This window comes from Triticum urartu, chromosome 5A (genome assembly GCF_056163025.1).
Source record: "Triticum urartu cultivar PI428250 chromosome 5A, HENAU_Tu73, whole genome shotgun sequence".
NCBI lineage: Eukaryota > Viridiplantae > Streptophyta > Magnoliopsida > Poales > Poaceae > Triticum > Triticum urartu.
In genome coordinates this window covers 335,244,758-335,316,846 of record NC_141877.1, presented here as the reverse complement: position 1 = coordinate 335,316,846, position 72,089 = coordinate 335,244,758, and the positions used below count along the sequence as shown (strand labels likewise).

At 42.8% G+C, this 72,089-nt stretch overlaps 2 protein-coding genes across 6 annotated transcripts in view; one reads left to right on the top strand and one right to left on the bottom strand.

The window, feature by feature from the left end:
• Window positions 1-3,368, top strand: part of LOC125509906 (fatty acid desaturase DES2-like) — a 6,424-nt gene extending 3,056 nt beyond the window's left edge. For 4 of the 5 annotated variants that reach the window (XR_015604621.1, XR_015604620.1, XR_015604618.1 and 1 more), the window contains one exon: window positions 1-3,368. This exon is cut by the window's left edge and continues 662 nt beyond it. The gene's annotated coding sequence lies outside the window, so the exon portion shown is untranslated. The other variant, XR_015604619.1, reaches the window with a different exon arrangement.
• A 52,140-nt stretch (window positions 3,369-55,508) lies between these two features.
• Window positions 55,509-57,944, bottom strand: LOC125507007 (caffeoylshikimate esterase-like). Its single transcript, XM_048671710.2, has 8 exons — window positions 57,784-57,944; window positions 57,506-57,599; window positions 57,341-57,373; window positions 56,973-57,119; window positions 56,572-56,702; window positions 56,297-56,434; window positions 56,103-56,201; window positions 55,509-56,000 (listed from the first exon to the last, which is right to left on the bottom strand). The coding sequence occupies exons 1-8, from the start codon at window positions 57,811-57,813 to the stop codon at window positions 55,773-55,775; spliced, it is 900 nt and encodes a 299-aa protein (XP_048527667.2). The 5' UTR covers window positions 57,814-57,944; the 3' UTR covers window positions 55,509-55,772.
• Between the last annotated feature and the right edge of the window lie 14,145 nt (window positions 57,945-72,089).

Here is a 72,089-nt window from a genome sequence, read left to right as displayed (position 1 = left end):
TGGTTTGTACGGTGCATGACAGAAACTTTGGCTGTAGTGCGCGATTTTACATTTTTAGCTGGAACGTCAAATGGTTCTAATTCTTTTTTCACTGTCTTTCTATACAATTTTTTTATTTTTACAAATTTTGGCAGATTTTTTCAAGTATCATAAGTATGATGAATGTTCAGATTGTTACAGACTGTTTTGTTTTAGACAGATTCTGTTTTTGATGCATAGTTTGCTCGTTTTGATGAAACTATCAATTCATATCTGTGGATTAAGCCATGAAAAAGTTATATTACAGTAGACACAATGCAAAAACAAATATGAATTGGTTTGCAACAGTACTTAGAGTAGTGATTTGCTTTATTATACTAACGGATCTTACCGAGTTTTCTGTTGAAGTTTTGTGTGGATGAAGTGTTCGATGATCGAGAAGGTCTCGATGTGAGAAAAAGGAAGAGAGGCAAGAGCTTAAGGTTGGGGATGCCTGAGGCATCCCAAGTAAATATTCAAGGAGACTCAAGCGTCTAAGCTTGAGGATGCCCCGGAAGGCATCCCCTCTTTCTTCAACAAGTATCGGTATGTTTTCGGATTCGTTTCATTCATGCGATATGTGCAATCTTGGAGCGTCTTTTGCATTTAGTTTTCATTTTTATTTTATGCACCATGCTGGTATGAGGTAGTACTTGGTTGATTTATAGAATGCTCTATGCACTTCACTTATATCTTTTGAGTATGGCTTTATAGAATTCTTCATGTGCTTCACTTATATCATTTGAAGTTTGGATTGCCTGTTTCTCTTTACATAGACAACTGCCATTTGTAGAATGCTCTTTTGCTTCACTTATATGTGTTAGAGCGTGGGCATATCTTTTGTAGAAAGAATCAAACTCTCTTGCTTCACTTATATCCATTTAGAGAGATGACAGGAATTGGTCATTCACATGGTTAGTCATAAAATCCTACATAAAACTTGTACATCACTGAATATGATATGTTTGATTCCTTGCAATAGTTTTGCGATATAAAGATGGTGATAGTAGAGTCATGCTAGTGGGTAGTTGTGGATTAGTAGAAATACTTGTGTTGAGGTTTGTGATTCTCGTAGCATGCATGTATGGCGAACCGTTATGTAACGAAGTCGGAGCATGAGGTATTTATTGATTGTCTTCCTTATGAGTGGCGGTCGGGGACGGGCGATGGTCTTTTCCTACCAATCTATCCCCCTAGGGGCATGCGTAGTAGTACTTTGCTTCGAGGGCTAATGAACTTTTGTAATAAGTATGTGAGTTCTTTATGACTAATGCTGAGTCCACGGATTATACGCACTCTCACCCTTCCATCATTGCTAGCCTCTCTAGTATCGCGCAACTTTCGCCGGTACTATAAACCCACCATATACCTTCCTCAAAACAGCCACCATACCTACCTATCATGGCATTTTCCATAGACATTCCAAGATATATTGCCATGCAACTTTCATCATCATCATATACATGACTTGAGCATTCATTGTCATATTGCTTTGCATGATCGTAAGATAGCTAGCATGATGTTTTCATGGCTTGTTCATTTTTTGATGTCATTGCTACGCTAGATCATTGCACATCCCGGTACACTGCAGGAGGCATTCATATAGAGTCATATCTTTTTCTAGATATCGAGTTGTAATATTGAGTCGTAAGTAAATAAAAGTGTGATGATCATCATTATTAGAGCATTGCCCCAAGAAAAAATAAGGCCAAAGAAGCCTAAATAAAAAAGGGGGCCAAAGAAGCCCACACATAAAAAAAGAAAAAGAAAAGGGGGCAATGTTACTATCTTTTTACCACACTTGTGCTTCAAAGTAGCACCATGTTCTTCATATAGAGAGTCTCTTGAGTTATCACTTTCATATACTAGTGGGAATTTTCATTATAGAACTTGGATTGTATATTCCAACGATGGGCTTTCTCAAATGCCCTAGGTCTTCATGAGCAAGCAAGTTGGATGCACACCCACTTAGTTTAGTTTGAGCTTTCATATACTTATAGCTCTAGTGCATCCGTTGCATGGCAATCCCTACTCACTCACATTGATATCTATTGATGGGCATCTCCATAGCCCGTTGATATGCCTAGTTGATGTGAGAATATATTCTCTTTTTTGTCTTATCCACAACCGCTATTCTATTCCACCTATAGTGCTATATCCATGGCTCACGCTCATGTATTGCATGAGGGTTGAAAATGCTGAAGCGCGTTAAAAAGTATGAACCAATTGCTCGACTTGTCATCGGGGTTGTGCATGACGTGAGTATTTTGTGTGGTGAAGATGGAGCATAGCCAGACTATATGATTTTGTAGGGTAACTTTCGTTGGCCTTATTATTTTGAAAAGACATGATCGCTTTATTAGTGGGCTTGAAGTATTATTGTTTTTATGTCAAATGATAGACTATTGCTTTGAATCATTCGTGTCTTAATATTCATGCCATGATTAGATATGTGATCAAGATTATACTAGGTAGCATTCCACATAAAAAATTATCGTTTTTATCATTTACTTACTCAAGGACGAGCAGGAATTAAGCTTGGGGATGTACATACGTCTCCGTTGTATCTATAATTTTTAATTGTTTCATGTCAATATTCTACAACTTTCATATACTTTTGGCAACTTTTTATACTATTTTTGGGACTAACATATTGATCCAGTGCCCAGTGTCAGTTCCTGTTTGTTGCATGTTTTTTGTTTCGCAGAATATCCATATCAAACGGAGTCCAAACGGGATAAAAACTGACGTGGATTTTTTTGGAATATATATTATTTTTGGAAAGAAAAATCCACGCGAGACGGTGCCCGAGGGGGCCACGAGGCAGGGGGCGCCCCCCTGACCCTCGTGGCCACCCCATAAGGCAGTTGATGCCCTTCTTTCGTCGCAAGAAAGCTAATATCCGGATAGAGGTCGTGTTAAAATTTCAGCCCAATTGGAGTTACGTATCTCCGGGAATATAAGAAACGGTGAAAGGGTAGAATCTGAGAACGCATAAACAGAGAGAGACAGAGAGACATATCCAATCTCGGAGGGGCTCTCGTCCCTCCCATGCCATGGAGGCCAAGGACGAGAGGGGAAACCCTTCTCCCATCTAGGAAGGAGGTCAAGGAAGAAGAACACGAAGGGCCCCCCTCTCCCTTTCTCTTCCGGTGGCGCCGGAACGCTGCCGTGGCCATCATCATCATCATCACCGCGATCTACACCAACACCTCCGCCATCTTCACCAACATCTCCATCACCTTCTCCCCTTTATCTACAGCGGTCCACTCTCCCGTAACCCGATGTACCCTCTACTTGAACATGGTGCTTTATGCTTCATATTATTATCCAATGATGTGTTGCCATCCTATGATGTCTGAGTAGATTTTCGTTGTCCTATCGGTGGTTGATGAATTAATATGATTGATTTAATTTGCTTGTGGTTATGTTGTTGTCCCATCATATGAGCGCGCGCGTGGATCACACCATAGGGTTAGTTGTATGTTGATAGGACTATGTATTGGAGGGCAAGGGTGACAGAAGCTTCAGCCTAGCATAGAAATTGATGCATACGGGATTGAAGAGGGGCCAATATATCTTAATGCTATGGTTGGGTTTTACCTTAAGGAACGTTAGTAGTGGCGAATGCTTGCTAATAGTTTCAATCATAAGTGCATAGAATTCCAAGTCAGGGATGACATGCTAGCAGCGGCCTCTCCCACATGAAACTTGCTATCGGTCTAGTAAAGTAGTCAATTGCTTAGGGACAATTTCGCAACTCCTACCACCACTTTTCCACACTTGCTATATTTACTTTATTGCTTCTTTACTTACATCAGCCCCTAGCTTTTATTTACGTAAGCTTTATTATCTTGCAAACCTATCGAACAACACCTACAAAGTAGTTCTAGTTTCATACTTGTTCTAGGTAAAGCGAACATCAAGCGTGCGTAGAGTTGTATCGGTGGTCGATAGAACTTGAGGGAATATTTGTTCTGCCTTTAGCTCCTCGTTGGGTTCGACACTCTTACTTATCGAAAACTGTTGCGATCCCCTATACTTGTGGGTTATCATGGAGTAATAGTAATAGATACATAATCGTTTCGGTCTCCTTGTCACTGACGTGATGCCTATATACGTGATCATGCCTAGATATTCTAATAATTATGCACTTTTCTATCAATTGCTCGACAGTAATTTGTTCACCCACCGTAATACTTATGCTATCCTGGGAGAAGGCACTAGTGAAACCTATGGCCCCCGGGTCTATTCTCTATTATATTAATCTCCCATCAACTAGCTATTTTTGGCGCCGTTTATTTTGCAATCTTTACTTTCAATCTATATCATAAAAATACCAAAAATATTTATCTTATTATTATTATCTCTATCAGATCTCACTCTCGTAAGTGACTGTGAAGGGATTGACTACCCCTTTATCGCATTGGTTGCGAGGTTCTTATTTGTTTGTGTAGGTACGAGGGACTTGCGTGTAGTCTCCTACTGGATTGATACCTTGGTTCTCAAAAACTGAGGGAAATACTTACGCTACTTTGCTGCATCACCCTTTCCTCTTTAAGGGAAAATCAACGCAGTGCTCAAGAGGTAGCAGTAATCAGGTTAAGTAAGCGTTCGTATGTTATATGTATCAGTAAAATATATTGATGATAGATAAGCACATTGCAGATTCATCAGATTAATTCAAGCCACATGGAAAACCCATTTATCCAAACCAATCATGATTAAGAACTAGGAAATATAGCACTTGTATATGTTTCTCATGTATTAAGTGCAACCCAATTCGATTTATTTCTCACATGGTATACAATAATAGAATGTAGTCACAACAATTTAACACCGCATTGCAGAATTGAACCAAGCAGTTAACTAAACACCACAACAAATTAACCAAACATTAACTGAGCACCACATTGCACAATATAACATACTCCTAATAGAAGATCAGACAGTTAACCAAGCATGCTTAACAACTTGGAAATATAGCAATTGTATTTGTTTCGCATGTATTTAGTACAGCCAAATTTGATTTATTCCTCACATGGTATACAATAAGAGAATGCAGCCACAGAATTGAACATCGCATTGCAGAATTGAACCAAGCAGTTAACTAAACACCACAACAAATGAATCAAACGTTAACTGAGAACCACATTGCACAATATAACATACTCCTAATAGAAGATCAGACGGTTAACCAAACCAAGCATGCTTAAAAACTTGGAAATATAGCAATTGTATTTGTTTCTCATGTATTTAGTACAGCCAAATTTGATTTATTCCTCACATGGTATACAATAACAGAATGCAGCCACAACAATTGAACATCGCATTGCAGAATTGAACCAAGCAGTTAACTAAACACCACAACAAGTAAACCAAGCCACAACAAATGAACCAAGCAGTTAACTAAACACGAATTGCACAATATAACATACTCCTAATAGAAGATCAGGCAGTTAACCAAACCAAGCATGCTTAACAACTTGGAAATATTGCATCCTGAAGAATTGAACATCACATTTGCAGAATTGAACCAAGCAGTTAATTGAACACCACATTGCACAACATATAGAACATATACACTATAGCAGAAGATTGCATGGTAAAAGTAGATAACACAATTCACTAGAATTTGTTAACGAAAGGCAGTAGCTAGCAAACTGAACATGGGTCCTTATAGTGAGCTAATAAGACAAGTTACTCCTCATTGTCGGAGATATCGATGATGATTGGCTCCTTGGACATGGAAGAGGGCGAGGCCTCCGCATCGTGGGTGCCCTCGTTGTAGTGGTGAGTTGCCTAAGCCGCTCCGGGCACCAACCTGCTGGCTCTCAAGATGAGGTAAGCACGTGCACGCTGAGAAAACACCTCGTAGTCTTCGTCGAAGGCACCGATGGTGGCCTCGAGAAAACTCCACGAACTGTCGTTTAAAGCAGCCAACCGCGTCGCGGCGTCGGTGCGTGAGGTGTCAACGGTGGCCTCGACGACGAGGTGCTCCTCCAAGATCTGGGGTCAGCACGAATGTAAGCCATCGCGACCTCACCCGCGCATGCGGCCGCGATTTGCTTCTCCGCTGCCAAATGCTCCTTGAGGTCCTGGCTATACTGCGTGCACCATGGCTTAGGTCGGCGCTTATTTGGTGGAGGGGTCGGTTATTTGGGTGGAAGGTGTCGCGCTCACGCCGGCGGTCGGGGCATGTGGGATGTGGAAGGAGGAGGATGGGGGTCGGGTGTTGATTACTGATACGTCTCCAACGTATCTATAATTTTTGATTGTTCCATGCTATTATATTATCTGTTTTGGATGTTAATGAGCTTATTTATAAAATTTTATATTATTTTTGGGACTAACCTATTAACCGGAGGCCCAGCCCAAATTGTTGTTTTTTTGCCTATTTCAGTGTTTCACAGAAAAATAATATCAAACAGAGTCCAAACGGAATGAAACCTTCGGGAGTGTGATTTTTGGAACAAACGTGATCCAGAGGACTTGGAGTGGACGTCAAGCAACCAACAAGGTGGCCACGAGGCAGGGGGCGCACCTACACCCCTGGGCGTGCCCTCCCCCTCATGGGCCCCTCGTGGCTCCACCGACCTACTTCTTGATACGTCTCCATCGTATCTATAGTTTTTGATTGTTCCATGCCAATATTATTCAACTTTCATATACTTTTGGCAACTTTTTATACTATTTTTGGGACTAACATATTGATCCAGTGCCCAGTGTCAGTTCCTGTTTGTTGCATGTTTTTTGTTTCGCAGAATATCCATATCAAACGGAGTCCAAACGGGATAAAAACTGACGGTGATTTTTTTGGAATATATATGATTTTTGGGAAGAAAAATCCACGCGAGACGGTGCCCGAGGTGGCCACGAGGCAGGGGGACCCTGACCCTCGTGGGCCACCCGTAAGGTGGTTGATACCCTTCTTTCGCCGCAAGAAAGCTAATATCCGGATAGAGATCGTGTTAAAATTTCAGCCCAATCGGAGTTAAGGATCTCCGGGAATATAAGAAACGGTGAAAGGGAAGAATCTGAGAACGCAGAAACAGAGAGAGACAGAGAGACATATCCAATCTTGGAGGGGCTCTCGCCCCTCCCACGCCATGGAGACCATGGACCAGAGGGGAAACCCTTCTCTCATCTAGGAAGAAGATCAAGGAAGAAGAAGAAGGAGGGGGCTCTCTCCCCCTCGCTTCCGGTGGCGCCGGAGTGCCACCGGGGGCCATCATCATCACCGCGATCTACACCAACACCTCCGCCATGTTCACCAACATCTCCATCACCTTCCCCCCTCTATCTACAGCGGTCCACTCTCCCGCAACCCACTGTACCCTCTACTCGAACATGGTGCTTTATGCTTCATATTATTATCCAATGATGTGTTGCCATCCTATGATGTCTGAGTAGATTTTCGTTGTCCTATCGATGGTTGATGAATTGCTATGATTGATTTAATTTGCTTGTGGTTATGTTGCTGTCCTTTGGTCCCCATCATATGATTGCGTGCATGGATCACACCCTAGGGTTAGTTGTATGTTGATAGGACTATGTATTGGAGGGCAAGAGTGACAGAAGCTTCAACCTAGCATAGAAATTGATGCATATGGGATTGAAGGGGGACCAATATATCTTAATGCTATGGTTGGGTTTTACCATAATAAACATTAGTAGTTGTGGATGCTTGCTAATAGTTCCAATCATAAGTGCATAGAATTCCAAGTCAGGGATGACATGCTAGCAGTGGCCTCTCCCACATAATACTTGCTATCGGTCTAGTAATGTAGTCAATTGCTTAGGGGAAATTTTGCAACTCCTACCACCACTTTTCCACACTCGCTATATTTACTTTATTGTTTCTTTGTCTAAACAGCCCCTACTTTTTATTTATGTAATCTTTATTATCTTGCAAACCTATCCAACAACACTTACAAAGTACTTCTAGTTTCATACTTGTTCTAGGTAAAGCGAACGTCAAGCGTGCGTAGAGTTGTATCGGTGGTCGATAGAACTTGAGGGAATATTTGTTCTACCTTTAGCTCCTCGTTGGGTTCGACACTCATACTTATCGAAAACTGTTGCGATCCCCTATACTTGTGGGTTATCAAGACCTTTTTCTGGCGCCGTTGCCGGGGAGCAATAGCGTGGGGTGAATATTCTCGTGTGTGCTTGTTTGCTTTATCACTAACTAATTTTTATTTGCTGTTCTTAGTTGTTTTCTATCTTTAGTTATGGGTAGGAAACGCAAAATACCAAAAAAAAATAGTTGTACCCACTAAACCAATGGTTGAAAACCACTCAAAATCTATCACACTGCTGAAGCTTATTACTTGGATCATCTTCGATCCCTATGTGCTCGTGCTGAAACCCCAACTAGCTTAGTTGAGGGCAAATCTTTAGATGAGCTTGCTTGTTATGTGTGACACCGAATATCTGAAAAAGTGAAAACTTTACTGGATCAAATTCATCATTTGCAATGCTATGCTTGGAATTTATGTGAAATATATGATTATACTTGTTGTTCTGAAGACCCTAAGCAACACCTTCCCTACCAATGTTTGTTTAGTTATAATGGAACCGTATCCTCTTATGCTAAGGGTGTTTATAATTACTATGATGTTCAACAAATTGAAGAATTTGTTGCTTTTAAGGGTGCTTACGAAATTGCTTATTTGATTGAAAAGTATGATGCTACTCTTTACAAATCTGAAAATTTTGCCATACTTAAATATTGCTATGATAATTATGCTTCTAATGCCTATGTTGAACCATATATTGAGGACTACTCCGCTGTCCAAGAAGAGACTAATATTTTGAAGGAGTCTATGGAAGAAGAAATTGATGAAACTGTGAGCTCATTGGATGAAAAAGATGAGGAGGAGAGCGAAGAACAAAAGGATGAAGAGAGGATTAGCTACCCGTGCCCACCTTCTAATGAGAGTAACTCTTCAACTCATACATTGTTTAATTTCCCTTCGTGCTTACCGGAGGATGATTGCTACGATGATTGTTATGATCCCGTTGATTCTTTTAAAATATCCCTTTTTGATGATGCTTGTTATGCTTGTGGAGAAGATGCCAATATGAATTATGCTTATGGAGATGAACTTGCTATAGTTCCTTATGTTAAACATGAAATTGTTGCTATTGCACCCACACATGATAGTCCTATTATCTTTTTGAATTCTCCAAACTACACTATATCAGAGAAGTTTGCTCTTATTAAGGAATATATTGATGGGTTGCCTTTTACCATTGCACATGATGATTTTGATGAATGTAATACGCATGTGCTTGCTGCTCCTACTTGCAATTATTATGAGAGAGGAACTATATCTCCACCTCTCTATGTTTCCAATATGATAAAATTGCAAGAAACTGCTTATGCTATGCATTGGCCTTTACTATGTGTGCATGAATTGTTCTTTTATGACATGCCGATGCATAGGAAGAGAGTTAGACTTCGTTGTTACATGATATATGTTACTCTGTGCTCACTACTAAATTATAAACCATTGTTAATTAAAATTGGCTTTGATATACCTTGGGACCCGGGTGGATCCATTACTTGAGCACTGTATGCCTAGCTTAATGGCTTTAAAGAAAGCGCTGCCAGGGAGACAACCCGGAAGTTTTAGAGAGTCATTTATTTCTGTTGAGTGCTTTTATATAGTTTAAAAACAACAAAAATAAAGAGGGGAACCCAAAACTTTTTCAAAAAGGAAAGCGAAAGTGAGAAAGACAAGCATTGTTGAAGTGGGAGCTAGCCTTGAACTTTGTTCATGCTCATGGAAACTTTGTGAATCTTGGTTACAGAAACTTTTCAACAAAAATAATTATCCCCTTGTACAATTCCATTGTATTATAAAAATAATGTGCCAAGGTTTGCCTTTAGGACGTTTACATTTGCTTGATGGTTTGTACGGTGCAGGACAGAAACTTTGGCTGTAGTGCGCGATTTTACATTTTTAGCTGGAACGTCAGATGGTTCTGATTCTTTTTGCACTGTCTTACTATACAAATTTTTTATTTTTACTAATTTTGGTAGAATTTTTCAAGTATCATAAGTATGGTGAATGTTCAGATTTCTACAGACTGTTCTGTTTTTGACAGATTCTGTTTTTGATGCATAGTTTGCTTGTTTTGATGAAACTATCAATTCATATTAGTGGATTAAGCCACAAAAAAGTCATACTACAGTAGACACAATGCAAAAACAAAATATGAATTGGTTTGCAACAGTACTTAGAGTAGTGATTTGCTTTATTATACTAACGAATCTTACCGAGTTTTCTGTTGAAGTTTTGTGTGGATGAAGTGTTCAATGATTGAGAAGGTCTCGATGTGAGAAGAAGGAAGAGAGGCAAGAGCTCAAGCTTGGGGATGCCCGAGGCACCCCAAGTAAACATTCAAGGAGACTCAAGCGTCTAAGCTTGGGGATGCCCCGGAAGGCATCCCCTCTTTCTTCAACAAGTATCGGTATGTTTTCGGATTCGTTTCGTTCATGCGATATGTGCAATCTTGGAGTGTCTTTTGCATTTAGTTTTCATTTTTATTTTATGCACAATGCTGGTATGAGGTAGTACTTGGTTGATCTATAGAATTCTCTATGCACTTCACTTATATCTTTTGAGTATGGCTTTATAGAATTCTTCATGTGCTTCACTTATATCATTTGAAGTTTGGATTGCATGTTTCTCTTTACATAGACAACCGCCATTTGTAGAATGCTCTTTTGCTTCACTTATATGTGTTAGAGCGTGGGCATATCTTTTGTAGAAAGAATTAAACTCTCTTGCTTCACCTATATATATTTAGAGAGATGACAGGATTTGGTCATTTACATGGTTAGTCATCCTACATAAAACTTGTAGATCACTAAATATGATGTGTTTGATTCCTTGCAATAGTTTTGCGATATAAAGATGGTGATATTAGAGTCATGCTAGTGGGTAGTTGTGGATTGTAGAAATACTTGTGTTGAGGTTTGTGATTCCCGTATCATGCACATATGGTGAATCGTTATGTAACTAAGTTGGAGCATGATTTATTTATTGATTGTCTTCCTTATGAGTGGCGGTCAGGGATGAGCGATGGTCTTTTCCTACCAATCTATCCCCCTAGGGGCATGCGTAGTAGTACTTTGCTTCGAGGGCTAATAAACTTTTGCAATAAGTATGTGAGTTCTTTATGACTAATGTTGAGTCCATGGATTATACGCACTCTCACCCTTCCACCATTGCTAGCCTCTCTAGTACCGCGCAACTTTTGCCGGTACCATAAACCCACCATATACCTTCCTCAAAACATCCACCATACCTACCTATCATGGCATTTCCATAGCCATTCCGAGATATATTGCCATGCAACTTCCATCATCATCATATACATGACTTGAGCATTCATTGTCATATTGCTTTGCATGATCGTAAGATAGCTAGCATGATGTTTTCATGGCTTGTCCGTTTTTTTGATGTCATTGTTATGCTAGATCATTGCACATCCCGGTACACCGTCGGAGGCATTCATATAGAGTCATATCTTTGTTCTAGATATCGAGTTGTAAGTAAATAAAAGTGTGATGATCATCATTATTAGAGCATTGCCGTAGTGAGAAAGGATGATGGAGACTATGATTCCCCCACAAGTTGGGATGATACTCCGGACTTTAAAAATAAATAAAAGAGGCCAAAGAAGCCCAAATAAAAAAAGAGGCCAAAGAAGCCAACAAAAAAACAAAAAAAACAAAAAAATTGAGAGAAAAAGAGAGAAGGGGCAATGTTACTATCCATTTACCACACTTGTGCTTCAAAGTAGCACCATGTTCTTCATATAGAGAGTCTCTTGAGTTATCACTTTCATATACTAGTGGGAATTTTCATTATATAACTTGGCTTGTATATTCCGATGATGGGATTCCTCAAATGCCCGAGGTCTTCATGAGCAAGAAAGTTGGATGCACACCCACTTAGTTTTTAGTCCGAGCTGTCATACACTTATAGCTCTTAGTGCATCCGTTGCATGGCAATCCCTACTCACTCACATTGATATCTATTGATGGGCATCTCCATAGCCCGTTGATACGCCTAGTTAATGTGAGACTATCTTCTCCTTTTTGTCTTCTCCACAACCACCATTCTATTCCACCTATAGTGTTATATCCATGGCTCACGCTCATGTATTACGTGAGGGTTGAAAATGCTGAAGCGCGTTAAAAAGTATGAACCAATTGCTTGACTTGTCATCGGGGTTGTGCATGATGTGAATATTTTGTGTGGTGAAGATGGAGCATAGCTAGACTATATGATTTTGTAGGGATAACTTTCTTTGGCCATGTTATTTTGAAAAGACATAATTGCTTTATTAGTAGGCTTGAAGTATTATTGTTTTATGTCAAATGATATACTATTGCTTTGAATCACTCGTATCTTAATATTCATGCCATGATTAGATTGCATGATCACGATTATGCTAGGTAGCATTCCACATCAAAAATTATCTTTTTTATCATTTACCTACTCGAGGACGAGCAGGAATTAAGCTTGGGGATGCTGATACGTCTCCATCGTATCTATAATTTTTTATTGTTCCGTGCCAATATTATTCAACTTTCATATACTTTTGGCAACTTTTTATACTATTTTTGGGACTAACTTATTGATCCAGTGCCCAGTGCCAGTTCCTGTTTGTTGCATGTTTTTTGTTTGTAGAATATCCATATCAAACGGAGTCCAAACGGGATAAAAACTGACGGAGATTTTTTTGGAATATATATGATTTTTGGGAAGAAAAATCCACGTGAGACGGTGCCCGAGGTGGCCACGAGGCAGGGGGCGCGCCCCTGACCCTCGTGGGCTACCCGTAAGGTGGTTGATGCCCTTATTTCGCCGCAAGAAAGCTAATATCCGGATAGAGATCATGTTAAAATTTCAGCCCAATCGGAGTTACGGATCTCCGGGAATATAAGAAACGGTGAAAGGGAAGAATCTGAGAATGCACAAACAGAGAGAGACAGAGAGACAGATCCAATCTCGAAGGGGCTCTCGCCCCTCCCACAACATGGAGACCATCGACCAGAGGGGAAACCCTTCTCCCATCTAGGGAGAAGGTCAAGGAAGAAGAAGAAGGAGGGGGGCTCTCTCCCCCTCGCTTCCGGTGGCGTCGGAGTGCCACCGGGGGCCATCATCATCACCGCGATCTACACCAACACCTCCGCCATCTTCACCAACATCTCCATCACCTTCCCCCCTCTATCTACAGCGGTCCACTCTCCCGCAACCCGCTGTACCCTCTACTTGAACATGGTGCTTTATGCTTCATATTATTATCCAATGATGTGTTGCCCTCCTATGATGTCTGAGTAGATTTTCGTTGTCCTATCGGTGGTTGATGAATTGCTATGATTGATTTAATTTGCTTGTGTTTATGTTGCTGTCCTTTGGTGCCCATCATATGATTGCGTGCGTGGATCACACCCTAGGGTTAGTTGTATGTTGATAGGACTATGTATTGGAGGGCAAGAGTGACAGAAGCTTCAACCTAGCATAGAAATTGATGCATACGGGATTGAAGGGGGACCAATATATCTTAATGCTATGGTTGGGTTTTACCTTAATGAACATTAGTAGTTGCGGATGCTTGCTAATAGTTCCAATCGTAAGTGCATAGAATTCCAAGTCAGGGATGACATGCTAACAGTGGCCTCTCCCACATAATACTTGCTATCGGTCTAGTAATGTAGTCAATTGCTTAGGGGCAATTTTGCAACTCCTACCATCACTTTTCCACACTCGCTATATTTAGTTTATTATTTCTTTATCTTACAGCCCCTACTTTTTATTTATGTAATCTTTATTATCTTGCAAACCTATCCAACAACACCTACAAAGTACTTCTAGTTTCATACTTGTTCTAGGTAAAGCGAACGTCAAGCGTGCGTAGAGTTGTATCGGTGGTCGATAGAACTTGAGGGAATATTTGTTCTACCTTTAGCTCCTCGTTGGATTCGACACTCTTACTTATCGAAAACTGTTGCGATCCCCTATACTTGTGGGTTATCACTTCTTCCTCCTATATATATCTATGCACCCCGAAAACATCCAGGAGCACCACGAAACCCTATTTCCACTGCCGCAACCTTCTATACCCAAGAGATCCCATCTTGGGGCCTTTTCCGGAGCTCCGCCGGAGGGGGCATTGATCACGGAGGGCCTCTACATCAACTTAGTGGCCTCTCCGATGATGTGTGAGTAGTTTACCTCAGACCTTCGGGTCCATAGTTATTAGCTAGATGGCTTCTTCTCTCTCTTTGGATCTTAATACAAAGTTCTCCTCGATTCTCTTAGAGATCTATTCGATGTAATCTTCTTTTGCGGTGTGTTTGTCGAGATCTGATGAATTGTGGGTTTATGATCAATTTTATCTATGAACAATATTTGAATCTTCTCTGAATTCTTTTATGTATGATTGGTTATCTTTGCAAGTCTCTTCGAATTATCAGTTTGGTTTGTCCTACTAGATTGATCTTTCTTGCAATGGGTGAAGTGCTTAGCTTTGGGTTCAATCTTGCGGTGCTCGATCCCAATGACAGAAAGGGAAACGACACGTATTGTATTGTTGCCATCGAGGATAAAAAGATGGGGTTTATATCATATTGCATGAGTTTATCCCTCTACATCATGTCATCTTGCTTAAAGCGTTACTCTGTTCTTATGAACTTAATACTCTAGATGCATGCTGGATAGCGGTCGATGTGTGGAGTAATAGTAGTAGATGCAGGCAGGAGTCGGTCTACTTGTCACGGACATGATGCCTATATACATGATCATACCTAGATATTCGCATAACTATGCTCAATTCTATCAATTGCTCGACAGTAATTTGTTCACCCACCGTAATATTTATGCTATCTTGAGAGAAGCCACTAGTGAAACCTATGCCCCCGGGTCTATTTTCCATCATACAAGTTTCCAATCTATTTTATTCTGCAATCTTTACTTTCAATTTATATCATAAAAATACCAAAAAGATTTATCTTATTATTATTATTATTATCTCTATCAGATCTCACTCTTGCAAGTGGCCGTGAAGGGATTGACAACCCCTTTATCACGTTGGTTGCGAGGTTCTTATTTGTTTGTGTAGGTACGAGGTGACTCGCGCGTGGTCTCCTACTGGATTGATACATTGGTTATCAAAAACTGTGGGAAATACTTACGCTGCTTTACTGCATCACCCTTTCCTCTTCAAGGGAAAACCAACGCATGCTCAACAGGTAGAAATTACCTGCCTGGATAGGCGAGGCCGAGCAGCGTGAAGGAGGGTCACCGGCGAGGAGGCGGCGGCGCTACAAGCAAGGAGTGAAGGTTTCAACTTGGAAAGGAAGGTGGAAACAGGGGAAATGTGGCTTTTGGTAAGGGGGAGGGCGCGGGGAGGTAGATATTTCTGCGGAAGTCGAAAATTTGGAATCGCTTCAACCAAAAAACTGGCGTGCAAAGTGTCATCAAACACGGTCCCTTATTCAGACACGGTCTGAAGATATTTTGTGCTGCATCTCACACGGTTGGTTATAATAAACTATGTGGGATCTACTTGATTTTTCGTCTTGATTTGAATTACATAATGGGGTCACAGCGGCCATGGACGTGTTTCAATTGCTAGAACTTTTATCTGCAGTGAACATGCAACTATAGATGTGTTGTCAAAAAAATTAGAATTATTCAAGGTTCGTTTGGACATTTTTATGCATTAAGTGAGTTTTCAATGCATTTATGTGCATAATTCAAATTTGAACTACATGCACATGCTCCAGTGCATATAAATTGGTTGAAAAAACAAATATTTGTCCTTGGGTGCATGCTTAGGTCCCATGCAAGAAATGTGAATGAATGCCAAACACCCTGCCACCGTCACTCGGCCACAAACATTGAGATGTCTGGTTTTTAAATTCTACTAAATCCGCAAGTCATCTGAAATTCATGAAAATTGGCATGCTATCATGGAGCGGCATCAACGTGTCGTGGTAAAAAATTTGTCCCATTTGGGGCAGGTTTGGGTATATGCTTCTCACAAACCGGAGCTTCTCACAACAAGCATGATGGTTTTCGGTAGGGAATGCCCCACCTTTGGGGACGAAACAATATCCATTACCTCTTATTGCTTTCATTTTTTCTCGTGTCAACATAGAACAATAGGAGTGTTGTGTGAATTTTTGTGATTTTTCGGGGTTCGTTTGGACATTTTTATGCATTATCTGAGTTTTCAATGCATTTATGTGCATAATTCAAATTTAAACTACATGCGCATGCTCCAGTGCATATAAATTGGTTGAAAAATCAAATCTGTGTCCTTGGGTGCATGCTTAGGTCCCATACAAGAAGTGTGAATGAATTTCAAACACCAGGGCACCGTTGATTGCCGGCAAAACATTGAGATGCCTGGTTTTTAAATTCTAGTAAATCCAAAACTCGTCTGAAATTCATGAAACTTAGCATGCTATCATGGAGCGGCATCAACATGTCGTGGTAAAAATTTTGTCCCATTTGGGGCAGGTTTGGGTATATGCTTCTCACAAACCGGAGCTTCTCACAACAAGCATGATGGTTTTCGGTAGGGAACGCCCCACCTTTAGGGACGGAACAATATCCATTGCCTCTTATTGCTTTCAAAAAAAATTCTCGTGTCAACATAGAACAACAGGAGTGTTGTGTGAATTTTTGTGATTTTTCAGGGTTCGTTTGGACATTTTTATGCATTATCTGAGTTTTCAATGCATTTATGTGCATAATTTAAATTTGAACTACATGCACATGCTCCATTGCATATAAATTGGTTGAAAAAACAAATCTATGTCCTTGGGTGCATGCAAGAAATGGGAATGAATTTCAAACACTAGGGCACCGTTGATTGCCAGCAAAATGTTGAGATACTTTGTTTTTAAATTCTAGTAAATCTAAAACTCGTCTGAAATTCATGAAACTTGGCATGCTATCATAGAAGGGCACCTGACATGCTATGGTATTTTTCGTGTCCATTTTGAGAGAAGGCGCACTCAAATAATGACAACCAACAAAGGCATTTTGAAAAAAAAATAGCTACCACTTTAATATCTCAAACGTTTGTATAATTCAAACCATGTGCGTTCGGTTAACCATTCACGTGACGCCATGTCTCTTGGTTTTAATGGCTATAGGAGGTGCCGTGTGGACAGCTGCTTGACTGAATGGGAGGCGTGCGAGCGCAGTTCGGTGTGCAGGCTCACCGGGAAGCGTACAAGCTGTTCAACGCAGGATCTGTGCATCTCTTCAACGCAAATGGTTCATATTACGGTATGCAAATTAAAGCCAGACTTTGGCGCTAAGCCAAGAGACACTGCGATTTGTCAAAATATGCAGCAAAAAATTAATAGTTCTCACCGGGATTAAGCATAGATTTCATTCATACTAGAGATTAAGCGGTCGTTCTCACCGGGAAGCGAGACAGCCTTGGACCGCCGCCCGCCTCGCTCTCGCTGGTCTATATTAATGGCGCCGCCGAGCGGACGAACCCCTCATCCTTGCCACACACACAATTCCTCTCTCTCCGCCCGCATCCTCGACGCCGCTCTGAGTCCTCAAAGCTGTTAGTGTACGAGGATGCCGCCGAAGCGCCCCATCGGAGGGAGTGGCGACGCAGGGGCTGCTGAAGCACCGGAGCATGGCGTGAATATGGAGACAGAGGTTTCCGTCCCCGCCAACAAGGTGGAGAACGAGGCTGCCAACAAGCGGAGGCGGGTCGAGAAAGAACCGCGAGCGACTCCAGCAGGCCTAGACTTCATCAACAACCTCCCCGGTGATATGTTGATAGTCATCATATCCCTCCTCCCAATCAAATATCGGGCGAGGACAGCCGCCCTTTCCCGGCGGTGGCGCACCCTATGGCTCCGCACCCCTGTCGACCTCCTCGACGCCCACAAGCTCTGCCATGGCTATCGCCAAAGCTTGGATGCGTTCTCCCAGATCCTCGGCAGTCACGATGGCCAAATCAAAGGCCTTACCACGGGCAAGTTCCATTCCAATGGCAAGGAATGAGCCAAGCTTGACGAGTGGTTCTGATCCCACACCATAGATCAGCTCGAGAAGCTAAGTTATAATGATGGGCATATGCGCTTGCTGCCAACGTTCGCGCTCCGCTTCGCGCCCACACTTTGCCTCACCAAGTTCATGAACTGCCACCCCCCCCTTAATGACGCGCTCACTCTTTTTCTACCACGACTGAAGCACCTCGAGCTCGTCGACGTCCGCATCCCAAAGGATGACATGGAGCGCCTGCTCCACGGCTGTACTGCACCCGAGTTCCTTCGTTTTCAGATGATGAATTGGTCGAGTACCTTGCACATCACCTCCAGGACTCTCCGGACTATTTATGTGTGTTGTTGGTGCTTCAACGAGAGATCACAAAAGGTGGACCATAATATGGTCATCCAGGACACACCTTCACTTGAGAGACTACTTGTAGTTGATCAAGAAGGTCCAACAAGAATCAATGTCATTTTTGCGCCGAAATTGAAAGTGGTGGGCTACTCGTCTGTCAAATACTACAACTTTCAAGTACAACGGTTGCCTTATATACCTCTCCTTTCTTGATATCAACGTTGTTTCTAGTTTTGAAGATGTATGTTCATCTTTCATCCAGCGAAGCTTCACCCAGACTTTGGGCACAGTGAAGGTCTTGGCACTAGAATCTGTCGTCCCCAACCTGGACCAAGTTTTCAGTTGCCTGAGATGCTTTCCGTGCGTGAAGAAGCTGTATATCGAGGTGATGTTCCTTTCCTATTAAATGTTAACCATAAGGGAGTTCAATTTTTTGCACCTTTTCCCAAGTTTACAATGACAATGTACTACAATTTCTGAAGGAATTCTGGAGGATTTTAGGACATACACCCCCACCCCATATTGGTTGCTTCATTCATATGGTTACAATCGTCCATAAGCATTTCTCCTTTGGATTCATCTGTACTAGTTTTCTTAGAGAATTTTTCATCCAATCCAACCTCTTGTGAAGAAGGCTACATGTTTCTAGATTGTAATCAAATGCCCATGTTAATCATGCCAGATCGAAGATGGCACGTTGGTGCATTTTACAAATCCTGCAAACCAAATGGGCGTGTAGCAGTGTTCAAAACTACATGTAGGCACTAACACATTCTCTTCTTTTGCAGTGCATATTAGGCCCGGTGGAAGATGTTTATAACGAGAATCACATCGAATGCCTGGATCTGCATCTCTCAAATATTACTTTGAACTCCTACCGAGGGACCCCCACCGGAGATTACACTCGCCAGGTTCTTTCTTGCCAGAGCAAAGGTGATGAGGGTACTGAGTTTGAACACGCATTTAATTAGGAAAGATCAATGGTATGATTATCAGAGCCGGCAGGTACTGCGGAATGGAAGTGCCTCCAAAAATGCCAAACTTCGTATTAGAAGAGCATATGGCAAAGCCATTGGAAGTTATTGTGTCAAACCCATACATGACTTGTCAGCGGTTGATCCCTTTTCAGAAATGACGCAGCTTGCAATGTTTGAATTTGGGCGATGTAATCTTTGAATTTGAACCTTGCAATATTTATGGTATTTGTTATATTGAACCGTTTCTGTTCTCTTGTCTCAACGCAAACACTTCATCCAGGTGAACCGCCTGTCGTACATCGCACACACCTTGATCTGGCTGACCGTTTCTTTTGTGTTGCCTAATCACAAATAGTTCATCCGAGTGAACTGTATGCTGTACATCGCACACACCTTGATCTGGCTGACCGTTTCTTTTGTGTTTCCTAATCACAAACAGTTCATCCGAGTGAACCGTATGTTGTACATCGCACACACCTTCATCTGGCTTCCCGTTTCTTTTGTTCCTCCTCATTGAAAATGGTTAATTGAACTGAACCGTTTGCCCTGAATCGCACACGCAACTAAAATCTGAACCGTGTTTGATGCATCCGTCATCACAAATGTTTTGTACCTTTTTGACGGTTTTTTACACCACCGTTTGCGATTATTGCATCGCACACAGTTTCGTCGAAGGGTCTCTGATTGTAGTGTCACGTTAGCAGCATCCTGCAATAGTGACCATTGAAAACTACTCCATCTCACATGATGATCGGACATGGTTTAGTTGATGTGGATCACGTGATCACTTAGATGATTAGAGGGATGTCTATCTAAGTGGGTGCTCTTAAGTAATATGATTAATTGAACTTTAATTTATCATGAACTTAGTACCTGATAGTATTTTGCATGTCTATGTTGTTGTAGATAAATGGCTCGTGCTGTTGTTCTGTGAAATTTTAATGCGTTCCTAGAGAAAGCTAAGTTAAAAGATGATGGTAGAAACTACACGGACTGGGTCCGTAACTTGAGGATTATCCTCATTGCTGCACAGAAGAATTACGTCCTAGAAGCATGGCTAGGTGCCAAACCCGCTGCAGGAGCAACTCCATATGTTATGAACACCTGGCAGAGCAAAGCTGATGACTACTCGATAGTTCAGTGTGCCATGCTTTACGACTTAGAACCTGTACTTCAACGACATTTTGAACGTCATGGAGCATATGAGATGTTTCAGGAGTTGAAGTTAATATTTCAAGAAATTGCCTGGATTGAGAGATATGAAGTCTCCAATAAGTTCTATAGCTGCAAAATGGAGGAGAATAGTTCTGTAAGTGAACATATACTCAGAATGTCTGGGTACCACAATCACTTGACTCAACTAGGAGTTAATCTTCCGGTTGATAGTGTCATTGACAGAGTTCTTCAATCACTTCCACCAAGCTACAAAAGCTTCGTGATGAACTATAATATGCAAGGGATGGATAAGACAATTCCCGAGATCTTCGCGATGCTAAAGGCTGCGGAGGTAGAAATCAAGAAGGAGCATCAAGTGTTGATGGTCAACAAGACCACCAGTTTCAAGAAGAAGGGCAAAGGGAAGACGGGGAACTTCAAGAAGAACGGCAAACAAATTGCCGCTCAAGTGAAGAAGCCCAAGTCTGGACCTAAGCCTGAGACTGAGTGCTTCTACTGCAAAGGTACTGATCACTGGAAGCGGAACTGCCCCAAGTATTTGGCGGATAAGAAGGATGGCAAAGTGAAAGGTATATTTGATATACATGTTATTGATGTGTACCTTACTAATGCTCGCAGTAGTGCCTGGGTATTTGATACTGGTTCTGTTGCTAATATTTGCAACTCAGAACAGGGACTATGGATTAAGCGAAGATTGGTTAAGGACGAGGTGACGATGTGCGTGGGAAATGGTTCCAAAGTTGATGTGATCCCCGTAGGCACGCTACCTCTACATCTACCTTCGGGATTAGATTTAGACCTGAATAATTGTTATTTGGTGCCAGTGTTAAGCATGAACATTATATCTGGATCTTGTTTGATGCGAGATGGTTATTCATTTAAATCAGAGAATAATGGTTGTTCTATTTATATGAGTAATATCTTTTATGGTCATGCACCCTTGATGAGTGGTCTATTTTTACTAAATCTTGATAGTAGTGATACACATATTCATAGTATTGAAGCCAAAAGATATAAGTTTAATAATGATAGTGCAACTTATTTGTGGCACTGCCGTTTAGGTCATATTGGTGTAAAGCGCATGAAGAAACTCCATACTGATGGGCTTTTGGAATCACTTGATGCTTGCGAACCATGCCTCATGGGCAAGATGACTAAGACTCTGTTATCCGGAACAATGGAACGAGCAATAGACTTATTGGAAATAATACATATTGATGTATGCGGTCCGATGAGTGTTGATGCTCGTGGCGGGTATCATTATTTTTTGACCTTCATAGATGATTTGAGCAGATATGGGTATGTCTACTTGATGAAACAGAAGTCTGAAACATTTGAAAAGTTCAAAGAATTTCATAGTGAAGTGGAAAATCATCGTAACAAGAAAATTAAGTTTCTACGATCTGATTGTGGAGCTGAATATTTGAGTTATGAGTTTGGTCTGCATTTGAAACAATGTGGAATAGTTTCGCAACTCACGCCATCTGGAACACCACAGCGTAATGGTGTGTCCGAATGTCGTAACTGCACTTTATTAGATATGGTGCGATCTATGATGTCTCTTACTGATTTACCACTATCCTTTCGGGGTTATGCTTTAGATACAACTGCATTCACGTTAAATAGGGCACCATCGAAATCCGTTGAGACGACACCATATGAGTTGTGGTTTGGCAAGAAACCCAAGTTGTCGTTTCTTAAAGTTTGGGGCTGCGATGCTTATGTGAAAAAGTTTCAACCTGATAAGCTCGAACCCAAATAGGGGAAATGTGTCTTCATAGAATACCCAAAGGAGACTGTTGGGTACACCTTCTATCACAGATCCGAAGGCAAGATATTCGTTGCTAAGAATGGATCCTTTCTAAAGAAGGAGTTTCTCTCAAAAGAAGTGAGTGGGAGGAAAGTAGAACCTGATGAGGTAATTGTACCTGCTCCCTTATTAGAAAGTAGTTCATCACAGAAATCAGTTCCAGTGATTCATACACCAATTAGTGAGGAAGCTAATGATGATGATCATGAAACTTCTCATCAAGTTACTACCGAACCTCGTAGGTCAACCAGAGTAAGATCCACACCAGAGTGGTATGGTAATCCTGTTCTGGAAGTCATGTTACTTGACCATGACAAACCTACGAACTATGAGGAAGAGATAATGAGCCCAGATTCCGAGAAATGGCTTGAGGCCATGAAATCTGTGATGGGATCCATGTATGAGAACAAAGTGTGGACTTTGGTTGACTTGCCCGATGATCGGCAAGCCATAGAGAATAAATGGATATTCAAGAAGAAGACTGACGCTGATGGTAATATTACTGTCTACAAAGCTTGACTTGTTGCAAAAGGTTTTTGACAAGTTCAAGGAGTTGACTACGATGAGACCTTCTCACCCGCAGCGATGCTTAAGTCCGTCTGAATCATGTTAGCAATTGCCGCATTTTATGATTATGAAATTTGGCAAATGGATGTCAAAACTGAATTCCTTAATGGATATCTTAAAGAAGAGTTGTATATGATGCAACCAGAAGGTTTTGTCGATCCAAAAGGTGCTAACAAAGTGTGTAAGCTCCAGCGATCCATTTATGGACTGGTGCAAGCATCTCAGAGTTGGAATATACACTTTCATAGTGTGCTCAAAGCATATGGTTTTATACAAACTTTTGGAGAAGCCTGTATTTACAAGAAAGTGAGTGGGAGCTCTGTAGCATTTCTGATATTATATGTGGATGGCATATTGTTGATTGGAAATGATACTGTATTTCTGAATAGCATAAAAGGATACTTGAATAAGAATTTTTCAATGAAAGACCTTGGTGAAGCAGCTTATATATTAGGCATCAAGATCTATTTGCCAACATGATTTGCAACGAGATCAAGAAACTCCGCCGCCACGAGGCGGAACCTTGGCGGAACCAATCTAGGGCTCCGGCGGAGCTGTTCTGCCGAGGAAACTTCCCTCCGGGAGGGGGAAACTTCCCTCCAGGAGGGGGAAATCATCACCATCGTCATCACCAACGATCCTCTCATCGGGAGTGGGTCAATCTCCATCAACATCTTCACCAGCACCATCTCATCTCAAACCCTACTTCATCTCTTGTATCCAATCTTTGTATCCAACCCTCATATTGGTACCTGTTGGTTGCTAGTAGTGTTGATTACTCCTTGTAGTTGATGCTAGTTGGTTTACTTGGTGGAACATCATACGTTCAGATCCATTAAGCATATTAATACCCCTCTGATTATGAACATGAATATGATTTGTGAGTAGTTACGTTTGTTCCTGAGGACATGGGAGAAGTCTTGCTATAAGTAGTCATGTGAATTTGGTATTCGTTCGATATTTTGATGAGATGTATGTTGTCTTTCCTCTAGTGGTGTCATGTGAACGTCGACTACATGACACTTCACCATTGTTTGGGCCTATAGGAAGGCATTGGGAAGTAATAAGTAGATGATGGGTTGCTAGAGTGACAGAAGCTTAAACCCTAGTTTATGTGTTGCTTCATAAGTGTAGCGACCAGACCTCAAACGGTCCAATCTCTGTGCTTAGGTGTCATCCCTGGATCAGTAATGCTGACACCACACAGTACTGGAAGGATTTATAACAGAGTAGCAATCACACACTTATTACACCGAGTGTCTCAAAATAGAACTTATTACAATAAATATGGCTTAAGGCCATCTAATAACGATAACATCGGAAGGCTTGGAAGATAAGTGAGTCCATCAACTCCAACAACATCACTGAGTATAGAACCACGACCTAAAAACACCTTAATCGTCGTCTGAAAAGTCTGCAACATTAACGTTGCAGCCCGAAACGGGTCAGCACGTGGAATATGCTGGCAAAATAACACATAGAGAGTAATGGAATGAAATAGGCTATTCTATATGCATATTTGGCTGGTGGAAAGCTCTATGGTTACAGTTTTGCGTAAAGCCAATTTTTCCCTACTGCAAAAGGAATAAATTTTATTTAACTATCATGGTAGTTGTTAAACATTGAGAATGGTTGACAGCATTCTCAATCCCAATTAAGCATCATCATTAAACAAAACCCAACAAAATTAATTTTAGAGTAACATGTTGAGATTCACATGATAATCCAGGTACTAGATACTCAAGATGTCCATAACTGGGGACACGGCTAATCATGATTAGTTTATACACTCTGTAGAGGTTTGCGCACTTTTCCCCACAAGACTCGATCGCCTCCGTTTGGTTTCTCGCACTACAAGGTGTTTGAGAAGACGGATGACCGAGACATAGTCTTTCAGAAGCGCTAGCACCTTACGATCGGGTAGACCGTTACACCTACTTTCCCCTACATCTGCTAGTCTACCACTGTAAGAGTTTGCACAACTTAATCAACTATGCTAGAGCCCATAATAGCTTGTGGCTGCACACAGAAGTTTCTAGCATGAATAATCTCATGATCCCTTTAAGCCTGGGTGGCGGTCCAAAAGAAAAACAGGCGATCACTGGAATACCCAGGTGCCTCAATCCACCCAGATGTGTGTTTAAGTTGCCACCTTAGATAAACCATTAATTAACAATCTCACATCTGTCATGGATTTCACTCACCCAATCCACGTCTACTAGCATAGCATGGCATAATAAGCAAACGTAGAAGTAACTCCCAAAGGTTTGATAATAACAGGTAATAGGTACTACCTCAACTACTTCCCAAACCCACAATTTAATTAGATCCTAATCATGCAATGTGTGAGGATTGATCTAATGCAATAAAACTGGGTAGAGGGAAAACATGATCAAAGTGTTACTTGCCTTGCTGATGATCCGGGAAACCTAGCGATTCGAAGTAGCAAGCGGCGCACTCCGGGTACTCCATCGCAAGCAAACAAGCATCCAATAAGTACTCAACTAATGCACAGGTAAAACTCAAATAAGAGATTTAACCAGAAAGTTCAACTTAAAAACTCCGGTTGGCAAAAAGAATCAAATAGAACGAAGCAACGAAAGACAAACCACAAAAGAAACAGGCTTCATTTACTATTCTGGATCTAAGGCAATTTTTACTGTGGCAAAAACTTGTTTGAGTTGGTTAAACGGAAAGAAGGTTTCGAGACGAAACTCCAGGCGCTTGAATCGTCTGATTCCGATAAACGAGCGAAAAGTTAGACAAAAACGAAAATCAGATCAGAAATCGTGATCAGAAAAACCACGGATTTAATCCGAGAAAAAGAAAAACAACGAACGTTCATTAAAACGAACGAATGGACGAACGCTCGCTAAATAAATAAACCGGAAAAACCGATCTATTTAAAAAAACCGAAACCAAAAAAACAAAACCGACGGGAAACCGATTGGTTTTCTAAAAAAACCCGGCGGCGCGAGGTCTACCTCCGGCGAACGGCGGCGGCGTGGCGCGGCGGCGGCGGGTGGCTAGGGTTAGGGTTTCGGGCGGGGGCGCGGCTTGGGCTTGGCCGGGGCCTCGGGGCACTTATAAGAAGGCCCGGCCAGGCGGAGTCCTGGCCGGTTACGGCCCAAGGTCGGTTCGGACTTTTTTTTAATAATTACGCTCGGAAAAAAACAAAAGGAATATTAAGCAGACTCCAAAAATCCCGAAATAAATTTCCCCGGCTTCTAAAATCAAGCTGCACAGGATGAACATTTATTTGAGGCCTAAATGCAATTTTGAAAAATGCGCATTTTTCCTAAATTCAAATAAAATAGCAAATAAAATCTTATTTGATTTTTTTATTAAATCCCCAATATTTCTTTATTTTGGGAAAGTCATTTTATTCCCTCTCTCATATTTTTGTAATAGAAATAATTGAAGATAAAATAAATAAAATCAAATGATCCTATTTTCAAAATTTGAGACAACTCAAATATGAAAATAACGAAATCCCCAACTCTCTCCGAGGGTCCTTGAGTTGCGTGAAATTTCTAGGATCAACCAAAATGCAATAAATATGATATGCAATGATGATCTAGTGTATAACATTCCAAATTGAAAATTTGGGATGTTACAGTAAGGGGCTGATTTGGATCCATATGTTTCATGCTATGGTTAGGTTTACCTTAATACTTCTGTTGTAGTTGTGGATGCTTGCAATAGGGGTTAATCATAAGTGGGATGCTTGTCCAAGTAAGGACAGTACCCAAGTACCAATCCACCCACATCAAATTATCAAAGTACCAAACGCGAATCATATGAGCGTGATGAAAACTAGCTTGACGATAATTCCCATGTGTCCTCGGGAGCGATTTCCTTTATATAAGAGTTTGTCTAGGCTTGTCCTTTGCTACAAAAAGGATTGGGCCATCTTTCTGCACCTTATTTACTTTTATTACTTGCTACCCATTACAAATTACCTTATCACAAAACTATCTGTTACCGATAATTTCAGTGCATGCAGAGAATACCTTGCTGAAAACCGCTTATCATTTCCTTCTGCTCCTCGTTGGGTTCGACACTCTTACTTATCAAAAAGGCTATGATAGATCCCCTACACTTGTGGGTCATCAAGACTCTTTTCTGGCGCCGTTGCCAGGGAGTGAAGCGCCTTTGGTAGGTGGAATTTGGTAAGGAAAAGTTTATATAGTGTGCTGAAATTTACTGTCACTCGTTACTATGGAACATAATCCTTTGAGGGGCTTGTTCGGGGTATCTTCACCCCGACCAGTAGAGCAAAGCGTTGCTCCTCAACCTACTTAACCTACTAAAATTTTTTACTTTGAAATTCCTTCGGGTATGATAGAGAAACTGCTAGCTAATCCTTTCACAGGTGACGGAACACTACATCCTGATTTGCACCTAATCTATGTGGATGAAGTTTGTGGATTATTTAACCTTGCAGGTATGCCCGAGGATGTTATCAATAAGAAGGTCTCCCCTTTATCTTTGAAGGGAGAGGCATTGACATGGTTTAGGCTATGTTATGATATGGGATCATGGAACTACAACCGATTGAAATTGGAATTTCATCAGAAGTTCTATCCTATGCATCTTGTTCATCGTGATCGTAATTATATATATAATTTTTGGCCTCGCGAAGGAGAAAGCATCGCTCAAGCTTGGGGGAGGCTTAAGTCAATGTTATATTCATGCCCCAATAATGAGCTCTCAAAAGAAATGATTATTCAAAAAAATTATGCTCGGCTTTCTCTCAGTAATCGCTCCATGCTCGATACTTCTTGTATTGGATCTTTTATGATGAAGACTATTGAATTCAAATGGGATTTATTGGAAAGAATTAAACGCTTTGAAGATTGGGACCTCGATGAAGGTAAGGAGTCAGGTATAACACCTAAGTTTGATTGTGTTAAATCTTTTATGGATACTGATGCTTTCCATGAATTTAACACTAAATATGGACTTGACTCTGAGATAGTAGCTTCTTTCTGTGAATCCTTTGCTACTCATGTTGATCTCCCTAAGGAGAAGTGGTTTAAATATAATCCTCCCATTGAAGTAAAAGTAGTTTCACCTATTAAAGTTGAAGAAAAGACTATCACTTATAATGATCATGTTGTTCCTACTGCTTATTGAGAAACCACCTTTCCCTGTTAGAATAAAGGCTCATTCTAAAGCTTCAACCATGGTCAACAAAACTAATATTAAGACACCCAAACCCCCTGAGCAAATTAAAGTTGAACTAGTGTTGCTATGGTTAAAGATCTCTTTGCCGATAACATTGATGGGCATGTTATTTACTTCTGCAATGAATCTGCTAGAATTGCTAGACCTGATACTAAAAATAAACATAGACCTCTTGTAGCCATGCCTGTTATTTCTGTTAAAATGGGAGATCATTGCTATCATGGCTTATGTGATATGGGTGCTAGTGCAAGTGCAATACCTCATTCCTTATACAAAGAAATTATGCATGTTATTGCACCTGCTGAGATAGAAGAAATTGATGTTACAATTAAGCTTGCCAATAGAGATATTATTTCACCAGTTGGGATTGTTAGAGATGTTGAAGTCTTGTGTGGGGAAGTTAAATATCCTGCTGATTTTCTTGTTCTTGGTTCCCCACAAGATGACTGATGTCTACTACACAACCTTCTTCTTGTAGATGTTGTTGGGCCTCCAAGTGCAGAGGTTTGTAGGACAGTAGCAAATTTCACTCAAGTGGATGACCACCTAAGGTTTATCAATCCGTGGGAGGCGTAGGATGAAGATGGTCTCTCTCAAGCAACCGTGTAACCAAATAACAAAGAGTCTCTTGTGTCCCCAACACACCCAATACAATGGTAAATTGTATAGGTGCACTAGTTCGGCAAAGAGATGGTGATACAAGTGCAATATGGATGATAGATAAAGGTTTTTGTAATCTGAAAAATATAAAAACAGCAAGGTAACTAATGATAAAAATGAGGGTAAACGGTATTGCAATGCTAGGAAACAAGGCCTAGGGTTCATACTTTCACTGTGCAAGTTCTCTCAACAATAATAACATAATTGGATCATATAACTATCCCTCGACATGCAACAAAGAGTCACTCCAAAGTCACTAATAGCATAGAACAAACAAAGAGATTATGGTAGGGTACGAAACCACCTCAAAGTTATCCTTTCTGATCGATATATTCAAGAGTCCGTAGTAAAATAACATGAAGCTATTCTTTCCGTTCAATCTATCATAGAGTTCGTACTAGAATAACACCTTAAGACACAAATCAACCAAAACCCTAATGTCACCTAGATACTCCAATGTCACCTCAAGTATCCGTGGGTATGATTATACGATATGCATCACACAATCTCATATTCATCTATTCAAGCCAACACAAAGTACTTCAAAGAGTGCCCCAAAGATTCTACCGGAGAGTCAAGACGAAAACTTGTGCCAACCCCTATGCATAGGTTCATGGGCGGAACCCGCAAGTTGATCACCAAAACATACATAAAGTGGATCAATAGAATACCCCATTGTCACCACGGGTATCCCACGCAAGACATACATCAAGTGTTCTCAAATCCTTAAAGACTCAATCCGATAAGATAACTTCAAAGGGAAAACTCAATCCATTACAAGAGAGTAGAGGGGAGAAACATCATAAGATCCAACTATAATAGCAAAGCTCGTGATACATCAAGATCATACCACCTCAAAAACACGAGAGAGAGAGAGAGAGAGAGAGAAAGATCAAACACATAGCTACTGGTACATACCCTCAGCCTCGAGGAAGAACTACTCCCTCCTCATCATGGAGAGTGCCAGGATGATGAAGATGGCCACCGGAGAGGGATTGCCCCCTCTGGCAGGGTGCCGGAACGGGTCTAGATTGGTTTTCGGTGGCTACGTAGGCTTCTGGCAGCGGAACTCCCGATCTATTGTGCTCCCCGAAGTTTTTAGGGTATATGGGTATATATGGGAGGAAGAAGTACGTCGATGGACCTCCGGGCTGTCCACGAGACAGGGGGCGCACCCAGGGGGATGGGCGTGCCCCCCACCCTTGTGGGCAGCTCGGGACTCTCCTAGTCCATCTCCGATACTACGTGGGCTTCTTATGGTCCAAAAATAAGTTTCATGAAGTTTCAGGTCAACTGGACTCGGTTTGATTTTCCTTTTCTGCGATACTCTAAAACAAAAAAAACAGGAACTGGCACTGGGCTCTGGGTTAATAGGTTAGTCCCAAAAATAATATAAAAGTGTGTAATAAAGCCCATAAACATCCAAAACAGATAATATAATAGCATGGAACAATCAAAAATTATAGATACGTTGGAGATGTATCATCATCCCCAAGCTTAATTCCTGCTCGTCCTTGAGTAGGTAAATGATACAAACAGAATTTTTGATGTGGAATGCTACCTAACATATTTCTCTAAGTAATTCTTCTTTATGGTGGCAAGAATATTTAGATCCATAAGATTCAAGGCAAAAGTTTAATATTAACATAGAAATAATAATACTTCAAGCATACTAACTAAGCAATTATGTCTCTTTAAAATAACATGGCCAAAGAAAGTTATCCCTACAAAATGATATAGTCTGGCTATGCTCCATCTTCACCACACAACGTATTCAAATCATGCACAACCCCGATGACAAGCCAAGCAATTGTTTCATACTTTTGATGTTCTCAAACTTTTTCAATCTTCACGCAATATATGAGCGTGAGCCATGGATATAGCACTATATGTGGAATAGGATGGTGGTTGTGGAGAAGACAAAAAGGAGAAGATAGTCTCACATCAACTAGGCGTATCAATGGGCTATGGATATTCCCATTAATAGATATCAATGTGAGTGAGTAGGGATTGCCATGCAACGTATGCACTAGAGCTAAATGCATGAAAGCTCAACAAAAGAAACTAAGTGGGTGTGCATCCAACTTGCTTGCTCATGAAGACCTAGGGCATTTGAGGAAGCCCATTGTTGGAATATACAAGCCAAGTTCTATAATGAAAAATTCCCACTAGTATATGAAAGTGACATCATAGGAGACTCTCTATCGTGAAGATCATGGTGCTACTTTGAAGCACAAGTGTGGAAAAAGGATGGTAGCATTGCCCCTTTTTTTCTTTTTTTTGGGCCTTCCTCTTTTTTTGGCCTTTCTCTCCCCTTTTTTTGGGACAATGCTCTATTATTGATGATCATCACACTTCTATTTATTTACAAGTCAATGATTACAACTCGATACTAGAACAAAGTATGACTCTATATGAATGCCTCCAGCGGTGTATCGGGATGTGCAATGACTCATGAGTGACATGTATGAAAGAATTATGAATGGTGGATTTGCCACAAATACAATGTCAACTACATGATCATGCAAAGCAATATGACAATGATGAAACGTGTCATAATAAACGGAACGGTGGAAAGTTGCATGGCAATATATCTCAGAATGGCTATGGAAATGCCATAATAGGTAGGTATGCTGGCTGTTTTGAGGAAGGTATATTGTGGGTTTATGATATCGGCGAAAGGTGCATGGTATTAGAGAGGCTAGCAATGGTGGAAGGGTGAGAGTGTGTATAATCTATGGACTCAACATTAGTCATAAAGAACTCACATACTCATTGCAAAAATCTATTAGTTATCAAAACAAAGTACTAAGCGCATGCTCCTAGGGGGTAGATTGGTAGGAAAAGACCATCGGTCGTCCCCAACCGCCACTCATAAGGAGGACAATCAATAAATACATCATGCTCCGGCTTCGTCACATAACGGTTCGCCATACGTGCATGCTACGGGAATCACAAACTTCAACACAAGTATTACTCAAATTCACAACTACTCAACTAGCATGACTCTAATATCACCATCTCCATATCTCAAAACAATTATCAAGTATCAAACTTCTCATAGTATTCAATGCACTTTATATGATAGTTTTTATTATATCCCTCTTGGATGCCCATCATATTAGGACTAAATTCATAACCAAAGCACATTACCATGCTGTTCTAAAAGACTCTCAAAATAATATAAGTGAATCATGAGAGATCATCTATTTCTTCAAAATAAACCACTGCCGTGCTCTAAAAAGATATAAGTGAAGCACTAGAGCAGCAACAAACTACTCCGAAAGATATAAGTGAAGATCAATGAGTAGTCGAATAATTATGCAACTATATGAAGACTCTCTAACATTAAAGAATTTCAGATCTTGGTAGTTTATTCAAACAGCAATCAAATCCTAACAAAATAAATTGATGCTCCAAGCAAAACACATATCATGTGGTAAATAAAAATATAGCTCCAAGTAAAGTTACCGATGAACGAAGACGAAAGAGGGGATGCCTTCTGGGGCATCCCCAAGCTTAGGATGTTGGTTGTCCTTAAATATTTCCTTGGGGTGCCTTGGGCATCCCCAAGCTTAGGATCGTCCCACTCCTTATTCCATAGTCCATCGAATCTTTACCCAAAACTTGAAAACTTCACAGCACAAAACTTAACAGAAAACTCGTAAGCTCCGTTAGCGAAAGAAAACAAAACACCACTTCAAGGTACTGTAATGAACTCATTATTTATTTATATTGGTGTTAAACCTACTGTATTCCAACTTCTCTATGGTTTATAAACTCTTTTACTAGCCATAGATTCGTCAAAATAAGCAAACAACACATGAAAAACAGAATCTATCAAAAACAGAACAGTCTGTAGTAATCTATAACTAACGCAAACTTCTGGAACCCCAAAAATTCTAAAATAAATTTATGGACGTGAGGAATTTATCTATTAATCATCTACAAAAGGAATTAACTAAATATCACTTTCCAAATAAAAAAGGTAGCAATTCTCGTGAGCGCTAAAGTTTCTGTTTTTTACAGCAAGATTAAAAAGACTTTCCCCAAGTCTTCCCAACGGTTCTACTTGGCACAGACACTAATTAAACACAAAAAACACAACCAAAACAGAGGCTAGATAATTTATTTATTACTAAACAGGAACAAAAACCAAATAACAAAAATAAAATTGGGTTTCCTCCCAACAAGCGCTAACGTTTAATGCCCCTAGATAGGCGTGATGATTTCAATTATGCTCACATAAAGGATAAGAATTGAAACATAAAGAGAGCATCATGAAAAAAAATTACTAGCACATATAAGTCTAACCCTCTTCCTATGCATAGGTATTTTGTGATTAAACAACTTATGTGAACAATAATCAACTAGCATAGGAGGGCAAAACAAGCATAACTTCAAGATTTTCAGCACATAGAGAGGAAACTTGATATTATTGCAACTCCTACAAGCATATATTCTTCCCTCATAATAATTTTCAGTAGCATCATGAATGAACTCAAAAATATAACTATCACATAAAAGCATTCTTTTCATGATCTACAAGCATACAAAATTTACTACTCTCCACATAAGCAAAATTCTTCTCATGAATAATAGTGGGAGCAAACTCAACAAAATAACTATCATGTGAGGTATAATCCAATTGAGAACTAAAATCATGATGACAAGTTTCATGGTTATCATTATTTTTTATAGCATAAAAGTCATCACAATAATCATCATAGGTAGCAACTTTGTTCTCATAATCAATTGAAACCTCTTCCGAAATAGTGGAATCATCACTAAATAAAGTCATGACCTCTCCGAATCCACTTTCATCAATATAATCATCATAAATAGGAGGCATGATTTTATCATAATAAATTTGCTCATCAAAACTTGGGGGACAAAAAATATCATCTTCATCAAACATAGCTTCCCCAAGCTTGTGGCTTTGCATAGCATTAGCATCATGGATATTCAAGGAATTCATACTAACAACACTGCAATCATGCTCATCATTCAAATATTTAGTGCCAAACATTCTAATGCATTCTTCTTCTAGCACTTGAGCACAATTTTCCTTTCCATCATACTCACAAAAGATATTAAAAATATGAAACGTACGAGGCAAACTCAATTCCATATTTTTTTGTAGTTTTCTTTTATAAACTAAACTAGTGCTAAAACAAGAAACAAAAAGACTCGATTGCAAGATCTAAAGATATACCTTCAAGCACTAACCTCCTCGGCAATGGCGCCAGAAAAGAGCTTGACGAAAGATACTACACAACCTTGTTCTTGTAGACGTTGTTGGGCCTCCAAGTGTAGAGGTTTGTAGGACAGTAGCAAATTTCCCTCAAGTGGATGACCTAAGGTTTATCAATCCGTGGGAGGCGTAGGCTGAAGATGGTCTCTCTCAAGCAACCGTGCAACCAAATAACAAAGAGTCTCTTGTGTCCCCAACACACCCAATACAATGGTAAATTGTATAGGTGCACTAGTTCGGCGAAGAGATGGTGATACAAGTGCAATATGGATGATAGATAAAGGTTTTTGTAATCTGAAAATATAAAAACAGCAAGGTAACTAATGATAAAAGTGAGCGTAAACGGTATTGCAATGCTAGGAAACAAGGCCTAGGGTTCATACTTTCACTAGTGCAAGTTCTCTCAACAATAATAACATAATTGGATCATATAACTATCCCTCAACATGCAACAAAGAGTCACTCCAAAGTCACTAATAGCAGAGAACAAATAAAGAGATTATGGTAGGGTACGAAACCACCTCAAAGTTATCCTTTCTGATCGATCTATTCAAGAGTTCGTAGTAAAATAACATGAAGCTATTCTTTCCGTTCAATCTATCATAGAGTTCGTACTAGAATAACACCTTAAGACACAAATAAACCAAAACCCTAATGTCACCTAGATACTCCAATGTCACCTCAAGTATCCGTGGGTATGATTATACGATATGCATCACACAATCTCATATTCATCTATTCAAACCAACACAAAGTACTTCAAAGAGTGCCCCAAAGATTCTACCGGAGAGTCAAGAAGAAAACGTGTGCCAACCCCTATGCATGGGTTCATGGGCGGAACCCGCAAGTTGATCACCAAAACATACATCAAGTGAATCAATAGAATACCCCATTGTCACCACGGGTATCCCACGCAAGACATACATCAAGTGTTCTCAAATCCTTAAAGACTCAATCCGATAAGATAACTTCAAAGGGAAAACTCAATCCATTACAAGAGAGTAGAGGGGGAGAAACATCATAAGATCCAACTATAATAGCAAAGCTCAAGATACATCAAGATCGTACCACCTCAAAAACACGAGAGAGAGAGAGAGAGATCAAACACATAGCTACGGGTACATACCCTCAGCCCTGAGGGAGAACTACTCCCTCCTCATCATGGAGAGCGCCGGGATGATGAAGATGGCCACCGGAGAGGGATTGCCCCTCCGGCAGGGTGCCGGAACGGGTCTAGATTGGTTTTCGGTGGCTACGGAGGCTTCTGGCGGCGGAACTCCCGATCTATTATGCTCCCCGAAGTTTTTAGGGTATATGGGTATATATGGGAGAAGAAGTATGTCGGTGGACCTCCGGGTTGTCCACGAGGCAGGGGGCGCGCCCAGGGGGTGGGCGCGCCCCTACCCTCGTGGGCAGCCCGGGGCTCTCCTGGTCCATCTCCGATACTCCATGGGCTTCTTCTGGTCCAAAAATAAGTTCCGTGAAGTTTCAGGTCAATTGGACTCCGTTTGATTTTCCTTTTCTGTGAAAACAAAAAAACAGAAACTGGCACTGGGCTCTGGGTTAATAGGTTAGTCCCAAAAATAATATAAAGTGTATAATAAAGCCCATAAACATCCAAAACAGATAATATAATAGCATGGAACAATCAAAAATTATAGATACGTTGGAGATGTATCAATAACTTTGGCCCATTATATTTGGTAGACCCTTCTTGAATAATGTTAATGCTAAGATAGACTGCAATAAGGATATTGTTTCTGTTGGTTTAGGGGATATGTCTCATGAGTTTAATTTTGCTAAATTTCATAGACAACCCCATGATAAAGAATTGCCTAGTAAAGATGAAATTATTGGGCTTGCTTCTATTGCCGTGCCTCCTAGTGATCCTTTAGAAAAATATTTGCTAGACCATGAAAATGATATGTTTATGAATGAAAGAAGGGAAATAGATGAAGTATTCTTTAAACAGGGACCTATTTTGAAGCACAACTTGCCTGTTGAAATCTTAGGGGATCCTCCTCCACCTAAGGGTGATCCTGTGTTTGAGCTTAAACCTTTATCTGATACCCTTAAATATGCTAATCTTGATGAGAAAGAGATATATCATGTTATTATTAGTACTAACCTTTCAGAGCATGAAGAAAAGAAATTATTGAAAACTCTGAAGAAGCACCGTGCTGCTATTGGATATACTCTTGATGATCTTAAGGGCATTAGTCCAACTCTATGCCAGCACAAAATAAAACTGGAGAAAGACGCTAAACCAGTTGTTGATCACCAACGAAGGTTAAATCCTAAGATGAAAGAAGTGGTAAGAAAAGAAATACTAAAGCTTCTAGAGGCATGTATAATTTATACCGTTGCTGATAGTCAATGGGTAAGTCCTGTCCATTGTGTCCCTAAGAAGGGAGGTATTACTGTTGTTCCTAATGATAAATATGAATTGACCCCACAAAGAATTGTTACAGGTTATAGAATGGTAATTGATTTCCGCAAATTAAATAAAGCTACTAAAAAGGACCATTACCCTTTACCTTCTATTGATCAAATGCTAGAAAGATTATCCAAGCATACACATTTTTGATTTCTAGATGGTTATTCTGGTTTCTCTCAAATACCTGTGTCAAAAGAGGATCAAGAAAAGACAACTTTTACTTGCCCTTTCGGTACCTTTGCTTATAGACGTACGCCTTTTGGTTTATGTAATGCACCTGCTACTTTCAAAGATGTATAACTGCTATATTCTCTGACTTTTGTGAAAAGATTGTTAAGGTATTCAAGGATGATTTCTCTGTTTATGGGACTTCTTTTGATGATTGCTTCAGTAACCTTGATCAAGTTTTGTAGAGATGAGAAGAAACTAATCTTGTTTTGAATTGGGAGAAGTGCCACTGAATGGTTAATGAAGGTATTGTCTTGGGGCATAAAATTTTCGAAAGAGGTATTGAAGTTGATAAAGCTAAAGTTGATGCTATTGAAAAGATGACGTGTCCTAAGGACATTAAAGGTATAAGAAGTTTCCTTGGTCATGCCGGTTTTTATAGGAGGTTCATTAAGGACTTCTCAAAAATTTCTAGGCCTCTGACCAATCTTTTACAAAAAAGATGTTCCTTTTGTCTTCGATGATGATTGTGTAGAAGCATTTGAAATACTTAAGAAAGTTTTGATTTCTGCACCATTGTTCAGCCTCCTGATTGGAATTTACCATTTGAAATCATGTGTGATGCTAGCGATTATGCTGTAAGGGCTGTTCTAGGACAAAGAGTTGATAAGAAATTAAATGTTATCCAATATGCTAGTAAAACTCTAGATAGTGCTCAAAGAAATTATGCTACTACTGAAAAAGAATTTTTAGCAGTTGTGTTTGCTTGCGATAAGTTTAGACCTTATATTGTTGATTCTAAAGTAACTGTTCACACCGATCATGCTGCTATTAAATATCTTATGGAAAAGAATGATGCTAAACCTAGACTTATTAGATGGGTTCTCTTGCTACAAGAATTTGATTTGCATATTATTCATAGAAAGGGAGCTGAGAACCTCGTTGCAGACAACTTGTCTAGGTTAGAGTATGTTCTTGATGACCCACTACCTATTGATGATAGCTTTCCTGATGAACAATTAGCTGTCATAAATGCTTCTCGTACTGCTCCACGGTATGCTGATTATGCTAATTACATTGTTGCTAAATTTATACCACCAAGTTTCACATACCAGCAAAAGAAAAAGTTCTTCTATGATTTAAGACATTACTTTTGGGATGACCCACACCTTTATAAAGGAGTAGATGGTGTTATTAGACGTTGTGTACCTGAGCATGAACAGGAACAGATCCTACGCAAGTGTCACTCCGAAGCTTATGGAGGACACCATGCTGGAGACAGAACTGCACATAAGGTATTGCAATCCAGTTTTTATTGGCCTACTCTCTTCAAGGATGTCCGTAAGTTTGGCTTGTCTAGTGATGAATGTCAAAGAATTGGTAATATTAGTAGACGTCAAGAAATGCCTATGAATTATTCACTTGTTATTGAACCATTTGACGTTTTGGGTTTTGATTATATGGGACAGGTTTCCTTCCTCTAATGGGTATACACATATCTTAGTTGCTGTTGATTACGTTACTAAGTGGGTAGAAGCTATTCCAACTAGTAGTGCTGATCATAACACCTCTATTAAGATGTTTAAAGAAGTTATTTTTCCGAGGTTTGGAGTCCCTAGATATCTAATGACTGATGGTGGTTCACATTTTATTCATGGTGCTTTCCGTAAAATGCTTGCTAAGTATGATGTTAATCATAGAATTGCATCTCCTTATCACCCACAGTCTAGTGGTCAGGTAGAATTGAGTAATAGAGAGCTTAAATTAATTTTGCAAAAGACTATTAATAGATCTAGAAAGAATTGGTCCAAGAAACTTGATGATGCATTATGGGCATATAGGACTGCATACAAAAATCCTATGGTATGTCTCCGTATAAAATGGTTTATGGTAAAGCTTGTCACTTACCTCTCGAACTGGAACATAAGGCATATTGGTCCATTAAAGAGCTCAATTATGATTTCAAACTTGTCGGTGAGAAGAGGCTTTTTGACATTAACTCACTTGATGAATGGAGAGCCCAGGCTTATGAGAATGCCAAACTGTTTAAAGAAAAAGTTAAAAGATGGCATGATAAAAGGATACAAAAGCGTGAGTTTAATGTAGGTGATTATGTATTGCTATACAACTCTCGTTTAAGATTTTTTGCAGGAAAACTCCTCTCTAAATGGGAAGGCCCTTACGTCATCGAGGCGGCCTATCGTTCCGGTGCCATAAAAATCAACAACTTCGAAGGCACAAATCTGAGGGTGGTGAACGGTCAAAGAATCAAACATTATATCTCAGGTAATCCCGTAAATGTTGAAGCTAATGTTATTGAAACCGTAACCCCGGAAGAATACATAAGGGACACTTTCCAGAACGTTTCAGGCCCCGAAAAGGAATAGATACGTGGTACGGTAAGTAAACCGACTCCAAAAACAGTTCTAATGGCATTTTTTCTTTGTTTTGGAATATTTAAGAAAATAGGAAAATAAGAAGTAGTCCGGGAAGGACACGAGGCTTCCACGAGGGTGGAGGGCGCGCCCTACCCCCCTGGGCGCGCCCCTGTCTCATGGGCACCTCGTGTGCTCTCCGGACTCCGTTTTCTTGCACGATACTTCTTTTGCTCGGTAAAAATTCACTATATAATCTCCCGAAGGTTTTGACCACCGTATCATGCAAATATCCTCTGTTTTTGTTTCGAGCTGTTTCTGCTGCAGATTTAGAGCAAGATGCCTTCTCAAGAGTCAGTCGGGGAGAGTCGGGTGTCTCATCTAACACCAGGGCCAAGAGCAAACAGCGATGCTGACCACTTTGGTCCATCAATGGAAGAAGAGATGGAGGCCGACTTGAAAAGGATAGATGCCATGGAAGAGGATCAAGAAGTTACTTCTCGTTTTCGAGCTGGATTCACGATGGGGGAACTACATAGCTCAGCCATTCCAAACTCGGTCATCCCTTCCAATGTTAGATTTCTTTCTTATGAAAATATGAAAAAGAGTGTTATTTGTTCTCCAGCAGCTATGCAACATCCATGGGTGAAAGGAGATTTAGCCGTCACGGGCAAGCTCCATAAGGAAATAATGGACCTCTAGCAGCAAGTCAATAAGCTTGAAGAAGAGAACCGTATCCTGAAGGGCATCATTGCCAAGAATATCACGTCACCATATCCGAAGAAGGGGACATAAACACATGGGTATGGGCACTCCCCTTGGCAACTGCCAAGCTTGGGGGAGTGCCCCGGTATCGAATTACCATCACTTTTATCTTTACCTTTTTTTAGTTTGATCCTTTTGGTAATATCTTGATCTAGTAGAATAAAGTTTTGGTATGATCTAGTTTTTAGTTTTGCTTTATGATCCTTCTATGTAATCGAGTCTGTGAGATATATATAATAAAGATTAGTGTTGAGTCAAGGGCTTGATTATTTTGCTATGATCTTGAGGGAATAGAATAAAAGAGAAGAAATAAAAATGAATAAAGAGATCATATGGATCTTATGGAGAGTAATGACTTCACATATAAAGAGTATGATGAATAAAAATTGTTGAGAGTTGACAAACATGGTTTTGGTCATCGTTGCAATTAATAGGAAGTAATAAAGAAAGAGAGGTTTTCACATATAAATATACTATCTTGGACATCTTTTATGATTGTGAGCACTCATTAAAATATGACATGCTAAAGAGTTGATGTTGGACAAGGAAGACAACGTAATGGGTTATGTTTTCTTACATCTGAGATAAATTATATTGTCATGGATCATCCAACATGTTGAGCTTGCCTTTCCCTCTCATGCTAGCCAATTTCTTCACCTTTCCTTTTTACATTTTATCCTTTGGCAAGCGCAATGTGTTGGAAAGATCCAGGTATATATAGCTAATTGGTTGTGAGTTTTTATGAACTATTATTGTTGACATTACCCTTGAGGTAAAAAGTTGGGAGGCAAAACTATAAGCCCCTATGTCGGTGTCAAAACCGGCGGATCTCAGGTAGGGGGTCCCGAACTGTGCGTCTAAGGCGGATGGTAACAGGAGGCAGGGGACACGATGTTTTACCCAGGTTCGGGCCCTCTTGATGGAGGTAAAACCCTACGTCCTGCTTGATTATTCTTGATAATATGAGTAGTACAAGAGTAGATCTACCATGAGATCAGATAGGCTAAACCCTAGAAGCTAGCCTATGGTATGATTGTATGTTGTCCTACATACTAAAACCCTCTGGTTTATATAGACATAGGAGGGGGCTAGGGTTACACAATGTCGGTTACAAAGGAGGAGATATACATATCTGTATTGCCTAGCTTGCCTTCCATGCCAAGTAGAGTCCCATCCGGACACGGGACGAAGTCTTCAATCTTGTATCTTCATAGTCCAATAGTCCGGCCAAAGGATATAATCCGGCTGTCTGGATACCCCCTAATCCAGGACTCCCTCAGTAGCCCCTGAACCAGGCTTCAATGACGATGAGTCCGGCGCACAGTGTTGTCTTTGGCATTGCAAGGCGGGTTCCTCCTCCGAATATACCACGGAAGAGTTTGAATACAAGGATAGTGTTCGACCCTGCAAAATAAGTTCCACATACCACCGTAGAGAGAATAGTATTACCACAAATCTAATCTGCTGACACGTTTCGGCAGCATGACATCACGCCACGGCCCGGTAATTATTTGAACCGTTTTTCTTTAACCAGCCCCGCGCATAACGCGAGGCGGTTTCTTGACACGTCTTGTCAAAGCAGAGATCGTGTCCCCCTTATTACGGGATTCTTATCAATACGAACGTGGGTAACCCAACCGCGCCATCAATTACGGCGCTTGGGGGATAAGCGAGTTTTTCCAGGCTAGTGGGGGCGCATAGTTTAGTCCGCCCTTATAAAGGGATAAGATCTCACCTTTTTCTACCCACGCCTTCTTCCTCCTTGCTCATCCATTCTCGCGCACTCGAGCTCCAGCGCCCAAGTCCGCATCCTTCTCCTCAACTCTCTCCAAACATGTCCGGAGCGGGAGGCAAGTGGATGGCATCCTCCGTCACGGAGGGACACATCAAAAAGCTACGTGGAGCCGAATACTTAGCCGCGGATATTGCGCACCGGCTGCCAGCCACGGGGCAGATCGTCCCTACCCCGGAACCTCACGAAAGGGTGGTTTTCCTCCCCCATTTCGTCCGCGGATTGGGGTTTCCACTCCATCCATTCGTCTGCGGCCTCATGTTCTACTACGGGCTGGACTTTCATGATCTGGCCCCGAATTTCATCCTCAACATCTCGGCGTTCATCGTCGTGTGCGAGGCTTTCCTCCGCATCCGGCCCCACTTCGGCCTATGGCTGAAGACCTTCAACATCAAGCCGAAGGTAGTAGGCGGCCAACAAGCGGAATGCAGCGGAGCCATGGTGGGCAAAATGCCCAACATTACATGGCTCGAGGGCTCCTTCGTGGAGACCGTAAAGGGGTGGCAATCGGGGTGGTTCTACATCACCGAGCCGCGCGACACCAACTGGGTGGCGGCCCTCGAGTTTCGATCCAGAATCCCCACGCGGCTCACTTCCTGGAAGGAGAAGGGCCTGTCTTGGGGCTCTTCGGTGGAGCTGGACGGACTCCAGAAGTGTATCCGGAACATGACAAGCAAGAAACTTAAGCTTGTCAACATAGTCCAGGTCATGCTCTTCCGCCGGATCCTCCCGTGTCAACAACGGGCTTTCAACTTATGGGAGTTCGACCCGGCCCAGCACCAGACTCTACGCGAGCTCTTCGACACGACGCATAAGGACGTCTGGAAGGTGCTGTTCAAGGGCGCCGAGGTCCCTCCATCTCTTATCGAGGACCACGGGCTAAGCGCGAAGCGCCCTGCGAATCCGATAAGTACTATACATCTGGTAGGGTATTTATTTCCCATAGCTTAACCATGTGCGGGGTCTGAGCTCCCATGCCTTTGACAGGACTGAGTGGAGACATCGGAGCAAATTAACTGTCCGGCCCCTCTGCCCGAAGACCCTGCGGACGCTCTCCTGACGGAGATGCGAACTCCGGCTCCTTATGAGGTGCCGGAGAAGACCAAGAAGAAGGCCAAGGGAACCCGAAGGAGTTCCCGGCGCCAAGTGGTATCGAACTTATCGTCCGATAACTCCGAGACGCACTCCTCCTGTGAAGACGAGGAGAAGGAAGATGAAGATTCTCCCCCTCCAGCAGGGGGAGACAAGAAAAGGAAGGCCGCCCCAACCGGGGAGGCTGAAGGGTCCAAGAAGGGAAGGACTCTCCTTCCGGACTATTCCATCACCGCCGCCGACGGCGAAGACGAGTGGCTGCTCAGGGCTAAGCCCCTGGCGAAGTCGTAAGTATTCGTATACCAGAGTAACTCATAGCATACTTTTGTTGCACTGCTTCCCCTAACGTCGAACATGATTATGCAGTCCGCCCCAAGCCCGTATCGACGTATCCTCGTCGGACGGTTCCTTGGATTCGTCAGACATGGATAGTGATACACTTCCAACCGCCTCCTCTCCTTGCCCTACGAACAATGTTGAGGTATTGTCTAAAGGGGCACTGAGCCGGGGGAGACAGTCCCGAAGGCGCCTCAAGGCGACCTTCCGGACTCTAGGAGCAAAGGGAGTAAGGCTCCCAGGGGCTCCAAGTTCGTCCCTCGGCCGAACACCGCGCCAGAACCTCCAGTGGTTCCAGACTCGGGCAGGCGGCACCCTTCCAAGAAGGGCAAGCCGTCTGTACCGGTGACCTCTGTCCAACCAGAGGCACCAGACGACCTGCTGGGAGCGCTTCACGGCGCTTCAATCGATGAAGAGCACCGCACTATTATGAGTGCGGTGATCAAGAAGGTTCAGTCCGCCAAGAGCGGACTGACTGAAGCTTGTGCCAACCTTCTAACAGGCTTTGAGGTAAGTATTTAAAATATAGGAAAAATATTACCGCATAGACAGTAGCCCCTGATGCTCTGTTTGGTGTTCATAAAGAAAAGCCGAATAGAGGATCAATAATATCTACAGGAGTCTAATATAAGTATGTCTGTATGCGTATGCAGGCTTCGCTGCTGACCTCTGCCGCACTGACTGCGGAGGTCGCCGCACTTAAGCAGGACCTTGAGCGGTCCGAGAAGGAGCTCGGCCTTGCCAAGAGGCAGCTCGAGGAGAACAAAGGTAAGTAATACCTTGTCTATATAAAAAAAGAAAATGTGGTTGCGAACTGACAGGATCATCATGAATGTGCCAGGGGCCACGGCCGAAGTGGCGACCCTGAAGCAAGCGATGTCCGAGACCGAAAACAAAGCGGCCAAGGAGCGCACCGAGCGGGAAAAACAAGAGGCACGGGTGGGCGAGGTGCAGCAAGAGCTCCAGGCTCTCGTGAAGAAGCACGAGGCTTTGGAGCTTGACTCAAAGACGCGAGAGTCCGAGCTTGCCGCGGCCCTCGAGAGCACAAAGCATGCCAAGGCTGAAGCCCAAAAGGCCCTCCAGGAAATTGAGGCGATGAGGAAGATAGCGGCGGGTAAGGCATTCAATATGCAAAGCAAGCATGTGAAAGTAAATTACTTGTTACTTACCCGAGTCCGGAGCTCTCCAGGAGCATTCGCAGATTTTCCCCGCAGCGTGTCGGATGCCGCGAAATATTACCAGGCCGAGGAGGGAAGCTCGACGGAGAAGCTGTTCTGGTCTCGGTATACTGGGACCGAACATCCGATGCCTATGAGCGACCAGCTGAAGCAACTGGTCGAGCTGCACAAGGCGGCCGAACAGGCCATGAGGGGCCTTATAGTCCGGATGTGGCCTAGCGACTCCCTTCCCAATAGCTACTTCGGCCTGGTGAGGCGACTTGTGGATGCCTGCCCATGGCTGGAGGCCATAAAGCGGTCCGTCTGATCAAAGGTGCACGCCAGGCCTTTGCCCGTGCGAAGGTGCACTGGGCCAAGATGGACGCCGAGAAGCTGGTGAAGGAGGGGCCGCCACAGGGCAAGGAGCATCGCCACCCTGAGATGTATTGTGAGGGTGTCCTGAAGGGTGCCCGTCTTGTGGCGGACGAGTGTGCGAAGGATGTAATTTTTGAATAAACTTGCTCGTGTGATCCTGTATTATGAAAACTTGTTCATATGCGCTATGCAACGCTTGTTTGAATTTAAAATATTACCTTCGGTGCGGCTGTTTGTTAAGTCTGAGAGATGGCCAGTCGTCGGCTTATGCCCCCATGCCACGAGTGCTGGGGTGTTCGGGATAAATCTGAGCACTCTTTTTCCCATTGTTGGGTCCTTCGAGGGAGGTGCTCAGCACAACGAACAAGGCAATCGGACTATAATGCTTTATCACTCTCACTTAGCCATAGAAGTCTACAATTTTAAATTTTGGTGAAGCCCCTAGTATTCGGAAGGCCGAATTCGGGGTGCTATACACGCCTTAAGCCGGACAAAGCCGACTCCTCGCTCGAAGCGGCATAAGCCTTTAGGGACTCGAGACCTCTCGAATAGCGACCAACTCTCGCCTTATCATGATAGTCAGTTTTAGCTTTCTCTACTGAGGTGTTTAGCCCAGATGAACGGGGCACAATCGCAGTAGTTCTCCCAGTGCTACCTTAGCCGATATAGCGGAACGTAAGGTACCAAAACATGGGAGCCGGGCAAACCCAACTATTGACCCAAGACATGATTTGGAGCTGATGCATATAATGCTATAAGTTTGGGGTGCCGCACTGTCGAAAGTGTTCGGACTTCTCACGCCGTATTATGGGGTACGCTTAAGCCCCTGGCGTATTGGCCGTACCAGAGTGTACGGGTGCTGAATGTCATGAATGAACATATATATATATATATAAAGAAAGAATAGAGAATGCGGTAATAGTCTAGTGCTATGCATTGTTTATTCAAAAAGGTGCGTCGAAGCAGAATGATACAAGTAGTGCGATAAGCAAAAAGTAGGACTATTTGACATGTCCCCTCCAAGGGCAAGCTGAGGAATGGTATTTAAAGCAAGTATTTCACTCGTTATCGGAGACCACCTGGGAGTTCCGTGGTGCGACGTGGCGTTTTGCCTCCTTGGTTGTTGCATCATGTGTCCGGCAATCGTACTGCCGGACGGGGTTTCCAGAGATTAAAGTCCTGAAAAGAGAAAAGTAACAAAGCGGGAAGCCCCTAGTGTGGTTGAGCCACGTCTTGGGGCGTGCCGTAGTCATGCCCCCCTCCCCACCTGTGCCCATGGTATTTCCAATGCGTAATTATGTACGCGTGGCACGGATTTTGCCGTTTGGCTAGGACTGGGGTGGGGGCCGCATTGCTATGCAAGCTCGGAACGTGCCAGGAGGTCTTGTTGCCGATTACTTCGGGCGCGCTTGAAGGTGTTTGGGTCTTTAATCGCCGAACTGGTGGATTGCCTTAAGAGGCTGCTTTGCGCTTCTGCTGCGAGGGCCGCAGTGTGCTCTTTCGTGCGAAGAGAGCGCTTTGTGTTTCCATTGACTGTGATGACCCCCCGAGGTCCTGGCATCTTGAGCTTGAGATATGCATAGTGCGGTACCACGTTGAATCTCGCAAATGCGGTTCGTCCGAGCAGTGCATGATAGCCGCTGCGGAACGGGACTATATCGAAGATTAACTCCTCGCTTCGGAAGTTATCCGGGGATCCGAAGGCCACTTCCAGTGTGACTGAGCCTGTGCAATGGGCCTCTACACCTGGTATGACGCCTTTAAAGGTCGTTTTTGTGGGTTTGATCCTTGAGGGGTCTATACCCATTTTGCGCACTGTGTCCTGATAAAGCAGGTTCAGGCTGCTGCTGCCGTCCATAAGGACTCGAGTGAGGTGAAATCCGTCGATGATTGGGTCTAGGACCAGTGCGGCGAATCCGCCATGACGGATACTAGTGGGATGGTCCCTGCGATCGAAGGTGATCGGACAGGAGGACCATGGGTTGAACTTTGGGGCGACTGGCTCCAACGCGTATACATCCCTTAACGCATGCTTCCGCTCCCTCTTGGGGATGTGGGTTGCGTATATCATGTTCACCGTCCGCACTTGTGGGGGGAACCTCTTCTGCCCTCCGGTGTTCGGCTGCCGGGGCTCCTCCTCGTCATCGCTATGTAGCCCCTTATCTTTGTCTTCGGCGCTTAACTTGCCGGCCTGCTTGAACACCCAACATTCCCTGTTGGTGTGGTTGGCTGGCTTGTCGGGGGTGCCATGTATTTGGCACGAGCGATCGAGTATACGGTCCAAACTGGACGGGCCCGGAGTGCTTCTTTTGAATGGCTTTTTCCGCTGACCAGGTTTAGAGCCTCTGAATCCGGCATTGACTGCCGTATCCTCGGTATTGTCGCTATTGACGTGGCGCTTATGTTTGTTGTGACGTGACCTGCCATTGCTATCCTTGGTATCTGAAGTACCGCGGTTCTTTGATATGTTATTGCTGCGAGCTAGCCAGTTGTCTTCTCCTGTGCAAAAGCGGGTCATGAGTGTTGTGAGGGCTGCCATGGATTTCGGCTTTTCCTGGCCAAGGTGCCGGGCGAGCCACTCGTCGCGGATGTTGTGCTTAAAAGCTTCTAGGGCCTCTGCATCCGGACAGTCAACGATTTGATTTTTCTTTGTCAGGAACCGTGTCCAGAATTGCCTGGCCGATTCCTCTGGCTGCTGAATTATGTGGCTCAAGTCATCGGCATCTGGTGGTCGCACATAAGTGCCCTGGAAGTTGTCGAGGAATGCGGCTTCCAGATCTTCCCAACAGCCAATGGATTCTGCTGGCAGGCTATTGAGCCAATGTCAAGCTGGTCCTTTGAGTTTAAGTGGGAGGTATTTGATGGCGTGTAGATCGTCACCGCGGGCCATGTGGATGTGTAGGAGGAAGTCCTCGATGCATATCGCAGGATCTGTTGTGCCGTCGTATGATTCTATATTTACGGGTTTGAAACCCTCTGGGATTTGGTGATCCATTACTTCATCTGTGAAGCATAGGGGGTGTGCGGCGCCTCTGTATTGGGCTATGTTACGACGCGGCTCAAATGAGTCTTGTCCGCTGTGTTCGGCCCGGACGGATTTACTTTTACTGTATCTGGCGTGACGGTTATCATCCTGCGTGGTGGCACACCCTCGTGATCCGTAGATCGACCTTGCGTGTTTTGCTTTGTCCTCCAATATGTCTCACAGGTCTAGCGTGTTTCCCCGTGCCTTGACATTTTTATTTGAGTGGCGTCGGGGTGCGGGCTGAGCTTTTGGCTGAAATGCCTCTCTATCGCGGCCACGAGGTGGCCGATCGGTCGCGTCATACGCTGGAGATGTAGGTTTTAATGCTTCCTCCTCCAGTCGGGGTAGCAACCTGCGCTTTGGGTAACTCTTGGAGGGGCGTTCGAGTTCGTATTCCTCGGCCGCAAGGACATCAGTCCATCTGTCAGCTAGCAAATTTTGATCAACTTGAAGCTGATGCTGCTTTTTTTAAGGCTATTTGTCGTGGCTATAAGCTGGCGCTTGAAGCGCTCTTGCTCGACGGGATCCTCAGGCACGACAAATTCGTCATCGTCGAGGCTTGCCTCGTCTTCAGAGGGAGGCATGTAATTATCATCCTCCGCCTCTCCATCTGCCGCTCTCTCGGGAGGGCTGGCTTCTCCATCCTCCTGCTCTAAATCTTGCTGGAGGGGATTGTTGTCGTCTTCGGCACTGTCCGAAGTATTATTATCTCTTGTGCCGGTGTCACCGCTTTTGCTTTGGCGAGACTTAGAGTAGCGCCGCTAACGTCGGCGCTTGGGTTGTTTCTTGGAGGGGTCATCCTCCGCTGTCTCGTCGCCATTGCCTTCTTTGGGTGTGTCCATCATGTATATATCATATGATGAGGTGGCTGTCCAGTGCCCTGTGGGTAGTGGTTCCTCTTCGTCTCCCGCATCGTCATCCATACCGTCGATGTCTTCGGAGTCGAAGTCGAGCATGTCGGTCAAATTGTTGACAATGGCTACTAAGTGGGTGGTGGGTGGGCGGCGAATTTCTTCGCCATCCGCATCCCAATCCTGCCGAACATAGTTCGGCCAGGACTCTCCTGACATGGAGAGAGACCTTAATGAGTTCAGTATATCGCCGAAGGGCGAGTGCTGAAAGATATCCGCGGAGGTGAACTCCATGATCAGTGCCCAGTCGGATTCGATAGGCACAGGCGCAGGCGGTTCGGAGTCCGTGGCCGGGGAAGAATCCGGCAGTTCGTCATGGCTCCTGTGAAGGGTAAGGTTGATATTCGGCTCGATCGCCACTGAGAGTACGGCCTCCGTGGCGGGGTCTATCCACCCGTCCATGGACGACGCAATTGGCTCCGAATTGAGGGTCGGAGCGGTTGCCGGTGCGGTCTCCTGAACACTGTCCGATGCTAGAGCTAAATCATGCTCATCGTGACCATGCGGCGCACTCGGCAGGGGCTCGAATCCATCGAAGATCAAGTCTCCGCGGATGTCGGCCGTGTAGTTTAAGCTTCCAAACCTGACCTGGTGGCCAGGGGCGTAACTCTCGATCTTCTCCAGATGGCCAAGCGAGTTGGCCCGCAATGCGAAGCTGCCGAATACAAAGATCTTCTCGGGGAGAAAATTCTCACCCTGGACTGCATCGCTATCGATGATCGAAGGAGCCATCAATCCTAACGGTGACGACACAGAGGAACTTTCAATGAAAGCACCAATGTCGGTGTCAAAACCGGCGGATCTCTGGTAGGGGGTCCCGAACTGTGCGTCTAAGGCGGATGGTAACAAGAGGCAGGGGACACGATGTTTTACCCAGGTTCGGGCCCTCTTGATGGAGGTAAAACCCTACGTCCTGCTTGATTATTCTTGATAATATGAGTAGTACAAGAGTAGATTTACCACGAGATCAGGGAGGCTAAACCCTAGAAGCTAGCCTATGGTATGATTGTATGTTGTCCTACGGACTAAAACCCTCCGGTTTATATAGACACCGGAGGGGGCTAGGGTTACACAAGGTCGGTTACAAAGGAGGAGATATACATATCCGTATTGCCTAGCTTGCCTTCCACGCCAAGTAGAGTCCCATCCGGACACGGGACGAAGTCTTCAATCTTGTATCTTCATAGTCCAACAGTCCGGCCAAAGGATATAATCCGGCTGTCCGGATACCCCCTAATCCAGGACTCCCTCACCCTATCTTTCTCTGTGTCCGATTAAAACTTCATCACCATAAATATCGCGTGAGTGTTAGCAATTGTGAAAGACTAAATGATGGTTGAGTATGTGGACTTGCTGAGAAGCTCTTATATTGACTCTTCCCTATGTTATGATAAATTTCAATTGCTTCAATGACTGATATCATAGTTTGTTAGTTTTCAATGAAGTTTCTGATTCATACTTGAGTATGTGAATGAATTGTTACTTTTGTTGGGGAACGTTGCAGAAAACAAAAATTTTCCTACGGTTTCACCAAGATCTATCTATGAGTTCATCTAGCAACGAGTGATTAGATGCATCTACGTACCTTGTAGATCGCGAGTGGAAGCGTTCAAAGAACGGGGATGAGGTAGTCGTACTCGACGTGATTCGAATCACCGAAGATCTTAGCACCGAACGGACGATGCCTCCGCGTTCAACACACATACAGAACAGCCACGTCTCCTCCTTCTTGATCCAGCAAGGGGAGAGGAGAGGTTGAGGGAGATGGCACCAGCAGCAGCACGACGGCGTGGTGATGATGGAGCTGCAGTACTCCGTCAGGGCTTCGCCAAGCGCTATGGAGGAGGAGGAGGTGTTGGAGAGGGAGAAGGAGGCAACCAAAGGCGTGGGAGAAAAGCCCTCCTTCCCTCACTATATATAGGAGGGCCAAGGGGGGGGGCGCCGGCCCTAGGAGATCCAATCTCCTAGGGTGGGGCGGCGGCCAAGGGGGGTTTCCCTCCCCCCCAAGGCACCTAGGAGGTGCCTTCCCCTCCTAGGACTCTTTCCCCTTGTAACCCTAGGCGCATGGGCCTCTTTGGGGCTGGTGCCCTTGGCCCATGTAGGCCAAGGCGCACCCCCTAGAGCCCATGTGGCCCCCCGGGACAGGTGGCCCCACCCGGTGGGCCCCCGGGACCCTTCCGGTGGTCCCGGTATAATACCGATAACCCCGAAACTTGTCCCGATGCCCGAAACAGGACTTCCCATATATAAATCTTTACCTCCGGACCATTTCGGAACTCCTCGTGACGTCCGGGATCTCATCCGGGACTCCGAACAACATTCGGGTTACTGCATATACATATCCCTACAACCCTAGCGTCACCGAACCTTAAGTGTGTAGACCCTACGGGTTCGGGAGATATGTAGACATGACCGAGACGACTCTCCGGTCAATAACCAACAGCGGGATCTGGATACCCATGTTGGCTCCCACATACTCCACGATGATCTCATCGGATGAACCACGATGTCGAGGATTTAAGCAACCCCGTATGCAATTCCCTTTGTCAATCGGTATGTTACTTGCCCGAGATTCGATCGTCGGTATCCCAATACCTTGTTCAATCTCGTTACCGGCAAGTCACTTTACTCGTACCGTAATGCATGATCCCGTGACCAGACACTTGGTCACTTTGAGCTCATTATGATGATGCATTACCGAGTGGGCCCAGTGATACCTCTCCGTCATACGGAGTGAAAAATCCCAGTCTCGATCCGTGTCAACCCAACAGACACTTTCGGAGATACCTGTAGTGCACCTTTATAGTCACCCAGTTACGTTGTGACGTTTGGTACACCCAAAGCACTCCTACGGTATCCGGGAGTTACACGATCTCATGGTCAAAGGAAAAGATACTTGACATTGGAAAAGCTCTAGCAAACGAACTACACGATCTTTGTGCTATGCTTAGGATTGGGTCTTGTCCATCACATCATTCTCCTAATGATGTGATCCCGTTATCAATGACATCCAATGTCCATAGCCAGGAAACCATGACTATCTGTTGATCAACGAGCTAGTCAACTAGAGGCTTACTAGGGACATATTATGGTCTATGTATTCACACGTGTATTACGATTTTCGGATAATACAGTTATAGCATGAATAAAGACAATTATCATGAACAAAGAAATATAATAATAATGCTTTTATTATTGCCTCTAGGGCATATTTCCAACAACTTTAGCATAAGAGATCATATGACAATATATATATATATATATATTGCTGTTCTAAGAATGATCATGATGCCCTCATGTCCGTATTTTATTTTATCGACACCTCTATCTCTAAACATGTGGACATATTTTTCGATTTCGGCTTTCGCTTGAGGACAAGCAAGGTCTAAGCTTGGGGCAGTTGATACGTCCATTTTTGCATCATGCTTTTATATCGATATTTATTGCATTATGGGCTGTTATTACACATTATGTCACAATACTTATGTCTTTCCTCTCTTATTTTACAAGGTTTACATGAAGAGGGGGAATGCCAGCAGCTGGAATTCTGGGCTGGAAAATGAGCAAATATTAGAGACCTATTTTGCACATCTTCAAAAGTCCTGAAACTCCACGGGAATTATTTTCAGAATATATAAAAAATATTGGGCGAAAGAAGTACCAGAGGGGGGCCACCCACCGTCCACGAGGGTGGGGGCCCGTCCTACCCCCTGGGCGCGCCCCCTGCCTCATGGGCCCCCTGGTGGCCCTCTGATGCCCATCTTTGGCTATATGGAGTCTTTCGTCGAGGAAAAAAATCATAAGCTATATCACGGGATGAAACTCCGCCGCCACGAGGCGGAACCTTGGCGGAACCAATCTAGGGCTCCGGCAGAGCTGTTCTGCCGGGGAAATTTCCCTCCGGGAGGGGGAAATCATCACCATCGTCATCACCAACGATCCTCTCATCGGGAGGGGGTCAATCTCCATCAACATCTTCACCGGCACCATCTCATCTCAAACCCTAGTTCCTCTCTTGTATCCAATCTTTGTATCCAAACCTCAGATTGGTACCTGTGGGTTGTTAGTAGTGTTGATTACTCCTTGTAGTTGATGCTAGTTGGTTTACTTGGTGGAACATCATATGTTCAGATCCATTATGCATATTAATACCCCTCTGATTATGAACATGAATATGATTTGTGAGTAGTTACGTTTGTTCCTGAGGACATGGGAGAAGTCTTGCTATAAGTAGTCATGTGAATTTGGTATTCGTTCGATATTTTGATGAGATGTATGTTGTCTTTTCTCTAGTGGTGTCATGTGAACGTCGACTACATGACACTTCACCATTGTTTGGGCCTAGAGGAAGTCATTGGGAAGTAATAAGTAGATGATGGGCTGCTAGAGTGACAGAAGCTTAAACCCTAGTTTATGTGTTGCTTCGTAAGGGGCTGATTTGGATCCATATGTTTTATGCTATGGTTAGGTTTACTTTAATACTTTCGTTGTAGTTGTGGATGCTTGCAATAGGGGTTAATCATAAGTGGGATGCTTGTCCAAGTAAGAACAGTACCCAAGCACCGGTCCACCCACATCAGATTATCAAAGTACCGAACGTGAATCATATGAGCGTGATGAAAACTAGCTTGACGATAATTCTCATGTGTCCTTGGGAGCGCTTTCCTTTTTATAAGAGTTTGTCCAGACTTGTCCTTTGCTACAAAAAGGATTGGATGCATATTATTTACTTTTACTACTTGCTACCCGTTACAAATTACCTTATCACAAAACTATCTGTTACCGATAATTTCAGTGCTTGCAGAGAATACCTTGCTGAAAACCACTTATCATTTCCTTCTGCTCCTCGTTGGGTTCGACACTCTTACTTATCGAAAAGGCTATGATAGATCCCCTACACTTGTGGGTCATCAAAATACTGCGTTCCCCAACACTTGAGTAGGGCATCAATCTCACAAACCAGTGCATTGCATGTCTCATTGATGCACAGAGATGGTAGTTCACATCCAAGCACCACCTTGAGTGGTGAGTTGCCCAGGGCCGATGTTAGCCTAACATAAGTCTACAAGAAGAAGGTTGCGTAGTAGACATCACTGTCCTACGGTGCCCTCTGTGTCACGCAAACAGAGGGATCCACACTATAGGGTGTTGCAATACGTTCATGGTTCGCTTATGGTGGCTGGCGTGAGTGACAGAAGCACATACCCAAGTTTGGGGGTCATTGCGTATGGATAAAGGGGACTTGATACTTAATGATATGGTTAGGTTTCACGACCTTAATGATCTTTAGTAGTTGCGGATGCTTGTTAGAGTTCCAATCATAAGTGCATATGATCCAAGTAGAGAAAGTATGTTAGCTCATGCCTCTCCCTCATATAAAATTGCATGAATGATTATCGGTCTAGTTATCGATTGCCTAGGGACAAATGACTTTCTTGTTGACAAAAGCTATCCACTTTTATTACCTTGCAATTTATTCATAGTTTTATTCTCGCAAAGTACTCGTAGTTTTATTCTTACAAAACAGTTTTATATTTATTTTAGGTAAAGCAAACGTCAAGTGTGTGTAGAGTTGTATCGGTGGTCGATAGATTTTGAGGGAATATTTGTTCTACCTTTAGCTCCTCGTTGGGTTCGACATTCTTATTTATCGAAGAAGGCTACAAACGATCCCCTATACTTGTGGGTTATCAGATATTCACCACATTTTCCCTTTTGTCGTGACCACATGCACTTATATGTTTACCATGTTTACTCCAACATGCATATCCTAACATGAATACCCTCTTGATCAAATGTGTCCGGATCCCTATAATGCTTTTGATATCTTGCAAATTTTACACAGGAAACATGGGGAACATATCCATTTGCCTTCCTTCTCAACCTATCTCGATCGACTGCTTCCAAAAAATCTGACAGCCCATCCTTGAACTCATTGCTCAAACGGCTCTCGATGTATATCCAAGCTCGATCCATGTCTGCAACAAAACAAAAGCAGCACATTAATAACCTACTATTACAAGAAATTATATGTGAATCATAATTATATTTAACACAATATCACATTTTTTTTTACTCTGCATATTAACTTTGTCTTAAAACAATCCTTTGTAAACTTTGCCTAACTTTGTATTCATATTTATTAGCATCTACAATATCAAATCTCAATACCATTGAATTCATCTACACATGGATAACATCGACTTCACTTAAGTAACATGCAAAGTACATCAAAACAGAGGGAGTATATACCTTCGATTCAGTTATAGAATGATAACAGAAGCCCCTCCTCAAAATGGCACCCGACGACAACACACCACTTCAAATTGATGACCGGTGGCAGCCATCCCCCTCACAATGGTGCCCAACAAAAGCCATCTACCTCAAATCAATGATCGGTGGCATCCATCCCCTCAAAATGGTGTCCGGCGACAACCCTCCATCCTGAATCAGTGATGATGATGACAACATTCTCCCCCTCAAAACAGTTATCGTCGACATCCCTCCACCTTAGATCGATGACAAGCAACGGCCGCCATCCCACTCAACACGGTCAAGAGCGACGACACTACCCACTCGAGTGAATGGACAACTTCCCAGCGAAATCATAGTCAGTGAGATCGGCTACCAAAGTATTGGAGGCAGTTTCCAAATTGCGAGCCACCGTGTATTATCAAGTATTGGAAGTGGTTTCCAAATTGCAACTGCCGCCATGTATTCTCATAGGTGGTTTTGTTTCATAATTGTATGGAATAAATAAGTACTACATATAGTTTCTGAACTGTAGTTAGGTACTCATGTGGAACTGCCTCTATTGTTCAGCATTACATACTACTTTGTTCCTCTGCATCACAACCACTTGGGGGGGGGGGGGGGGGGGACCTTTAATGCCCGTTTTTCTACTAGTGCGGTCTCATATGACAAACTTATGATGTCTGCATATTTCTCCATAGTAAAACACATGACTCTCATACCGTGAACAATTTGTTGAAGAGAAAGCCCCCAATATGAGTAAACTTTTACGAATTGTTATTTACATGTACAACGTGAATTTAAACACGAAATCTGCCAAAAAGATACAACAAGAAAACTAGAAGGTTGCTATCCAATGCTTCAAAAAAAAAACTACCATGCTCTGCCCTAACATGTAAAAAAACTTGCACTAAGCTATTGGTTTTACAATTTAATGTAAATATGTATATACTCTGGGTCGCCTTATACTCACTGCTTTGGCAACAGGGAGTATATTAACATTTTAGGCTCTGTAATATTAGCTATGATTCATTTTGAACCAATGCCCTCTCATCAAGCCACCGAATGATATCTGAAAACACAATGTCAATGTTGTTCTCTGGTTCACCGGAAGTCAAAGCATGGCACATCCCTGGGTAGAGCTTCAGCGTCTTGTCTTTACTCTCAGCTAATGTATATAGTGCCTTACTTACTGCTGGGTCAGTCACAGCATCAGCACCACCATGGACTATAATGAATGGCAGGGTTACCTTGTTGTAAAATGTGAGCAATTTAGATGAACTACAAGCAAGTTATGAAACTACTTCAGGATTACCAGTTCAATGTATAAATATACTGCAGCTTGCTCGTACCTTTTCAAGATTGCTTTCAATATCCAAGCTTGCCATAAAAATTTCGTAACCAGTCTTTAGCCTAGGCCTTCCTTTATAGCAATAAGGATTGTTTCTGACCTGATTACATGTATACTTTCTTTTATAGATAATGATGCAGACGATTCAGTGACAGAAAAAGTAATGTAGCATGATTTAGATCTTGAGCATTCTACCTCTTCACGCCATTCTTGGCTTTTAATTGCCCTATCAATGATGTCTTCATTAGGAATAATCTTCCATGTAGGGATTACATTGCTGAGCTTGCTTAAGATTGTAATCACCATGGGACTAGGCTTCATTTCTTCTACGATCTGCATCATGTTACCACATCAATAAACAATTCATGGTAACACATGGGGGGCGCAGATTGTAGATCTCAAAAAATTCTAGACAATAACAAAATGACACTAGCAGCAAAGACAAGATTAGCTAATCTTGGACACTTAACCTTGCACATGGGGGCAACTAAAATGGCCCCATCCCAAAAGGTAGGTTCCTTCCTGTGAAGCATCAACGCGATAGCTCCTCCCATGGACTCACCGAGCAAGAACTTCCGTTTTCTCCTGTGCTCCTCTTTCTCTATAATGAGGGGGACATGACTTCATTTAAGATTTTAACTGTCATTTTTAAAAGGTTTGAAGTTTTCTAGACATCCACAAATCACCTATATCTGCCAATAATCATGAAAAATGCCGGCCATTATATGACATATGCTTACTGATTATTTATGAGCAGAATGACTACTAATGAAGACAATACATAACTATGGAGATTTGGAGTAGATTTTACAAGTTATATGACACAAGTAATAGAATATATGAGACTAGTAATATACAGAACAGAACATACCACAAACACTTGCAAAGTATGTAAAGCAATCAGCCACGACATCATTTAGATTGCTAATATAGCCTTGAAGTCCTGAAGACTTTCCATGGCCTTCATAGTCCACTCCGTGCACCGCAAATCCAGCCTTTGCCAGCCGTGTGCCGGTGCCTGAGAACAATAAGATGTTAATTTATTGTTCCTACTCTATGATACTTATCTGGTTATTCTTCTTTAGCATTAATCCAAATAAAAATGGGATTGATACATGGGTATATGATCACATTTAAAAAAAATTGTGTACCATTATTTATGAATCAGCACAGAGGCCATTTTCTTTGATATTTTAGCTAAGTACAAGCACATAAAAGCCAAATGGTCATGCTATTTACCTCTCATTGAAATGCTGCATTCCATGGCATATCCTACAAATATAGCAAGAACAGCACGTGTACAGTTAAACTATATGACGCAAAACACTGCAGAGTTCTATTCTTTTGGTAAATATCATGGTATTTTAAATTTGAATACAATATATTTCAACTAAATGAATTTACCATGACATAGGAAGATGAGAGCTTTTGGATCGTAGTTTGAAGGGCTCCATTGGCATGTAAAGAGGTTCAATCCTCGTGCATTTGAAATATATTCCTGCAACCAATTTTTCCAACAGATCATTCAGTAACATTCTAATACACAATTAAAGTATCGCATCAATCAAACATAAATAAAGAACTCAATGCCGGATGCACCTTCAAAACAAAATATTCAGCATAAGGTAGGAACGAATATATAATGTATTTAGAGGCTTCGTTTCTGTATGGAACCAACTAACCTCTTGATATTTGATATCATCATTGGCCATTGCTCTCGATAGGAAACGATGACTTCATGGCTAATGTATATGTGCAAAACTCAGACATTAAGAAATGATTTAAAAAAAGAGCGGTCGTTATATATACGTCCAGATCTGTGGACAGTTCTCATTTTGTTCGTCGTGTTCTTTATATCCATGCATGAAGTTGCGGCATGTATGGTCTAGGAGTGATCAATTTTAACCAACAAGGCTAAGTTTAGTTTGAACTACCTACCTCAATTAGGCCATCCTAGATTAGGTCTGAATTTTTTTGTGGTTAAATAATGGGAAGAAAAATAGTTGTACCCCGTGTATGGCACGAGATAATCGGTTGTTTTCGTTCTAACTGTCATTGTTTGGTCAGGAAAAACGCCAGAGAATTGCGTTTTAAACACATGTTGCTGATCAACTGATGAGTCCATGTCAATGAACGTGTGGCATATATACATCATGATCGGCCCATTTGGTCTGACTTGAATTAAATGTGATGTATATAAGATAAGACCTGGAGCTGGAGCTGTGATGTGCAGCGCACAGTCCAAAACTGTTGGTCGTTGCTCAGTTGTTATCACACCCTACTGTAGCCTTTCGAAAGGAGAAAAGCAGAATATATGCAAGAATCAGCAGGTGTCCAAGCAAGTCTGTTCTTTGAACAATGAACATCCAGATACCCACAAATGTGTCCCCATTTGTGTAACTTTGTGTTGTTGATTCAGACAAAAACCCAGCCTATTGAATTATTCAGTGCAGGTTTCAGAAAGACGAGCCTCAACATGCTATCTATCCAGGACAATACTAATAGATGAAAATCACTTTGATGCGTTGGTAGCAAAGTGGTTTCTGCTTTATTGTCAGGAAAACATGTACAGATTCTCCAGAAGATGGGAGAAGAATATGTATGTATGCCGGCCGGCCGGCGGCGAGGAGATGTGTAGGCACCAGCAGATTAAGAACCTTGCTTGTTTTCAGTGGTTATGGAGGAATCTTGATCGATCAGCTACAGATATGCCTAGCATGGCTTGTGTTATTCTGTTCCGGTTCATGTCAAACCGGCCGTGCGAGCAATCGAGAGCCGGCCGCAAGACCAAACCTCCCCACCGGCGGCGCATGCACACGGTGGCGCGGCGTGCCCTCCCCATCCGATCGCTTTTTTTTTTTTAAGAGAGAGTGGTTCGATTTAGGTTTTTTTTTTGAGGATCGGTTCGATTTAGGTATAAAAATAATTCACTGCACATCTACGCGTTTAATGGCCGGCCCAGTTACCAGTCGCGCGGCAACGCGTTAGCGGGCTTGGCCAGAACATTTGTGGACCATTTCCTGCTAATCCTTCGGTGAGGAAGGCGAGCGATCTGGTGGGCCGGATTATTTAGCGTAGCATAGTGTATGATTTTCTACCGGTTTAAGGTTCCATAACAATTTCTTTTTCTATATGTTTTCTTTACTCGTTTTTACGATTTTTCACTTTTCCTCTTTTGCTTTTTTCTGTTTATTTTATTTTCTTTTAATTTTTCCACAATATCATGAATTTATGAAAAAATGTCTGGAAAATGTGCGAAAGTGTTTGGTTCCAAAAAATCTTCTTGTTTCCAAAAAATGTTCGAAAATTTTAAAACTTATTCGCCTTTCAGGTCAGTTCAAATTTCAAAAAATGTGTGTGTTTTCAAAGAATAGTTACAAAATTTAAAAATATTTGCTTTTTCAAAATATGTTCATGTTTTCAAACAGATGTTTAGAATTTCAAATATTTTTTTTTCAAAATAGGTTAATACATTTTCAAAAAAGAATCATGTTTACATGTTTGGGAGATTTCAAAAATTGTTCATGTTTTAGAAAAAAGTTCCCAATTTCCAAAAAATGAAACTTCAAAACTTGTTTGTGTTTACAAAAAATAATCAGAAATTTCAAAATATATTTGTGTTTTCATAAATTGTTTGAAATAAAAAAAGACCAAAAAATGGTTCGCTATAATGAAGCTGCAAAAGTGTCTGGTTCGCATGGGTGAACATGATCTCTACAGTAGCCGACTCGGTACAGTTCATTCCTGCTCGGTGCTCGCGGCTCCACTGGGCAAGCCTAGTCGGGAGGAGCACATGTGCGTAGCACGTTTATTGATGCAAAACGCTTGGGAACACAGTTTAGGTCACGCTGGATGCACATATTTGCTTGGAAAAATATTCAGTGAATCCTCTTCACATAGGATCTAATTTTGAAGATCTCAATGCGAGAAAAACAATGGTGAAAACGGTTCATAATTTGAACACACGGTTTAAGAGATAAATCATTTGAAAATACAAATACCAAAAAACACAAATTCAACCTCCCATCTTCACGCACGGGGTTAGAAAACTCACCAATACTTTGTGATTGCGACAAGTGGCGGGCATGTAATACACTACTCACCACAAGATGAGATGGATTAATAGTGCAGAGGAACCCATGGATATCACCAAGAACCCGCCATCAAACCCATGTAGCCTGTCTGACCCGTACCCCCTTACACCTAATATTTGTCCCCCGTTTCTCAAAAAAATAGTTTTTGTCCCCCTTCAGTTTTAGGGTCAGTAAAACAATTACCTAGACCTTGAGAGAGCTATGCTTGTCTTATCTCCTCCTAGAGGTTCAAGACCTCGCAAGGAGAAGAATTCTCTATTGGATCATGGTTGATGCCTTTTGAGAACTGGTTTGAATAGCAGAAGGTTCCCGTACCTTTTTCCAGGGAGTGACTTAGGGTCATCGAACCACGAGAGGATGTGCACTACGACAAAGAATCAAACAAGTTATTGTTATCGAATTAAATTCCAGTTTTTAAACCAAACTTTTAACAACCCTTTTGGGTGCAAACACTTATATGAAAAAAAAACATGGGGATTAGGTCTTACTCTCAACCTTATATTTGTGCTTGGGATCTTATCTTGATAACAAACATAGCTCTGGAAGACAACCAATATGATGTGCTTGTTATGCGATGAAGTGGGGGATATGCCCATGGTAAGTCTTGGCCGGTGCTCAACCTGCATCAAGAGTAAGTTGTCTAACCGATGGCCCTTACTGTCACGCGATGGTACCTTGGTTATTAATAATAAATATTCAGATAAAATCGGTTGACATTTAATGACTACACCTTATTTATCCCCAAGGAATTGTTTTCCGCTACCGTATTATCCCTTCTCTCACCACTCTTCGGGATAGAGTTCCATGGCCTCCTTGCTCCTTACCTTCTCCTTAATTGGTCTATGGGATCCCGAGTACCCTGGGGCCTTAGAACGAGAAGAAGACACGAGACATCCCCATTGCAATGGGACACATATAAATAAAGTAAAAAATATACAAAGTCATACCAACGATCCCGTGCACAAATACATAGGGTTGCAAAGCCTTGCCTCAACCAATTGCCTTACTGAATTACTCACATATGGTGGTCGGATCACAAGACAAACTCATTGAAGATGACGTAAAGACAAATGATTGATTGATAATATGTCTTACAATACTTGCCAAATGTGATACACCAATTACAAGTACGCCTAACTTGGGGAGAATGGTTGCGCTGATGAAGGTGGTGGTGACTACGGAGATGAGATGGGAATGGCTTTTGGTTGTCTGTTTCATGAATATTGCTCTCTCTGTTGTGATTCTGGTGTCGACCCCTTTATAGATGTTGATCAGGTAGATGTACTGGAGCCCACGATGGGTAGTACGAGTGCGGGTACGAGCGGGCACACTTGTACCTTGCGTCGTCTTGCACTTGGATGCATTGTTGCTCCTCCAATTCCTCTCCTTCTTCTCCACACTTCTTGTTTCCTCCTGTGTCTGTGTGATGATATTCATCCATATTTGAGCCCATTTACTGGAGAAACATAATAAACAAAGGATTTCAAAATAACTTACATTCAATAGTTATTAGTGGCGATATCAGAGTGATTCTCTTAAAAATTCTGAATTATCTAGTTTAAGCAATGGTGGAATAAACGCATAAATATCACTCATCAAGACCCCCATCGCTCCTAGGGTTTAGAGAGGACTATCTCTTAAGGCCTCATCTCTCTTAGAAACTTGGGAAGACCTTGATATTTATCTTTTCCTTTGTTGGTTGCGGATCTTGATGTGTCTCTTACTTTGGATGCTTGGAGAGGACATGTGTGATGTGAACCTTGTTCTTATGTGTTTTATTTAAAGAACTCCTCCAAGGGGCGGCATCATGTTTAGACCTCCTTTGGTTCATATGATAGGAATAATCATATAGGAATAAGAAAATCAAAGGAAGGGAGATGACATGCATCTTAATTCTTGGAAAGAGATGTCATATGCATTGAGTCTAGACTAATTATTTTAAATTGATATGTGAAGGGTTGATTCCTACTATTCTGCACAAGAATATGAATCCGTTTCTATAAACCAAAGGGTTTCAAAAGAATTTTTTCCTACAAAGTTCCTATCCTTTAGAATTCCTATAAAATTCCTATGAACTAAAGAAGGCAAATTAATTAACTTGTGGAGAGAAGACTTCACGTGTAGCAACAGTTTCAGGACAAGGCGTTTTGGCTCCCAGGCTCAGATGAGCCCGAAAGTTAATAACCAAATCGTTAAAAATACGAAATAAACTAAAAAAGTTTCAATTTTTTGTGGAGAATGATGACTGAATGCGTGATGTCTTTGCCAAATTTCAGAGTATTTGGATGTCTGAGTAGCTATTAGTAAAAAAAGACAAACTCAGGGTTTGTGAAAAATTTACTGCTTGTTCACCCTTTGGACCTGACTCCATCTTTTCTGCCGAGAGCTACTTAGATCTCAAAATGCTATGAAATTTGGCATGCACCTCATGCACTCAAACATCTTTCATGCAAAAAAAAGTCAGATTTTTTGATTTTTTTAGTATTTGTCTTGAATTTACTATTCATCGGGGTGCAGATGAGCCCCGACTCAGAATTGGATATTCTGAGTTTCAGTTAGTTTTTAACTGTACTCCCTCTTTAAAGAAATATAAAAGCGGTTAGATCACTAAAATAATGATCGCTAAAATAATGATCTAAACACTCTTATATTTCTTAATAGAGGAAATACAGTAATTCAGGCTAGCAGCAGAACCAAGTAGAGAGAGGCTGCGTATATGAGCTTGGATAGTATTGCATGACTAACACATATGCAAGCGTTGGTGCCGGGTGGTTTGAATATCATATTTTTTGTGGCCAGAGTGCTATGGCTGCCTCACAATAGTGCTATATAGCACGGAATATCGCTCTGACATTCGCAATAGCGGATGAATCCTGACAAGGCCGCTATTGTTGGAAATATGCCCTAGAGGCAATAATAAAAGCATTATTCTTATATTTCCTTGTTCATGATAATTGTCTTTATTCATGCTATAATTGTGTTATCCGGAAATCGTAATACATGTGTGAATGATAGACACCAACATGTCCCTAGTAAGCCTCTAGTTGACTAGCTCGTTGATCAACAGATGGTCATGGTTTCCTGACTATGGACATTGGATGTCATTGATAACGAGATCACATCATTAGGAGAATGATGTGATGGACAAGACCCAATCCTAAACATAGCACAAGATCGTATAGTTCGTTTGCTAGAGTTTTTCCAATGTCAAGTATCTTTTCCTTAGACCATGAGATCGTGTAACTCCCGGATACCGTAGGAGTGCTTTGGGTAACCAAACGTCACAACGTAACTGGGTGACTATAAAGGTATACTACGGGTATCTCCGAAAGTGTCTGTTGGGTTGACATGGATCAAGACTGGGATTTGTCACTCCGTATGACGGAGAGGTATCACTGGGCCCACTCGGTAATGCATCATCATAATGAGCTCAAAGTGACCAAGTGTCTGGTCACGGGATCATGCATTATGGTACGAGTAAAGTGACTTGCCGGTAACGAGATTGAACGAGGTATTGGGATACCGACGTTCAAATCTCGGGCAAGTAACATACCGATTGACAAAGGGAATTGTATACGGGGTTGCTTGAATCCTCGACATCGTGGTTCATCCGATGAGATCATCGAGGAGCATGTGGGAGCCAACATGGGTATCCAGATCCCGCTGTTGGTTATTGACCGGAGAGCGATCTCGGTCATGTCTACATGTCTCCCGAACCCGTAGGGTCTACACACTTAAGGTTCGGTGACGCTAGGGTTGTAGGGATATGTATATGCAGTAACCCGAATGTTGTTCGGAGTCCCGGATGAGATCCCGGACGTCACGAGGAGTTCCGGAATGGTCCGGAGGTAAAGAATTATATATAGGAAGTGCTATTTCGGCCATCGGGACAAGTTTCGGGGTCACCGGTATTGTACCGGGACCACCGGAAGGGTCCCGGGGGTCCACCGGGTGGGCCCACCTATCCCGGAGGGCCCCATGGGCTGAAGTGGGAAGGGATCCAGCCCAAAGTGGGCTGGGGCGCCACTTCCCCCTAGGGCCCATGCGCCTAGGGTGGGGGAAACCCTAAAGGAAGAGTCCTAGGAGGGGAAGGCACCTCCTAGGTGCCTTGGGGAGGAGGGATTCCTCCCCTTGGCCGCACCCCCCTAGGAGATTGGATCTCCTAGGGCCGGTGCCCCCCTTGGCCCTCCTATATATAGTGGGGAGATGGAGGACTTCTTACCCCATGCCTTTGGTGCCTCCCTCTCCCTCTCCAACACCTCCTCCTCCTTCATAGTGCTTGGCGAAGCCCTGCCGGAGTACTGCAGCTCCATCACCACCACGCCGTCGTGCTGCTGCTGGAGCCATCTTCCTCAACCTCTCCTTCCCTCTTGCTGGATCAAGAAGAAGGAGACGTCACGCTGACCGTACGTGTGTTGAACGCGGAGGTGCCGTCCGTTCGGTGCTAGGATCTTCGGTGATTCGAATCACGTCGAGTACAACTCCCTCATCCCCGTTCTTTGAACGCTTCCGCTCGCGATCTACAAGGTACGTAGATGCATCCAATCACTCATTGCTAGATGAACTCATAGATGGATCTTGGTGAAACCGTAGGAATTTTTTTGTTTTCTGCAACGTTCCCCAAAAGTGGCATCATGAGCTAGGTCTATGTGTAGTTCTTCTTGCGCGAGTAGAACACAATTCGTTGTGGGCGTTGATGTTGTCAACTTTCTTGCCGCTACTAGTCTTATCTTGCTTCAACGGTATTGTGGGATGAAGCGGCCCGGACCAACCTTACACGTACGCTTACGTGAGACCGGTTCCACCGACTAACATGCACAAGTTGCATAAGGTGGCTGGCGGGTGTCTGTCTCTCCCACTTTAGTTGGAGCGGATTCGATGAAAAGGGTCCTGATGAAGGGTAAATAGAAGTTGACAAATCACGTTGTGGCTTTCACGTAGGTAAGAAAACGTTCTTGCTAGAACCCTACTTCAGCCACGTAAAACTTGCAACAACAATTAGAGGACGTCTAACTTGTTTTTGCAGCAAGTGCTTTGTGATATGATATGGCCAAAGTTGTGATGAATGATGAATGATCTATATGTGATGTATGAGATGTTCATGCTATTGTAATAGGAATAACGACTTGCATGTCGATGAGTATGACAACCGGCAGGAGCCATAGGAGTTGTCTTTATTTTTTGTATGACCTGCGTGTCATTGAGAAACGCCATGTAAATTACTTTACTTTATTGCTAAATGCGTTAGCCATAGTAGTAGAAGTAATAGTTGGCGAGCAACTTCATGGAGACACAATGATGGAGATCATGGTGTCATGCCGGTGACAAGATGATCATGGAGCCCCAAGATGGAGATCAAAGGAGCTATGTGATATTGGCCATATCATGTCACTGTTATTATTTGATTGCATGTGATGTTTATCATGTTTTTCATCTTGTTTTCTTAGAACGACGGTAGTAAATAAGATGATCCCTCATAATAATTTCAAGAAAGTGTTTCCCCTAACTGTGCACCGTTGCGACAGTTCGTTGTTTCGAAGCACCACGTGATGATCGGGTGTGATAGATTCTAACGCTCACATACAACGGGTGTAAGACAGATTTACACATGCAAACACTTAGGTTGACTTGACGAGCCTAGCATGTACAGACATGGCCTCGGAACACAGAAGACCGAAAGGTCGAGCATGAGTCGTATAGAAGATACGATCAACATGAAGATGTTCACCGACGTTGACTAGTCCGTCTCACGTGATGATCGGACACGGCCTAGCTAACTCGGATCATGTTATACTTAGATGACTAGAAGAGGGATGTCTATCTAAGTGGGAGTTCATTATAATTTGATTAGATGAACTTAATTATCATGAACTTAGTCTAAAATCTTTACAATATGTCTTGTAGATCAAATGGCCAACGTATTCCTCAACTTCAACGCGTTCCTAGAGAAAACCAAGCTGAAAGACGATGGTAGCAACTATACGGACTGGGTCCGGAACCTGAGGATCATCCTCATAGCTGCCAAGAAAGATTATGTCCTACAAGCACCGCTAGGTGATGCACCTGTTCTCCCTGCAGAACAAGACGTTATGAACGCTTGGCAGGCACGTACTGATGACTACTCCCTCGTTCAGTGCGGCATGCTTTACAGCTTAGAGCCGGGGCTCCAAAAGCGTTTTGAGAGACACGGAGCATATGAGATGTTCGAAGAGCTGAAAATGGTTTTCCAAGCTCATGCCCGGGTCGAGAGATATGAAGTCTCTGACAAATTCTTCAGCTGTAAGATGGAGGAAAATAGTTCTGTCAGTGAGCACATACTCACTATGTCTGGGTTACATAACCGCTTGACTCAGCTAGGAGTTAATCTCCCGGATGACGCGGTCATTGAAAAAATCCTTCAGTCGCTTCCACCGAGCTACAAGAGCTTTGTGATGAACTTCAATATGCAGGGGATGGAAAAGATCATTCCTGAAGTATTTGCTATGCTGAAATCAGCAGAGGTAGAAGTCAAGAAGGAACATCAAGTGTTGATGGTCAATAAAACCACTAAGTTCAAGAAGGGCAAGGGTAAAAAGAACTTCAAGAAGGACGGCAAGGGAGTTGCCGCGCCCGGCAAGCAAGCTACCGGGAAGAAGCCAAAGAATGGACCCAAGCCCGAGACTGAGTGCTTTTATTGCAAGGAAAGTGGTCACTGGAAGCGGAACTGCCCCAAATACTTAGTAGACAAGAAGGCCGGCAAAACGAAAGGTATATGTGATATACATGTAATTGATGTGTACCTTACCAGTACTCGTAGTAGCTCCTGGGTATTTGATACCGGTGCGGTTGCTCACATTTGTAACTCAAAACAGGAGCTGCGGAATAAACGGAGACTGGCGAAGGACGAGGTGATGATGCGCGTCGGGAATGGTTCCAAGGTCGATGTGATCGCCGTCGGCACGCTGCCTCTTCATTTACCTATGGGATTAGTTTTAAACCTCAATAATTGTTATTTAGTACCAGCTTTGAGCATGAACATTGTATCAGGATCTCGTTTAATACGAGATGGCTACTCATTTAAATCCGAGGATAATGGTTGTTCTATTTATATGAGAGATATGTTTTATGGTCATGCTCCGATGGTGAATGGTTTATTCTTAATGAATCTCGAGCGTAATGCTACACATATTCATAGTGTGAATACCAAAAGATGTAAGATTGATAATGATAGTCCCACATACTTGTGGCACTGCCGCCTTGGTCACATAGGTGTCAAACGCATGAAGAAGCTCCATGCTGATGGACTTTTAGAGTCTCTTGATTACGAATCATTGGACACGTGCGAACCATGCCTCATGGGTAAAATGACCAAGACTCCGTTCTCAGGAACAATGGAGCGAGCAACCAACTTATTGGAAATCATACATACTGATGTGTGCGGTCCAATGAGTGTTGAGGCTCGCGGTGGCTATCGTTATGTTCTCACCCTCACTGATGACCTAAATAGATATGGGTATGTCTACTTAATGAAACACAAGTCTGAAACCTTTGAAAAGTTCAAAGAATTTCAGAGTGAGGTTGAGAATCAACGTGACAGGAAAATCAAGTTCCTACGATCAGATCGTGGAGGAGAATACTTGAGTCACGAGTTTGGCACACACTTAAGAAAATATGGAATAGTTTCACAACTCACGCCGCCTGGAACACCTCAGCGTAATGGTGTGTCCGAACGTCGTAATCGCACTCTATTAGATATGGTGCAATCTATGATGTCTCTTGCCGATTTACCGCTATCCTTTTGGGGGTATGCTTTAGAGACTGCCGCATTCACTTTAAATAGGGCTCCGTCGAAATCCGTTGAGACGACACCGTATGAATTATGGTTTGGGAAGAAACCTAAGCTGTCGTTTCTAAAAGTTTGGGGATGCGATGCTTATGACAGGAAACTTCAACTTGAAAAGCTCGAACCCAAGTCGGAAAAATGCGTCTTCATAGGATACCCTAAAGAAACTATTGGGTATACCTTCTACCTCAGATCCGAAGGCAAAATCTTTGTTGCCAAGAATGGATCCTTTCTAGAGAAAGAGTTTCTCTCGAAAGAAGTAAGTGGGAGGAAAGTAGAACTTGATGAAGTATTACCTCTTGAACCGGAAAATGGCGCAACTCAAGAAAATGTTTCTGAGGTGCCTGCATAGACAAGAGAGGAAGTTAATGATGATGATCAAGATACTTCTGATCAAGCTCCTACCGAAATTCAAAGGTCCACAAGGACACGTTCCGCACCAGAGTGGTACGGCAACCCTGTCTTGGAAATCATGTTGTTAGACAGCGGTGAACCTTCGAACTATGAAGAAGCGATGGCGGGCCCGGATTCCGACAAATGGCTGGAAGCCATGAAATCCGAGATAGGATCCATGTATGAAAACGAAGTATGGACTTTGACTGACTTGCCCGTAGAGCGGCGAGCCATAGAAAATAAATGGATCTTTAAGAAGAAGACAGACGCGGATGGTAATGTGACCATCTATAAAGCTCGGCTTGTCGCTAAGGGTTATCGACAAGTTCAAGGGGTTGACTACGATGAGACTTTCTCACCGATAGCGAAGCTGAAGTCCGTCCGAATCATGTTAGCAATTGCCGCATTCTATGATTATGAAATATGGCAAATGGACGTCAAAACGGCATTCCTTAATGGTTTCCTTAAGGAAGAATTGTATATGATGCAGCCGGAAGGTTTTGTCGATTCTAAGAATGCTGACAAGGTGTGCAAGCTCCAACGCTTGATTTATGGGCTGGTGCAAGCATCTCGGAGTTGGAACATTCGCTTTGATGAGATGATCAAAGCGTTTGGGTTTACACAGACTTATGGAGAAGTCTGTGTTTACAAGAAAGTGAGTGGGAGCTCTGTAGCATTTCTCATATTATATGTAGATGACATACTTTTGATGGGAAATGATATAGAACTCTTGGACAGCATTAAGGCCTACTTGAATAAGAGTTTTTCAATGAAGGACCTTGGAGAAGATGCTTATATATTAGGCATCAAGATCTACAGAGATAGATCAAGACGCCTCATAGGTCTTTCACAAAGCACATACCTTGATAAGATATTGAAGAAGTTCAATATGGATCAGTCTAAGAAGGGGTTCTTGCCTGTATTACAAGGTGTGAAATTGAGCTCAGCTCAATGTCCGACCACGGCAGAAGATATAGAAGAGATGAGTGTCATCCCCTATGCCTCAGCCATAGGGTCTATTATGTATGCCATGCTGTGTACCAGACCTGATGTAAACCTTGCCGTAAGTTTGGTAGGAAGGTACCAAAGTAATCCCGGCAAGGAACACTGGACAGCGGTCAAGAATATCCTGAAGTACCTGAAAAGGACTAAGGAAATGTTTCTCGTCTATGGAGGTGACGAAGAGCTCGTCGTAAAGGGTTACGTTGACGCTAGCTTCGACACAGATCTGGATGACTCTAAGTCACAAACCGGATACGTGTATATTTTGAATGGTGGGGCAGTAAGCTGGTGCAGTTGCAAGCAGAGCGTCGTGGCGGGATCTACATGTGAAGCGGAGTACATGGCAGCCTCAGAGGCAGCACATGAAGCAATTTGGGTGAAGGAGTTCATCACCGACCTAGGAGTCATACCCAATGCGTCGGGGCCGATCAAGCTCTTCTGTGACAACACTGGAGCTATTGCTCTTGCCAAGGAGCCCAGGTTTCACAAGAAGACAAGGCACATCAAGCGTCGCTTCAACTCCATTCGTGAAAATGTTCAAGATGGAGACATAGATATTTGTAAAGTGCACACGGACCTGAATGTAGCAGATCCGTTGACTAAACCTCTCCCTAGAGCAAAACATTATCAACACCAGAATTCCATGGGTGTTCGATTCATCACAATGTAACTAGATTATTGACTCTAGTGCAAGTGGGAGACTGTTGGAAATATGCCCTAGAGGCAATAATAAATGCATTATTATTATATTTCCTTGTTCATGATAATTGTCTTTATTCATGCTATAATTGTGTTATCCGGAAATCGTAATACATGTGTGAATGATAGACACCAACATGTCCCTAGTAAGCCTCTAGTTGACTAGCTCGTTGATCAACAGATGGTCATGGTTTCCTGACTATGGACATTGGATGTCATTGATAACGAGATCACATCATTAGGAGAATGATGTGATGGACAAGACCCAATCCTAAACATAGCACAAGATCGTATAGTTCGTTTGCTAGAGTTTTTCCAATGTCAAGTATCTTTTCCTTAGACCATGAGATCGTGTAACTCCCGGATACCGTAGGAGTGCTTTGGGTAACCAAACGTCACAACGTAACTGGGTGACTATAAAGGTATACTACGGGTATCTCCGAAAGTGTCTGTTGGGTTGACATGGATCAAGACTGGGATTTGTCACTCCGTATGACGGAGAGGTATCACTGGGCCCACTCGGTAATGCATCATCATAATGAGCTCAAAGTGACCAAGTGTCTGGTCACGGGATCATGCATTATGGTACGAGTAAAGTGACTTGCCGGTAACGATATTGAACGAGGTATTGGGATACCGACGATCGAATCTCGGGCAAGTAACATACCGATTGACAAAGGGAATTGTATACGGGGTTGCTTGAATCCTCGACATCGTGGTTCATCCGATGAGATCATCGAGGAGCATGTGGGAGCCAACATGGGTATCCAGATCCCGCTGTTGGTTATTGACCGGAGAGCGATCTCGGTCATGTCTACATGTCTCCCGAACCCGTAGGGTCTACACACTTAAGGTTCTGTGACGCTAGGGTTGTAGGGATATGTATATGCAGTAACCCGAATGTTGTTCGGAGTCCCGGATGAGATCCCGGACGTCACGAGGAGTTCCGGAATGGTCCGGAGGTAAAGAATTATATATAGGAAGTGCTATTTCGGCCATCGGGACAAGTTTCGGGGTCACCGGTATTGTACCGGGACCACCGGAAGGGTCCCGGGGGTCCACCGGGTGGGCCCACCTATCCCGGAGGGCCCCATGGGCTGAAGTGGGAAGGGATCCAGCCCAAAGTGGGCTGGGGCGCCACTTCCCCCTAGGGCCCATGCGCCTAGGGTGGGGGAAACCCTAAAGGAAGAGTCCTAGGAGGGGAAGGCACCTCCTAGGTGCCTTGGGGAGGAGGGATTCCTCCCCTTGGCCGCACCCCCTAGGAGATTGGATCTCCTAGGGCCGGCGCCCCCCCTTGGCCCTCCTATATATAGTGGGGAGATGGAGGACTTCTTACCCCATGCTTTTGGTGCCTCCCTCTCCCTCTCCAACACCTCCTCCTCCTCCATAGTGCTTGGCGAAGTCCTGCCGGAGTACTGCAGCTCCATCACCACCACGCCGTCGTGCTGCTGCTGGAGCCATCTTCCTCAACCTCTCCTTCCCTCTTGCTGGATCAAGAAGAAGGAGACGTCACGCTGACCGTACGTGTGTTGAACGCGGAGGTGCCGTCCGTTCGGTACTAGGATCTTCGGTGATTCGAATCACGTCGAGTACGACTCCCTCATCCCCGTTCCTTGAACGCTTCCGCTCGCGATCTACAAGGTATGTAGATGCATCCAATCACTCATTGCTAGATGAACTCATAGATGGATCTTGGTGAAACCGTAGGAATTTTTTTGTTTTCTGCAACGTTCCCCAACAGCTATATCACAGCATAACGCAAAAAAGTGAGTGCTAGGTGTGCGCTACCGCTATAACGGGTGTAACAGTTGCTATTTAAAATATTGTCCAAGTGCCATACCTTCACGATGGACGGTTGAAGCTTCCAGCCTCTGCATCGCGCCGGTCGCGCTTGCGTGACGGCGCCCTGCGGCGCCCCGCCCTGCGACCTTCTCCCGACATGATCTACACTCGAGGGAGGGGAACGTTTGAATGAGCT

Coding starts and splice junctions, on each gene's coding strand:
- LOC125507007 (XM_048671710.2), bottom strand. CDS start 57,813: ATGGCCAATGATGATATCAAATATCAAGAG. Junction 57,600..57,783: donor ATGATATCAAATATCAAGAG/GTTAGTTGGTTC, acceptor AATTGGTTGCAG/GAATATATTTCAAATGCACG. Junction 56,001..56,102: donor TTGAAAGCAATCTTGAAAAG/GTACGAGCAAGC, acceptor TTTTACAACAAG/GTAACCCTGCCATTCATTAT.